Source organism: Zea mays, chromosome 3 (genome assembly GCF_902167145.1).
Source record: "Zea mays cultivar B73 chromosome 3, Zm-B73-REFERENCE-NAM-5.0, whole genome shotgun sequence".
NCBI classification, from domain to species: domain Eukaryota; kingdom Viridiplantae; phylum Streptophyta; class Magnoliopsida; order Poales; family Poaceae; genus Zea; species Zea mays.
The window spans coordinates 45,671,090-45,743,178 of record NC_050098.1 but is presented as its reverse complement, the minus strand read 5'-3'; the positions used below and the strand labels follow the sequence as shown (position 1 = coordinate 45,743,178).

At 43.8% G+C, this 72,089-nt stretch overlaps 1 protein-coding gene across 25 annotated transcripts; it reads left to right on the top strand.

Annotated features, from left to right (window-relative positions):
- The first annotated feature begins 45,648 nt into the window (after window positions 1–45,648).
- On the top strand, window positions 45,649–61,778 carry LOC100280343 (uncharacterized). 25 transcript variants are annotated; one of them, XM_035965828.1, is made up of 7 exons: window positions 45,710–45,960; window positions 46,102–46,184; window positions 46,771–46,819; window positions 49,443–50,029; window positions 53,560–53,735; window positions 56,845–56,874; window positions 60,844–61,778. In XM_035965828.1, exons 4-7 carry the CDS (start codon window positions 49,448–49,450, stop codon window positions 61,367–61,369), a joined length of 1,314 nt encoding a protein of 437 aa, XP_035821721.1. In that variant the 5' UTR covers window positions 45,710–45,960; window positions 46,102–46,184; window positions 46,771–46,819; window positions 49,443–49,447; the 3' UTR covers window positions 61,370–61,778. The 25 variants fall into 25 exon arrangements, with proteins under 25 accessions (XP_035821727.1, XP_035821724.1, XP_008672771.1 ...); XM_035965820.1 differs by having other exon boundaries at window positions 46,771–46,961; XM_035965827.1 differs by having other exon boundaries at window positions 46,768–46,819.
- Window positions 61,779–72,089: the final 10,311 nt, after the last annotated feature.

The following is a 72,089-nucleotide window of genomic DNA, read 5'->3' as shown; positions in this document are numbered from 1 at the left end:
AACAAGGCCTAAATTGTTTTGCAGGTTTATGCATCCAGGGGCTCAATTTGGATAATTGATAGCGGATGCACAAACCACATGACAGGGGAGAAAAGAATGTTCTCCTCCTACAAGAAAAACGATGATCCCCAAAGAGCTATCACATTCGGGGATGGAAATCAAGATTTGGTCAAAGGACTTGGTAAAATTGCTATATCACCTGACCATTCTATTTCCAATGTTTTTCTTGTAGATTCTTTAGATTACAATTTGCTTTCTGTTTCGCAATTATGTAAAATGGGCTACAACTGTCTTTTTATGGATTTAGGTGTTACTGTCTTTAGAAGAAGTGATGATTCAGTAGCATTTAAGGGAGTGTTAGAGGGTCAGTTATATTTAGTTGATTTTAATGAAAATACAGCTGAACTCAACACTTGTTTAATTGCTAAGACTAATATGGGTTGGCTCTGGCATCGCCGACTAGGCCATGTTGGAATGAAGAATCTTCACAAGCTTCTAAAGGGAGAACACATTTTGGGACTAACAAATGTTCATTTTGAGAAAGATAGGGTTTGTAGCGCATGTTAAGCAGGAAAGCAAGTTGGTGCCCATCATCCACACAAAAACATAATGACAACGGACAGGCCACTAGAGCTACTCCACATGGATCTATTCGGCCCGATTGCCTACATAAGCATCGGCGGGAGTAAGTACTATCTAGTAATTGAGAATGATTATTCTCGCTTCACTTGGGTATTCTTTTTATAGGAAAAATCTCAAACCCAAGAGACCTTAAAGGGATTCTTAAGACGGGCTCAAAACGAGTTCGGATTAAGGATCAAAAAGATAAGAAGCGACAATGGGACAGAGTTCAAGAACTCTCAAATCGAAGGCCTTCTTGAGGACGAGGGAATCAAGCATGAGTTCTCTTCTCCCTACACACCTCAACAAAATGGTGTAGTAGAGAGGAAGAATAGAACTCTATTGGACATGGCGAGGACCATGCTTGATGAGTACAAGACTCCAGACCGGTTTTGGGCTGAGGCAATTAACACCGCCTGCTACTCCATCAACCGGCTCTATCTTCATCGAATCCTCAAGAAGACATCTTATGAACTCCTCACCGATAAAAAGCCCAATGTTTCATATTTTAGAGTCTTTGGTAGCAAATGCTTTATTCTTATTAAAAAGGTAGAAAATCTAAATTTGCTCCTAAGGCTGTAGAAGGTTTTTTACTAGAATATGACTCAAACACAAGGGCATATAGAGTCTTTGAAAGTTGCCTAGACGGGGTGGATAGGCGGAATCTGAAATTTACAAACTTAAGCACACACTACAAGCCGTGGTTAGCGTTAGAATTAAATCCGAGTCCAGGAGAGAGGGGAAAACAAATCAACCAAGAAAATAAAGCGGATGACACGGTGATTTGTTTTACCGAGGTTCGGTTCTAAAGAAACTAGTCCCCGTTGAGGTGGTCACAAAGACCGGGTCTCTTTCAACCATTGTCCTCTCTCAAACGGTCACTTAGACCGAGTGAGCTTTCTCCTTAATCAATTGGGTCACTTAGACCCGCACAAGGACCACCACACACTTGGTGTCTCTTGCTTTGATTACAAGTGTCTTGAGATCAAGAAATAGGAAGAAGAAAGCCAACCAAGCAAACAAGAGAAATAAGAAAAACACAAATGATCCTCTCACAAGTCTAAATGCGCTAGACTTGAATTGTAGACTTTGAGCGGATCGATCACTTGAATAGTGTCTTTGGAGTGGTGTCTATTGCTCTTGTATTGAATGTGCAATCGTGAATGCTTGGATGGTTGGAGTAGAGGTGGTTGTGGGGTATTTATAGCCCACAACCACCAATTCAACCGTTGGGGCAGGCTGCTGTCGATGGGCGCACTGGACAGTCCAGTGCGCCACCGAACAGTGTCCGGTGCGCCAGCCACGTCACCCAACCGTTAGGGTTCTGACGGTTTCGATCGTTGGAGCTTTGTCTTCATGTGGCACCGGACAATCCTTTGCTGCACCGGACAGGTACTGTTCACTGTCCGGTGCGCCTTCTGGTGGTTGCTCTGACTCTGCGCGAACTGTCCGCGCACTGTAGCACTTTTGCAGGTGTCCGTTGCAGTCGAACGTTGCGCTGGAGTCGTTGCTCTGCTGGTGCACCGGACAGTCCGGTGGCACACCGGACAGTCCGGTGAATTATAGCGGAGCGGCTCTTCAGAAACCCAAAGGTGGCAAGTTTAGACTCGTATGGCCCTGGTGCACCGGACAGTCCGGTGCGCCAGGCCAGGGTTCTCTTCGGTTTCTTTTGCTCCTTTCTTTTGAACCCTAACTTGATCTTTTTATTGGTTTGTGTTGAACCTTTGGCACCTGTAGAATATATAATCTAGAGCAAACTAGTTAGCCCAATTATTTCTGTTGGGCATTCAACCACCAAAATTATTTATAGGAAAAGGATAAACCCTATTTCCCTTTCAATCTCCCCCTTTTTGGTGATTGATGCCAACACAAACCAAAGCAAATATATAAGTGCAGAATTGAACTAGTTTGCATAAGGTAAGTGCAAAGGTTGCTTGGAATTAAACAGATTTATAGTTCTACTAGATATGCATGGTTGGTTTCTTTTATTTAACATTTTTGGACCACATTTGCACCACTTGTTTTGATTTTGCAAATTCTTTTGGAAAATCTTTTCAAAGTATTTTTGCAAATAGTCAAAGGTATATGAATATGATTTCGAGAGGCATTTTCAAGATTTGAAATTTCTCCCCCTGTTTCAAATGCTTTTCCTTTGACTTAAACAAAACTCCCCCTGAATCAAATTCTCCTCTTAGCTTTCAAGAGGGCTTTACCAATTTGAACAAGATTTAGATATGAATTTGAAAAATTCTTGAAAGTGAACATACCAAAATATGTTAAGTGAAAATTTTGAAATTGGTGGTGGTGCGGTCCTTTTGCTTTGGGCTAATACTTTCTCCCCCTTTGGCATTAATCGTCAAAAACGGAGACCTTTGTGAGCCCTTTTTACTTTCTCCCCCATTGGTAAATAAAATATAAGTGAAAGATTATACCAATTGTGAGAGTGATGTGGAGTGATGGCGAAGAGTAAAAGATACCGATAGAGTGGAGTGGAAGCCTTGTCTTCGCCGAAGACTCCATTTTCCTTTCAATCTATGACTTAGTAGAAATGCACTAGAAAACACATTAGTCATAGCCTTGGTACATAATAATAAGGATTATGCATGTGTACCAAAATGAAAGAGATATGATCAAAGGTATATAAATGAGCTATGTGTGCAATGTTTCAATCAAAATTCCGAGAATCAAGTATATTTAGCTCATTCCTAAGTTTGCTAAAGGTTTTCTCATATAATGGTTTGGTAAAGATATCGGCTAATTGTTCTTTGGTGCTAACATAAGCTATCTCGATATCCCCCCTTTGTTGGTGATCCCTCAAAAAGTGATACCGAATATCTATGTGCTTAGTGCGTCTGTGTTCAACGGGATTATCCGCCATGCGGATTGCACTCTCATTGTCACATAGGAGAGGGACTTTGCTCAACTTGTAGCCATAGTCCCTGAGGGTTTGCCTCATCCAAAGTAATTGCACACAGCAATGGCCTGCGGCAATGTACTCGGCTTCTGCGGTAGAAAGAGCTACTGGATTTTGTTTCTTTGAAGCCCAAGACACCAGGGATCTTTCCAGAAACTGACAAGTTCCTGATGTGCTCTTCCTATCAATTTTACACCCTGCCCAATCAGCATATGAATAACCTATTAAATCAAAAGTGGATCCTTTGGGGTACCAAAGTCCAAACTTAGGAGTGTAAACTAAGTATCTCATGATGCTTTTTACGGCCCTAAGGTGAACTTCCTTAGGATCGGCTTGGAACCTTGCACACATGCATACAGAAAGCATAATATCTGGTCGGGATGCACATAAATAGAGTAAAGATCCTATCATCGGTCGGTATACCTTTTGATCTACGGATTTACCTCCCGTGTCGAGGTCGAGATGCCCATTGGTTCCCATGGGTGTCTTGATGGGCTTGGCATCCTTCATTCCAAACTTGTTGAGTATGTCTTGAATATACTTGGTTTGGCTGATGAAGGTGCCCTCTTGGAGTTGCTTGACTTGAAATCCTAGGAAATACTTCAACTCCCCCATCATAGACATCTCGAATTTTTGAATCATGATCCTACTAAACTCTTCACAAGTAGATTTGTTAGTAGACCCAAATATGATATCATCAACATAAATTTGGCATACAAATAAATCTTTTGCAATAGTTTTAGTAAAGAGTGTAGGATCGGCTTTACCGACTTTGAAACCATTAGTGATAAGGAAATCTCTTAGGCATTCATACCATGCTCTTGGGGCTTGCTTGAGCCCATAAAGCGCCTTTGAGAGTTTGTAAACATGGTTAGGGTACTCACTATCTTCAAAGCCAGGAGGTTGCTCAACATAGACATCTTCTTTGATAGGTCCATTGAGGAAGGCACTCTTCACGTCCATTTGATAGAGCTTAAAGCTATGGTAAGTAGCATAGGCAAGTAATATACGAACTGACTCAAGCCTAGCTACGGGTGCATAGGTTTCACCGAAATCCAAACCTTCGACTTGTGAGTAACCCTTGGCCACAAGTCGGACTTTGTTCCTTGTCACCACACCATGCTCATCTTGCTTGTTGCGGAATACCCACTTGGTTCCTACAACATTTTTGTTAGGACGTGGAACTAAATGCCATACCTCATTCCTCGTGAAGTTGTTGAGTTCCTCTTGCATTGCCAACACCCAATCCGAGTCTCTTAGTGCATCCTCCACCCTGTATGGCTCAATAGAGGACACAAAAGAGTAATGTTCACAAAAATGAGCAACACGAGATCTAGTGGTTACCCCCTTATGAATGTCACCGAGGATGGAGTTGATGGGGTGATCTCGTTGTATTGCTTGGTGGACTCTTGGGTGTGGCGATCTTTGACCCTGTATCTCTTGCTCATCTTCCTTGTCTTGATTAGCTTCATCTCCCCCTTGATCATTGTCCTCCTCTTGAGGTGGCTCATCTTCTTGATCTTCATCTTCATTGTTTTGAGCTTGATCCTCATCTTGAGTTGGAGAGGATGCTTGATTGGAAGATGATGGTTGATCTTGTGCATGAGTGGGCTCTTCGGATTTCTTAGGACACACATCCCCAATGGACATGTTCATTAGCGCGACGCACGGAGCCTCTTCATCATCTAGCTCATCAAGCTCAACTTGCAGTGATTCAATTGGGCTCTCCCTCCTTGGCCACTGCCGTTCCAGTGACTTCGGAATGTTTGTCCTAAGGCCTCCTCATCTGGAGGTAGGAAAAGTAGGTTTACAACACCTGTTGCTTTTGCCTTCTAGCGAGTGTGAGTTCCCCCTAGGTAGGGCGGGTAGTGCCCCAAATGCCTCTAGAAAGATCCGAAGTAATTCGAGCTGAGCCATTAGTCTCATCAAACACAATGTCACAAGAAAACTCAACTAATCCAGTGGATTTGTTGAAGACTCTATATGCCCTTGTGTTTGAGTCATAACCAAGTAAAAAGCCTTCTACAGCCTTAGGAGCAAATTTAGATTTTCTACCTCTTTTGACAAGAATAAAACATTTGCTACCAAAGACTCTAAAATATAAAACACTGGGCTTTTTACCGGTGAGGAGTTCATATGATGTCTTCTTGAGGATTCGGTGAAGATAGAGCCGGTTGATGGAGTAACAGGCGGTGTTAATCGCCTCAGCCCAAAACCGGTCCAGAGTCTTGTACTCATCAAGCATGGTCCTCGCCATGTCTAATAGAGTTCTATTCTTCCTCTCCACTACACCATTTTGTTGAGGTGTGTAGGGAGAAGAGAACTCATGCTTGATGCCCTCTTCCTCAAGAAAGCCTTCTATTTGTAAGTTCTTGAACTCCGTCTCGTTATCGCTTCTTATTTTCTTGATCCTTAATCCGAACTCATTTTGAGCTCGTCTCAAGAATCTCTTTAAGGTCTCTTGGGTTTGTGATTTTTCCTGCAAAAAGAATACCCAAGTGAAGTGAGAATAATCATCCATAATTACTAGACAGTACTTACTTCTGTCGATGCTTATATAAGCTATCGGGCCGAATAGATCCATGTGGAGTAACCCAGAGGCATGTCCGTTGTCATGATGTTCTTGTGTGGATGATGGGTACCAACTTGCTTTCCTGCTTGACATGCGCTACAAACCCTGTCTTTCTCAAAATGAACATTTGTTAGTCCCAAAATGTGTTCTCCCTTTAGAAGCTTGTGAAGATTCTATATCCCAACATGGGCTAGTCGGCGATGCCAGAGCCAACCCATATTAGTCTTAGCAATTAAGCAAATATCGAGTTCAGCTCTATTAAAATCAACTAAGTATAGCTGACCCATTTTGCATAATTGAGATACAGAAAGCAAATTGTAATCTAAAGAATCTACAAGAAAAACATTGGAAATAGAATGGTCAGGAGATATAGCAATTTTACCAAGTCCTTTGACCAAACCTTGATTTACATCCCCGAATGTGATAGCTCTTTGGGGATCTCCGTTTCTCTCCTAGGAGGAGAACATCCTTTTCTCCCCTGTCATGTGGTTTGTGCATCCGCTATCAATTATCCAACTTGAGCCCACAGATGCATAAACCTGCAAAACAATTTAGGCCTTGTTCTTAGGTACCCAAACGATCTTGGGTCCTTTCACATTAGAAACAAGCACCTTGGGTACCCAAACAGAAGTCTTGGAGCCCTTGTGTTTGCCCCCAACATATTTGGCAACTACTTTGCCTGATTTGTTAGTAAGCACATAAGAAGCATCAAAAGTCTTAAATGAAACATTAGGTTCATTTGATGCAATAGGAGTTTTCTTTTTAGGCAATTTAACATGGGTTGATTGCTTAGAGCTTGATGCCTCATTCTTATACATAAAAGCATGATGGGAAACAGAATGAGACTTCCTAGCATGAATTCTCCTAATCTTGTGCTCAGGATAATTGACGGGATATAAAATGTAACCCTCATTATCCTGAACCATGGGAGCTTTGCCCTTAACAAAGTTAGACAATTTTTAGGGGCATTAAGCTTGACATTGCTTCCTTGTTGGAAACCAATGCCATCCTTAATGCCAGGACGTCTCCCACTATAGAGCATGCTTCTAGCAAATTTAAATTTTTCATTTTCTATCTCATGCTCATTAATTTTTGCAGTTAATTGTGATATATGATCATTTTGTTGTTTAATTAAAGGAAGGTGATCATGAATAGCATCAATATTAACATCTCTACATCTAGTACAAATAGTAACATGATCAACACTAGATGTAGAGTGTTTGCAAGCATTTAATTCATCAATCTTAGAATATAAAATAGCATTCTCATTTCTAAGATTGGAAATAGAAACATTGCAAACATTCAAATCTTTAGCCTTAGAAATTAACTTATCATTCTCACTTTTAAGGCTAGAAATTGATTCACTTAATTTATCAATCTTAGCAATTAAACTAGTATTTTTATCTCTAAGACTGACAATTTAATCATCACAAACATTTAATTTTTCAACCTTAGCAATTAAACTAACATTCTCTGTTCTAAGGTTGGAAATAGTGTCATGGCAAATGCTAAGCTCCTGTCACACCCGGGTTTCGGGGCACCAAGACCCGGGCGCGAACATAATCACCAGGTGTGCTGGGACCAAGTCTCACACATATGATGAATCATGGCACAGGATCGAATGTCACATCTTTACTATATAACAGGAGTTCTATACAAAATAAATAATTACATTATAAGGAGACAACGGTCCAGCAACCCAAAGTTGACTGGGAGACGACGGCCTAGACCTCTCATGAACACGTCACAGCATCCTCCATGCGCCTCATCCTGCGGTACCTGTTCTTGACCTGTGGGGGGGTGTGAGACAGCAAGGGTGAGCTCACATACGTTCATAGCTCAACAAGTTGTGGGGAATAATGTGCATGAACTCGCCAAAGGTGGGAGCTCATGTGAAGTGTAAGGCTTACCAAAGAGGATGGTTAGAGCTGAGCATTGCTTTTAAAGTTGGTCAAAATTTTATTAGCAGTTACTAAGTATAAGTAAATACCAAACCCAATTAAGTAGTAGAACAAAAGTAACAACCTCACCTGCGATGCAATGCATATGACAAATTGAATTTAGTTCCATAAATTAATCATGTGAGGGTCCGAGCTGCTCATGACCGTGAGCACGGCTAGTATATCAGTTTTACACTCTGCAGAGGTTGCGCATCTTTACCCACAAGTCATGTTACCCATCTGCCAAGGGATCGCGACTTCCCATACACCTCTACCGAGGAGGCGAGGCAGGGTAACACTACGAGGCCTTTACAAAGTTCCACTAGCTTCAGAAAACCCGCTACAGTTTATAGGAAGCTCCAATGCAGGAATCCCTTGCAGGACCGCCATCGCAGCAAAATCCTCCCGAGGGCCTCCCTACACTGACCACTCCCCTACTGCCCTTGCCCCTTTCGGGTAAGGTAGTCCTCCACTAGCTTTCCTAATTAATCAGCCAAGGGCGTCCCATTAAACCCTTGTGGTAGCACTGTTTTCCCGGGTGGTCGCTCCATGTTCCAATTAACATAATGATCTTATCATGAACGATAAATAACAACGGATAACAAAAGTATAATCATGAGTAATGTATCTTCATACCCAAAACCACATAAAGCACTAGCAAGTACTACCCAAAAAGTTCAGTGGTAAACAAGGTATAAAGATAGACAAACTAGGGTAACCTATTGGGTCCCATCAAAATTAACCTATGCAGATCATTATGATTAATTAGAACATGAGTGGGTAAAAGAAGTGATCAAGGGCACAACTTGCCTGGGACTTGAGATTCCAGGTACCAACTTGCTCTTCAGATGACACGTGTCCTCACTGCTAAACGTAGTAATATAAACAAACAGTGTATAGGCAAAGTTAACATTACACCAAACATATATGCAAAACACATATTAATAATCTACATATTGAAATAAGATCATAGGAACAGGAATCATTAATTTTGGAGTTATAGATTTTAGGTTATGAATTTCTGAAGTTATCAAGTACTTGGAATAGCATAACTCATGTGAATAATTTTAGTTCAAGTTTCATGACTAAACAAATTTACTAAGTGATAAACAATATTATTACAAAATTATAGAGACTGAAATGGGTCGATTTGGACTAAGTATGCATTTTCTATACATTAAACAAGTTCTGGCATTTATTTTTACACTAAAAATCAATTTCTAAATGATTTTATAGGTTTTTCTTTCCTGCCTGGGCTGCGCGCACTATTTACAGAGAACACAGGGGTCTCAGCGCAATAAATCCCTAGACTCAGGCTAACCCCGCAGAGGACGGCGGGTTATTTTCCATAAAACGCAGGGGCTCTTTTGTAAAACGTACGAGGCCGAAAGGTTACAGTTAACTCTCATCCACTCGATCTGCTATGGACGGCCCAGATTAGATTGGATCTCATCTGAACCGGTATCTAACCTCCACCATCCGATCTAAAAACTACGGCGCCAGGCGCACCACTCCAACTTCTAATCTGGAGCACCCGGACACGATCCAACGGTCGAAAACGAATCGGTCAGCCACTTCTAATCACGCCCGCACAGTTCAAGATCGATGGCCAGTGTGCATCTTCCCCACCAGAGCACACACACGGCGGCGCGCCCAGCCCACGGCGGATCCCCATCTGCGCACGGCCATCTACCGGACCACCCGAGCTCCAAAACCAAATTGAATCGCTGCAACGCGAACCTAGGCGCATGACGAAACAGAGAACTGAGCATTACCGAGGGTTGGGTGGCGGAGCGACGCTGTCCTCGACATCAGGCGGGTTCGCGGCGGCGTCAATCCGACGACGAGAAATTGCCGTACAGAACCAAACTCCCGATCTCCTTGCTTTGCACGATCACTATCTACACCATCTGATGAACCTCCCTCAATCCCTCCTGGCCACCGAACTGCATCCCTATGCGAGATGACATTGGCGGACCAAATTCCCTCACTCGGCCATGGGGGTGCATGGCGATGGGGCTTACCAGAGCACAACTAGATGGGATGAATGAACGAGGAGATAGCGACGCCTGGTTTTAAACCCGCGAGGGCACCGCAACAGCCCGAGAAGGGGGGAACGAGGACCGGGTTTGGAGTTGTCCCGATGAGCTTCGCGTAGGATACGGTCGAATTGGTTGCGCGGCACGGACTTGGGATAGGGACGAGCCTGATGTGTGGGGTCCACAGGCAGCGAGTACGTGAGGGAGATGCGTAGCGCAAACAGGTCCGGGCCCACGAGTCGGCGCCGGTGGTTTTGCGTACGCATGGTAGAGTCTGACCAATGAGGTCCACGAATCAGCGCCTAGAGGGGAGCCGCGCGCGCACAGGAGAGTGGTCCGTGGGATGGGCCAAAATGTGATCGCGACGGCCCATCCGGATCCCTATTCCTTCTCTTTTATTTTATTTTCTATTTTCCATTTTCTATTTCAATCCCAAAATTCAAATGGGATTTTGGTTTTAAATTCCAACTTTAGGTAAGATGTGCATTCAAAAACCAAGAATGATGCAATATATATTTATAGTAAATTCCTTACTCATTTTCCTACACAAATGTTGTAATTACGCAAAACACACATGTTATTCGCTTAGGAAAAACATTATTTTGAATAAGTAGTTGTATTACAAGTATATTCAAAAGTTCATATCTCTTTGTTTTGATAGAAAATATTTTCCACTATCTAATCTTTATTACGATACGCTTTAACTAACATTTTTTTAGTATGGCCCCCTTTATACTAGAAAGGGTGAATTCCAAAGTTTAATTATTCTTAAGGGGCATCTTATTGAAATATATATTTTTTTATCCCAAAATCAGGATTAAACTTTTAGGGTGTTACAAATCCTACCCCCCTTAAAAATAATCTCGTCCTCGAGATTTATGAAGAAAAGAGATACAGTTGATTTGTAATTCAGCTTTTAGTTTATAATTGGTTCAAAAATCCAGAGTCTCATTTTTTTATAGTCAATAGTGGACGATTGGTAGAACATAGGTATCCAGGTACTTATTATGTTGGATAAAAGATCTCTTTGAAGCATATATATGTTTGGGTAAGAAGAGTAGGATAAGAAAAGACTCCATCCAAGATTGTGGCTCTTGATTCTTTTGAAGATCTGGCTTGAATCTTATCCTTCCTTAATTTGATGAGGTCGATCATCTTCGATCTTCGTTCTTGAAGTTGTTATCTGAATTAGGGACATGTAGTTAAGATAAAGTAGTAGGATAGATTTCATGAGGTAGGTTGGTCAGAATCCTTGTCGGTTAAAACAGAGTGGTTATGCAACTATCGAGGTGGTTACAGTAGTGGCATATGGCCAGGTTGGACTAAGACTCCAATTTAGATTAAAACATGTTTATCATAGTAGGATCCTATCTTATTTTACCAGTATTATCTAACATGTTTGTCCATTAAATTAGATCTGATCCGATTAGATCGGGTCAGAATTAAATTGGTGTAATCAGATTAGACTAGATAAGGTCTACTTAATTTATTTTGGAATAGATCTTATGTGTTACACTATTGTGAGATAAGCAAAGTGGTGGGGATAAGTATGCTTATTAGGACAAGATGAATCCATAAGGATAAGATAGAATCTTTTGAGATCAGTTAGATCTATTAGGATAAGGATAACATCTTTTCAAGGTAAGATGAATCTATTAAGGTAAGAGAGAGTCTTTTACGATAAGATGGATCTATTAAGCTTAATATATTTCAGTGGGGATAATCTAAGTTGATCTATTTTGTAAACATTTTCCCTTATGTCTAGGTGTATATGGAGTTGTGGACATTACTCCACAACCCATCACACTCAATCAAAGATCCAAATCAGACATTTATCACAAGAACAAACATTCAAGCATACAAATATTTACGAAAATAGTTTTGATTTTGTTCCTAAGAGTAGGTCTCCTATTCCTAAAGGTCACTTTAGGCACAGGATTTCAAAGTGTGAAATTCCACATTTGTCTTTAGAAAGAAAAGGTAAGAATAATCAGAGTAAAGCGGAAATAGATGAGAAAAGATTAAGATAAGTTTAGAAAAGAATCAGAGTAGCAAAGGTAAGTAGATAATGGTTGTCCAGTTCTATCTAGGTTTTGTCCTACAGTCAACATTCCTCTGATACCACTTCTGTCACACCCGGGTTTCGGGGCACCAAGACCCAGGCGCGAACATAATCACCAGGTGTGCTGGGACCAAGTCTCACACATATGATGAATCATGGCACAGGATCGAATGTCACATCTTTACTATATAACAGGAGTTCTATACAAAATAAATAATTACATTATAAGGAGACAACGGTCCAGCAACCCAAAGTTGACTGGGAGACGACGGCCTAGACCTCTCACGAACACGTCACAGCATCCTCCATGCGCCTCATCCTGCGGTACCTGTTCTTGACCTGTGGGGGGGTGTGAGACAGCAAGGGTGAGCTCACATACGTTCATAGTTCAACAAGTTGTGGGGAATAATGTGCATGAACTCGCCAAAGGTGGGAGCTCATGTGAAGTGTAAGGCTTACCAAAGAGGATGGTTAGAGCTGAGCATTGCTTTTAAAGTTGGTCAAAATTTTATTAGCAGTTACTAAGTATAAGTAAATACCAAACCCAATTAAGTAGTAGAACAAAAGTAACAACCTCACCTGCGATGCAATGCATATGACAAATTGAATTTAGTTCCATAAATTAATCATGTGAGGGTCCGAGCTGCTCATGACCGTGAGCACGGCTAGTATACCAGTTTTACACTCTGCAGAGGTTGCGCATCTTTACCCACAAGTCATGTTACCCATCTGCCAAGGGATCGCGACTTCCCATACACCTCTACCGAGGAGGCGAGGCAGGGTAACACTACGAGGCCTTTACAAAGTTCCACTAGCTTCAGAAAACCCGCTACAGTTTATAGGAAGCTCCAATGCAGGAATCCCTTGCAGGACCGCCATCGCAGCAAAATCCTCCCGAGGGCCTCCCTACACTGACCACTCCCCTACTGCCCTTGCCCCTTTCGGGTAAGGTAGTCCTCCACTAGCTTTCCTAATTAATCAGCCAAGGGCGTCCCATTAAACCCTTGTGGTAGCACTGTTTTCCCGGGTGGTCGCTCCATGTTCCAATTAACATAATGATCTTATCATGAACGATAAATAACAATGGATAACAAAAGTATAATCATGAGTAATGTATCTTCATACCCAAAACCACATAAAGCACTAGCAAGTACTACCCAAAAAGTTCAGTGGTAAACAAGGTATAAAGATAGACAAACTAGGGTAACCTATTGGGTCCCATCAAAATTAACCTATGCAGATCATTATGATTAATTAGAACATGAGTGGGTAAAAGAAGTGATCAAGGGCACAACTTGCCTGGGACTTGAGATTCCAGGTACCAACTTGCTCTTCAGATGACACGTGTCCTCACTGCTAAACGTAGTAATATAAACAAACAGTGTATAGGCAAAGTTAACATTACACCAAACATATATGCAAAACACATATTAATAATCTACATATTGCAATAAGATCATAGGAACAGGAATCATTAATTTTGGAGTTATAGATTTTAGGTTATGAATTTCTGAAGTTATCAAGTACTTGGAATAGCATAACTCATGTGAATAATTTTAGTTCAAGTTTCATGACTAAACAAATTGACTAAGTGATAAACAATATTATTACAAAATTATAGAGACTGAAATGGGTCGATTTGGACTAAGTATGCATTTTCTATACATTAAACAAGTTCTGGCATTTATTTTTACACTAAAAATCAATTTCTAAATGATTTTATAGGTTTTTCTTTCCTGCCTGGGCTGCGCGCACTATTTACAGAGAACACAGGGGTCTCAGCGCAATAAATCCCTAGACTCAGGCTAACCCCGCAGAGGACAGCGGGTTATTTTCCATAAAACGCAGGGGCTCTTTTGTAAAACGTACGAGGCCGAAAGGTTACAGTTAACTCTCATCCACTCGATCTGCTACGGACGGCCCAGATTAGATTGGATCTCATCTGAACCGGTATCTAACCTCCACCATCCGATCTAAATTCTACGGCGCCAGGCGCACCACTCCAACTTCTAATCTGGAGCACCCGGACACGATCCAACGGTCGAAAACGAATCGGTCAGCCACTTCTAATCACGCCCGCACAGTTCAAGATCGATGGCCAGCGCGCATCTTCCCCACCAGAGCACACACACGGCGGCGCGCCCAGCCCACTGCGGATCCCCATCTGCGCACGGCCATCTACCGGACCACCCGAGCTCCAAAACCAAATTGAATCGCTGCAACGCGAACCTAGGCGCATGACGAAACAGAGAACTGAGCATTACCGAGGGTTGGGTGGCGGAGCGACGCTGTCCTCGACATCAGGCGGGTTCGCGGCGGCGTCAATCCGACGATGAGAAATTGCCGTACAGAACCAAACTCCCGATCTCCTTGCTTTGCATGATCACTATCTACACCATCTGATGAACCTCCCTCAATCCCTCCTGGCCACCGAACTGCATCCCTATGCGAGATGACATTGGCGGACCAAATTCCCTCACCCGGCCATGGGGGTGCATGGCGATGGGGCTTACCAGAGCACAGCTAGATGGGATGAATGAACGAGGAGATAGCGACGCCTGGTTTTAAACCTGCGAGGGCACCGCAACGGCCCGAGAAGGGGGGAACAAGGACCGGGTTCGGAGTTGTCCCGATGAGCTTCGCGTAGGATACGGTCGAATTGGTTGCGCGGCACGGACTTGGCATAGGGACGAGCCTGATGTGTGGGGTCCACAGGCAGCGAGTACGTGAGGGAGATGCGTAGCGCAAACAGGTCCGGGCCCACGAGTCGGCGCCGGTGGTTTTGCGTACGCATGGTAGAGTCTGACCAATGAGGTCCACGAATCAGCGCCTAGAGGGGAGCCGCGCGCGCACAGGAGAGTGGTCCGTGGGATGGGCCAAAATGTGATCGCGACGGCCCATCCGGATCCCTATTCCTTCTCTTTTATTTTATTTTCTATTTTCCATTTTCTATTTCAATCCCAAAATTCAAATGGGATTTTGGTTTTAAATTCCAACTTTAGGTAAGATGTGCATTCAAAAACCAAGAATGATGCAATATATATTTATAGTAAATTCCTTACTCATTTTCCTACACAAATGTTGTAATTACGCAAAACACACATGTTATTCGCTTAGGAAAAACATTATTTTGAATAAGTAGTTGTATTACAAGTATATTCAAAAGTTCATATCTCTTTGTTTTGATAGAAAATATTTTCCACTATCTAATCTTTATTACGATACGCTTTAACTAACATTTTTTTAGTATGGCCCCCTTTATACTAGAAAGGGTGAATTCCAAAGTTTAATTATTCTTAAGGGGCATCTTATTGAAATATATATTTTTTTTATCCCAAAATCAGGATTAAACTTTTAGGGTGTTACAGCTCCTTAGTCAAATTTTCATTTTTCTCTATTTCCTGAGCATAAGCATTCTTCACCTTAACATGCTTTTTATTTTCCTTAATAAGGAATTCCTCTTGGCTATCCAAGAGTTCATCCTTCTCATGAATAGCAGCTAACAATTCATTCAATTTTTCTTTCTGTTGCATGTTAAGGTTGGCAAAAAGGGTAAGCAAATTATCCTCATCTTCACTAGAGCTATCCTCATCACTAGATGTTGTATATTTAGTGGAGGCTCTAGATTTTACCTTCTTCCTTTTGCCGTCCTTTGCCATGAGGCACTTGTGGCTGACGTTGGGGAAGAGGAGTCCCTTGTTGATGGCGATGTTGGCGGCATCCTCGTCGGAGGAGGAGTCAGTGGAGCTCTCGTCGGAGTCCCATTCCCGACACACATGGGCATCACCGCCCTTCTTCTTGTAATACTTCTTCTTTTCCTTCCTCTTTCCCTTCTTGCGTCGCCCCTGTCACTATCACTTGACATAGGACATTTAGCTATAAAGTGACCGGGCTTACCATGCTTGTAGCACACTTTCTTGGAGCGGGGTTTGTAATCCTTCCCCCTCCTTTGTTTGAGGATTTGGCAGAAGCTCTTGATGATGAGTGTCATTTCCTCATTGTCAAGCTTGGAGGCGTCGATTGGAATCCTACTTAGTGTAGATTCCTTCTTTTCTTCCTCTGTCGCCTTAAATGCGATGGGTTGCACTTCGGGTGTGGAGGTGGCGCCTTGCTCCAAGTTGATAATTGTTTGGAGCCTTTGATCATAAGTTCAAAGCTCACAAACTTTCCTATAACTTCCTCGGGAGACATTAGCTTGTATCTAGGATCACCACGTATTAATTGAACTTGAGTAGGATTACGAAAAACGAGTGATCTAAGAATAACCTTGACCATTTCATGGTCATCCCATTTTGTGCTCCTGAGGTTGAGCACTTGATTCACCAAGGTCTTGAGCCGGTTGTACATGGCTTGTGGCTCCTCCCCTTGGCTGAGGATGAATCGACCGAGCTCCCCCTCGATCGTCTCCCGTTTGGTGATCTTGGTCACCCCGTCCCCTTCGTGCGCCGTCTTGAGGACGTCCCAAATTTCTTTGGCCGTCTTTAACCCTTGCACTTTATTATACTCCTCTCGACATAGAGAGGCGAGGAGTATAGTAGTGGCTTGGTAGTTGAAGTGCCAGATTTGGGCGACCTCGTCCGAGTCGTAGCCCTCGTCCCCTACGGATGGTACCTACGCTCCAAACTCAACAATGTCCCATATGCTAGTGTGGAGTGAGGTTAGGTGATGCCTCATTTTATCACTCCACATACAATAATCTTCACCATCAAAAACCAGTGGTTTGCCTAATGGGACGGGAAGTAAAGAAGTGTGTTTAGAAATGCGGGGATAGCATAAGGGGATCTTACTAAACTTCTTGCGCTCATGGCGCTTAGAAGTGACGGACGGTGCGTCGGAGCCGGAGGTGGATGGCGACGAAGAATCGGTCTCGTAGTAGACCACTTTCTTCATCTTCTTTTTCTTGTCGCCACTCCGATGCGACTTGACTCGTGGAGGTGATTCCTCCCTTCCTTTGGTGTCGGACTCCTTTGATGGAGCCTTCCCATGGCTTGTGCCCGTTTCCATCTCCCTCTTGGCGGATCCTTCCGACATCACTTCGAGTGGTTAGACTCTAATGAAGTATCGGGCTCTGATACCAATTGAAAGTTGCCTAGAGGGGGTGGATAGGCGGAATCTAAAATTTACAAACTTAAGCACACACTACAAGCCGGGGTTAGTGTTAGAATTAAATCTGAGTCTGGGAGAGAGGGGAAAACAAATCAACCAAGAAAATAAAGCGGATGACACGGTGATTTGTTTTACCGAGGTTCGGTTCTAAAGAACCTAGTCCCCATTGAGGTGGTCACAAAGACCAGGTCTCTTTCAACCCTTTCCCTCTCTCAAACGGTCACTTAGACCGAGTGAGCTTTCTCCTTAATCAATTGGGTCACTTAGACCCGCACAAGGACCACCACACACTTGGTGTCTCTTGCTTTGATTACAAGTGTCTTGAGATCAAGAATGAGGAAGAAGAAAGCCAACCAAGCAAACAAGAGCAACAAGGAAAACACAAATGATCCTCTCACAAGTCTAAATGTGCTAGAGTTGAATTTTAGACTTTGAGCGAATCGATCACTTGAATAGTGTCTTTGGAGTGGTATCTATTGCTCTTGTATTGAATGTGCAGTAGTGAATGCTTGGATGGTTGGAGTGGAGGTGGTTGTGGGGTATTTATAGCCCTCAACCATCAATTCAACCGTTGGGGCATGCTGTTGTCAATGGGCGCACCGGACAGTTCGGTGCGCCATCGGACAGTGTCCGGTGCATCAGCCACGTCACCCAACCGTGAGGGTTCTGACGGTTTCGACCGTTGGAGTTTTTTCTTCATGTGGCACCGGACAGTCTGGTGCCGCACCGGATAGGTAATGTTCACTGTCCGGTGCGCCTTCTGGCGGCTGCTCTGACTCTGCGCGAACTGTCCGCGCACTCTAGCACTTTTGCAGGTGCCGTTGCAGTCGACCATCGCGCTGGAGCCATTGCTCTGCTGATGCACCGAACAGTCCGGTGGCACACCGGACATTCCGATGAATTATAGCGGAGCGGCTCTTCTGAAACCCGAAGGTGGCAAGTTCAGACTCGTACGGCCCTGGTGCACCGGACAGTGTCCGGTGGCACACCGGACAGTCCGGTGCACCAGACCAGGGTTCTCTTTGGTTTCTTTTGCTCCTTTCTTTTGAACCCTAACTTGATCTTTTTATTGGTTTGTGTTAAACCTTTGGCACCTGTAGAATATATAATCTAGAGCAAACTAGTTAGCCCAATTATTTGTGTTGGGCATTCAACCACCAAAATTATTTATAGGAAAAGGTTAAACCCTATTTCCCTTTTAGTCTTCAACAAATCCACTGGATTAGTTGAGGTTTCTTGTGACATTGTGTTTGATGAGACTAATGGCTCCCAAGTGGAGCAAGTTGATCTTGATGAACTAGATGATGAAGAGGCTACGTGCATCACGCTGAGGAACATGTCCATTGGGGATGTGTGTCCTAAGGAATCCAAAGAGCCCACACAAGCACGAGATCAACCGTCATCTTCCAACCAAGCATCTCCACCAACCCAAGATGAGGATCAAGCTCAAGACAATGAAGATAAAGATCAAGAAGATGATCCACCTCAAGAGGAGGACAATGATCAAGGGGGAGACAAGGAAGATGAGCAAGAAATACAGGGTCAAAGACCGCCACACCCAAGAGTCCACCAAGCAATTCAACGAGATCACCCTATGAACTCCATTCTTTATGACATTCATAAGGGGGTAACCACTAGATCTTGAGTTGCTCATTTTTGTGCACATTACTCTTTTGTGTCCTCTATAGAGCCATAAAGGGTGGAGGATGCACTAAGAGATTCGGATTGATTGTTGGCTATGCAAGAGGAGCTCAACAACTTCACGAGGAATGAGGCATGGCATTTAGTTCCACGTCCTAACCAAAATGTTGTAGGTACCAAGTGGGTATTCCGCAATAAGCAAGATGAGCATGGTGTGGTGACAAGAAACAAAGCCTGACTTGTAGCCAAGGGTTATTCACAAGTCGAAGGTTTGGACTTTAGTGAAACTTATGCACCCGTAGCTAGGCTTGAGTCAATTCGTATATTACTTGCCTATGCTACTTACCATGGCTTTAAGCTTTATCAAATGGACGTGAAAAGTGTCTTCCTCAATGGACCAATCAAGGAAAAGGTCTATGTTGAGCAACCTCTCGGCTTTGAAGATAGTGAGTACCGTAACCATGTGTATAAACTCTCAAAGGTGCTTTATGGGCTCAAGCAAGACCCAAGAGCATGGTATGAATGCCTACGATATTTCCTTATCACTAATGGCTTCAAAGTCGGCAAAGCTGATCCTACACTCTTTACTAAAACTATTGCAAAAGATTTGTTTGTATGCCAAATTTATGTTGACGATATCATATTTGGGTCTACTAACAAATCTACTTGTGAAGAGTTTAGTAGGATCATAATACAAAAATTCGAGATGTCTATGATGGGGGAGTTGAAGTATTTTCTAGGATTTCAAGTCAAGCAACTCCAAGATGGCACCTTCATCAGCCAAACAAAGTACATTCACGACATACTTAACAAGCTTGGAATGAAGGATGTCAAGCCCATCAAGACACCCATGGGAACAAATGGGCATCTCGACCTCGACACGGGAGGTAAGTCCGTAGATCAAAAGGTATACCGGTCGATGATAGGATCTTTACTCTATTTATGTGCATCTCGACCGGATATTATGCTTTCCGTATGCATGTGTGCAAGGTTCCAAGACGATCGTAAGCAAGTTCACCTTAGGGCCTTGAAAAGAATCATGAGATATTTAGTTTACACTCCTAAGTTTGGAGTTTGGTACCCCAAGGGATCCACTTTTGATTTAATAGGATATTTAGATGCTGATTGGGCAGGGTGTAAAATTGATAGGAAGAGCACATCAGGGACTTGTCAGTTTCTGGGGAGATCCCTGGTGTCTTGGGCTTCAAAAAAACAAAACTCAGTAGCTCTTTCTACCGCCGAAGACGAGTATATTGCCGCAGGACATTGCTGTGCGCAATTACTTTGGATGTGGCAAACTCTCAGGGACTATGGCTACAAATTGAGCAAAGTCCCTCTCCTATGTGACAATGAGAGTGCTATCCGCATGGCGGATAATCCCGTTGAACACAGCCGCACTAAGCACATAGACATTCGGTATCACTTTTTGAGGGATCACCAACAAAGGGGGGATATCGAGATAGCTTATGTTATCACCAAAAAACAATTAGTCGATATCTTTACCAAGCCATTAGATAATAAAACCTTTAGCAAACTTAGGAATGAGCTAAATATACTTGATTCTCGGAATTTTGATTGAAACATTGCACACATAGCTCATTTATATACCTTTGATCATATCTCTTTCATGACTACGACTAATGTGTTTTCAAGTGTATTTCTATGCTAAGTCGTAGATTGAAAGGGAAATGGAGTCTTCGGCGAAGACAAGGCTTCCACTCCAATCTAACAGTATCACTTACCCTTCGCCGTCACTCCACATCACTCTCAAATTGGTATAATATTTCACTCATATTTACTTATACCAATAGGGAGAAAATAAAAAGGGCTATCAAAAGTCTCCGTTTTTGGCGATTAATGCCAAAAGGGGAGAAAGTATTTAGTCCAAAGCAAAAGGACCGCACCACCAACTTCAAAAATTTTCGAAATGATGATTTATGTTTGTTTTTCCAATTGGTATCTTATGATAGAAATTTCTTCAATTGGTGTGATATTTTCAATTGGTATATTTAAAGATAGATTTTCAATACTAGCATCTAAATATACTTCCAATTGGTATCTATTAAAACCCTCTTGAAAGCTAAGAGGAGAATTTTATTCAGGGGGAGTTTTGTTTAGTCAAAGGAAAAGCATTTGAAACAGGGGGAGAAATTTCAAATCTTGAAAATGCTTCTCGAAATCTTATTCATATACCTTCGACTATTTGCAAAAAGATTTTGAAAAGACTTTCCAAAAGAATTTGCAAAAACAAAACAAGTGGTCCAAAATGTTAAATAAAAGAAAGCAATCCATGCATATCTAGTGAAATTATTAAATTGGTTCAATTCTAAGCAACCTATGCACTCACCTTATGCAAACTAGTTCAATTATGCACTTATATATTTGCTTTGGTTTGTGTTGGCATCAATCACCAAAAAGGGGGAGATTGAAAGGGAAATAGGGTTTAACCTTTTCCTATAAATAATTTTGGTGGTTGAATGCCCAACACAAATATTGGACTAACTATTTTGCTCTAGAATACATGTTCTATAGGTGCATAAAGGTTCAACACAAACTAATAAAATATTGAAGAAAGGGTTCAAAAACAAAGGAGCAAAGAAACCAAGAGTGCCCTGGTCTGGCGCACCGGACTGTCCGGTGCACCAGGACCATACATCGCCCAACTCCCCACTCTCGTGTTTCTCAGGGCGCGCTCCGCTATAATTCATCGGACTGTCCAGTGCACCAGCGGAGCAACGCTACTTCGCACAACGGTCGCCTGCAAAAGCTGAAGATTCAGATGAACAGTGCGCGGCAAAGCAGAGCCGCCCGTCAGAGGCGCACCGAACACTGAACAGTGCCTGTCCGGTGCGGCACTGGACTGTCCGGTGCGGCACCGGACTGTCCGGTGCCACTAAAGGACAAAGCCTCCAATGGTCAGAAGCTCCCGAACCCTAATGGTTGGGTGACGTGGCTGGCGCACCGGACAGGGTCCGGTGGCACACCAGACTGTCCGGTGCGCCCATCGATAGCAGCCATTCCCAACGGCTATGTGGTGGTTGAGGGCTATAAATACCCCCAACCACCACCACTCCAAGAATCTAAGTTTCCAGCACTTCACATTCAATACAAGAGCTAGTGCATTCACTCCTAGACACAATTCAAAAGAATCAAAGCCTCTCCAAGTCTCAAATTCACTCCAAACACCTAGTGACTAGAGAGTGTTTTGTTCGTGTTCTTTGAGCTCTTGTTTCTTGGATTACTTTCTTCTTCCTCATTCTTGTTCTCTGAGTGACTTGTAATCAAAGCAAGAGACACCAAGTGTGTGGTGGTCCTTGCAGGGTCTAAGTGACCCGTTTGATTAAGGAGAAAGCTCACTCGGTCTAGGTGACTGTTTGAGAGAGGGAAAGGGTTGAAAGAGACTCGGTCTTTGTGACCACCTCAACGGGGACTAGGTTCTTTAGAACCGAACCTCAGTAAAACAAATCACCGTGTTCATCTACTTTATTTCTTGGTTGATTTGTTTTTTCCCTCTCTCCCGAACTTGATATTTGTTCTAACGCTAACCCCGGCTTGTAGTGTGTGCTTAAGTTTATAATTTTCAGATTCCGCCTATCCACCCCCGCCTCTAAGCGACTTTCACTCGCCTCCCTCTCGCCTAGCTGAGCTCCGATCCGTGCATGTTTTGCGACGTCTGCTATGTTGGATGGTGTGTCCGGCTTGTCGCCATGGTCCTTGGAGATGTGCTCCTGGAGACCGATCATCGTGGAGGCGAGTTCACAGTTTGCTCGGTCGCAAGTGTACGCCGTCTTGATGGACGCAGAAGTGGTGATGATCCCACGTGGTCCAGGCATCTTCAGCTTTAGGTACGTGTAGTTTGGCACAACCATGAACTTGGCATAGCACGACCTTTCGAGTATGGCATTGTAGGATCCTGGAAAATACACCACCTCGAATTGTAGTCATTCGGTGCGAAAATTGGTGTGGTCGTCAAACGTGACGGGCAGAGTGATCTGCCCTAGTGGGTAGGCCTGGTGGTCGGGTATGATGCCATGGAATGGCGCTGTGCTAGGTCGCACCGTGGAGCTTGCGATCCCTAGTCTATCGAAGGTCTCAATATACATGATGTTGAGGCCACTTCCCATGTCCATGAGCACCTTAGTGAGGCGCTTAGAGCCTACAACTGGCTCGATGACGAGGGGGTAGGCCTCGGGATGCGGGATGCTATAGTGGTGGTCGTGGCTGATGAAGATGATCGAAAACTCAAACCACCAAAGATTACATGGGATGGTCGGCTCCACTACGTGGACTTCCCTGTGTTCGGCCTTGATACGACGCTTGTCGTCGTAGGCCTCGGCCCCGCTAAATATCATGGGGTACCCTTTTGGCTTGAGGAAATCTTCTATGGGGACCTCCTGCTCTGCCAACTTTGCAGGCTCCTCTAGCCTTACCTTCTTGGCGGGCAGCTTAGAGATAAAGTGATTCATCAGCTCACATTCCTGGAGCTTATGTCGAACGGGGAAGTCGTGTTTTTGACATGACGAGTCCATTAGCTTCTGGAAATGGTCACCACTGTTCTTGGTCAGTGGCCTAGGTGGTCGGTCTACGATGGCGACTTCTTCGTTGCGCCGGGGACGGTGGTTCCTTCGGTGCTTGTCGAGGTGTTCCCGACATTCCCACCTTTCTCCGCTAGGCTCGCCAACGTCCTGTTGGCCCTTTCCCTTGTGGAAAATGGCTCCCACTATGCCCTCTCCATCAACAAACATGGTCGCTATGTCAAGTAGGTCTGCCATTGTTCTTGGTCATTCCTGACCAAGCTTGTGGACGGGCGCTTCATTAGTGGTGTTGTAGGTGAAGGCACTCACTATGACCACATCAGTGGCATTGAGGAGTTCGTTCCTCTTTTGTGAGAACCTTCGGATGTAGTCCTGTAGGCTCTCCCCACTACTCTGAGTGCACCTCTTCAGGTCCTAGAAGCTTCCTGGTCACTTGTAGGTGCCCTGAAAATTTCTGGCGAAAGCCTTTCGCAGGTCAGCCCAGTCGCGGATGGTTCTGGTCGGCAAGTGCTCGAGCCAGGCTCTCGCTCGCTCCACGAGGTGTATGGAGAGGAACTGGATGATGAGGCAGTCATCCTTGATCCCTGACATGAGGTATGTGAGGTGATAGTCTTCCAACCATACGCGAGGGTTAGTGGACCCATCATACTAAGATATGTTTGCTAGTGCGCCTACCTTTGGGGGAATTGTGCCTTTCGGATTTCCCGCCTGAAAGCACATGGTCCCATCCCTAGTGGTCTGGGCTGGGACTGCGCTCACGCTTCCTATCGCTCGGCTGCTCAACTTCCTCCTGCTCCTGACGCCTATTGTCGAGGTGCGTCGGGCATCGCACATGTCCCCGGGGTGATCCTTCATGGGGACGTGCATCCTTGTGGATCGAGTGAGTTGTGCCCCTACTCCAAGACAAGGTCGTTTGCAAGCCATAGCTCTCGGTGTTGAGGGTGAACTGTCGATCGATCTTGGCTTGTTGCATCGTGGCCCTTTCCACAAAGTTGTGGAGGTTCGGGTACATCATCTTTGCTTCTGGTCCGCTCGGCTCTGGGATGGATCGAAGCATCATGGTCATTGCGGACATGTTCTGTGTGGGGTTGAGGAAATATTGTGCGTCGTCGCTCCTTTCAGTGAGCTAGTCACACACCTTTCTTGGGGCCTTTCAGCCTCAAGGAGCCTCCGCTCAACATCATCGTAGACACGGTTGAGCTTTTGCATGAGGGCATCGAGCTCCTCCTGCTGCTGATGGTGGGAGACCTCACGCTCTAGGATGCGCGCTTGGTGCTAGCATTGGTACTCTTCTTCTTGATTGGGGGTCTCCTTGTCCCCTACGCTGTTGTCGTCTGGTGGGGGCGCTGCTAGGAAGCAGGCCCTTCCTGGTGCCTCCTCGATGTTGAGTTGGCCCCGGTCAAATCGTGGCTCGAGTCATCCTCGAGCAGGTCGAGGATGGATGCCGGCTAGCGATCGATGACTGCCACTAGGGTCGAGCACGAGGCTTCAACCACCTTTGTCCCAGTGTGCCTATTGAGGCGCCACCTTAGGGCGGTGACACGCCTTTTTAGGCATCGCTTCTCTGCCTTGGTCCTAGTGGAGTGTCTAGGTTGTGTGCCCATGATGTCGGGCATGTCGGGGACGACGAGGCTGAGCTCGCCGACAGCGATGACGAAGAAGTCGAGGGTGCCAAAGGTGATGTGGCTCCCTGGAGCGAAGGTCTCACCTCCGACGAATGCTCATGACTAGGCCATCGGAGTGGAAGGTGTCGCTTAGTACACTAGTGCTCCCCTACCTGGCGCGCCAACTGTCATGGTTTCGAAAACCACAGGACAATAAGATTTGTGTTCGGTGGGGATGCTAGCGTAGACTCACTCTCAATGGCGAATCGCTAGGACTCGAACGATAAACTTGGGACATGGGGTTTATACTGGTTCGGGTTCTCACCCTACTCTAGTGTAGTGTTGATCGTAGTATTGCTTCGAGCGTGTTACAACAAGTGTGTCTACAGAATAAAGAGGACCTGCCCTTTTATAGTTCAAGGGTAGGACATTACAGGGGAGACTTGCTTTCTCCTTGGTATGAGGTCGATCCATTGCCTTGGCTTGACGTTGTGCCCTCAATGTCGTGCTATCCGTAGGGTCGTGCATAGCCGTACCCCTAGTATGGCGCATTGTCTCTCTCATTCTTCATATGGGTCCCTATAGTGAGTCCACTGCTGATATCTTCGTAGTAGTGGCGGTGGGTCCCGTGGGTCAGCCCCACGGCACGGTAACACGTAGCGTAGCTTCGCCTGTCATCATGGGCATATGTCACTTGTCGATGTGTGTAGGCATACACCCGGTATGGTGTATCCATTACATCCTTTTAGATATTCTGGTCACTGTAGAGACTCTGATGCTGAGATCCCTTCCATTGGGATTGACTAGTCCTATTCGCTAGCGGTGGTTCGCTTGAGACAGTACGTGGCGAGGTGTCGTCTAACATCTGTTAGAGACCTTCCAACGCTGTACCCGAGGCTCGGAACTAGTTTGGTGATGACCCGTCTTGTCCCACCAACATGGGCTCGTATCGTTGGTCCATCCTTGTCTTACGCTAGTCCCTGGTAAGGTTGCTCGGCAGGGACTTGGTCATCCGTTCTGCCTTGCAAGGTTGCTCGGCATGGATTTGGTCGCCCGCCCCTCCTAGCAAGGTTGCTCGGTAGGGACTTGGTCATCCGCTCCGCCTCACAAGGTTGCTCGGCAGGGACATGGTCGTCTGCTCCGCTTCATAAGGTTGATTGGTAGGGACTTGGTCGCGTGCCCCGCCTCACAAGGTTGCTTGGCATTGACTTGGTCGTCCGCTCCGCCTCACAAGGTTGCTCGGCAAGGACTTCGCTACTTTCGAAGAGTATTCTTAGGCTTTGGTTGGGCACCCCAATCCTGGGTGCCCAACACAAACTGTCTACAAATTTGAGGTGATCCTGCCTCGGTTTTCGTGCCTGGCAATGCCGCCCCTGTGCTCGACACTACCGTGCCCGATTCCTTGCAATTTTGACTCTAAGATTTTATAGGAAGTTGGGTTGGTTCTTATGTAGCAGATTGGTGTATTCAGTCAACACTAGACTAAATAGTATTGTGCTACGCAATTCCGTTCGTCTCTTAGGGTTCGTGTGAGATTTAGGAATCAATTCACGATGTTGTTCTCACATGAGAATTTTAGAGGCTCCCATTCACCCCCGTTTGGTCGCCTCACCGGTCCTTCATTGTCCTCTTTATGTAGACCTAGTTTGCATGTAGCACCTAGAGTACCCATACCTAGGGGCTTCGATAGTTGCCCCTAGGCCTATCACAGGCGTAGAGACTACGAGTAGGGTCAAGTACCACAAATGACTACTCCACGGAAGACAAATCATTGGGAGTAGAATCGACACACTTCTCGATCTATCAGGGGTCTGCAATGGTGCACGCCCTCTGATTTGGTGGGGCTTTGTGCGCTGCCTTGGGTCACGCGTGACAGTCTTGGGCACATGCAGTGCCCTTGGGCCCTACACGATGTCATGGGGCCTTCATGGTGTCCTTGGGGCTCGCAAGGTGAGTGTAGTATAAATGTGACATTAGGGCAACCACGCAGGAGTATCAAGCACTTGAGCACTTGCACTCTCTACGCACTCGAGCCCTTAGCCTTCCAAAAACTCTTCATCTTCCTCGGAGCACCCTGCTCCCTTTTTTGAACATCTTCCCTAGCGACAACGATGAAGCCACCAACGAAGAAGCTTGTGCTCCCATGGTCAAGGGTGACCAACAAGACCACTCTAGGGATGTACCGGACACTACTTAGGTGGACGGGCCTAGAGGAGCACGACAAGGTGTCGTCGGCATCCTAGCCGATGTAGACAATGACCGAGGCACAAAAGAGTAGATGCTGGTGAGACTAGGGTTCCCAGTCTCGCTCTTCCTTGTGATGTTGCTAGAGGTGTATGGCATCCATCTAAGACGCCTATCCCCAACTCCATCATGTTGTTGTATACCTTCATGCACTTCTGCCAGGTGTTTGTCGGGTTGCACACAAGTCTGAAACTGGTACATCAGTCCTAGGGATGAAAGTAGGTATCCAAATTATTAGGACAAATTTAATATTTTAAAATAGATATGTATGAATTTTGATGCTATTCTTTCTTATGTTATCAAACACATTATTACAAATAAGAATAAGTTTTTGCATAAATTGTTTTATACATTATTTGCTCCCTACAACCAAAAAGGTGAAAAAATATATTTGTATCCAAATTGTATCTGAATTCTAGATCTATCATTTAAGAAGATATATAATACATTTAAGGTTTACATTTTATGAGTCATTACAAGCTTAATGCTAAAAATAAGAATATATATTTGCATAGCAGATTCTATATCCTACTTATTCACAATCAAAGAAAAAAGACCAAAAAATTGGTATTCGAATAAGTATATGTTTCATCCCTAGCTAGTTCTTCGTCCTTCGATGAACTGTAGGGGAGTCATTTATGGTGGCTGCTACTTTCACGGGCACATCAGCGACCCCTACAGGTACATCACGGTGGATCCATTAGGGCGCTATGAGAACTAGAAGCACTCCTAGTTCTACATCCAGATAGACGTCCATAAGTGGTTCACCCTTGCCATTGACTCGTCGGTTCCCAACTTTGAGACCTAGAAGGTGTTGCTGGAGCTAGACCTGGTGTTCGCCCCGTTAGTGACGAGGATCAGGGAGCTGGTGGCTAGCGAGGTGATGATGATAATGATGGTGCTTGACGACTTCCTCAATAGGCGACTACTCCCACTCCACCAACACATCCACATCACTTGGATGTACACCAGTGTCAATGCCTTAATGTGGAGCATGAGAGGGGACGACAACGAGCTAACTTCATTGTATTTATCGGACCTGCCATGGGCGACCACCAGTGTTAGGGACCCAATGAGGACCCACCTCCTTGATGGTACAATGATGCCTACTCTATCGAAGAATTTGGTACACAAAGTTTGTTAGCTCTAAACAAAAATCCATCATGTATATGATATTTTTCCCAACCTTTTCCATCTTTACAATGATTGTATGGTTCTGAAAATTCAGGATCATCATTATACATTTCTTTCAAATTTTCAAGACCCAAAACTTTTACCTCTAGTTGATTCAACAACACATTCCTTCGAGACAAGGCATCAGCGACCACATTGTCCTTACCTTTCTTATATTTCACAATGTATGGAAATGTTTCGATAAACTCAACCCATTTGGCATGGTGATGGTTCAGTTTGGCTTGCCCTTTCAAATACTTCAAAGCTTCATGATCGGAATGAATAACAAACTCTTTTGGCCATAAGTAGTGTTGCCATGTTTCAAGCGCTCGGACCAAAGCATACAATTCTTTGTCATACACAGAATAATTTAATTGAGCACCTCCCAATTTTTCACTAAAATATGCTATAGGTTTTCCTTGTTGCATTAAAACTCCTCCTATCCCAATCCCACTAGCATCACATTCTACTTCAAAAGTTTTAGTGAAATCAGGAAGAATAAATACAGGTGCTTCAGTCAAACGTTTCTTCAATTCTTGAAAAGCATCTTCTTGTGAGTTTCCCCATTTAAATTCAACACCTTTCTTTGTCAATTCATTTAAAGGGGAAGGGATGGTACTGAAATCTCACACAAATCTTCTATAAAAACCAGCAAGACCATGAAAACTTCTTACTTGACTTACATTCGTTGGAGCTGGCCAATCCTTGATGGCTTTCACCTTGGATTCATCCACCTCTATTCCTTTTGCTGAAACAACAAAGCCAAGAAACACAACATGGTCTGTGCAAAAACTGCACTTCTCAAGATTAGCAAATAATTTCTCCTTTCTAAGCTCATCTAAAACTTGTCGAATGTGTTTCACATGTTCATCAAAAGACTTGCTATAAATTAGAATATCATCGAAGTAGACAACAATAAATTTTCCAATGAAAGTTCTTAAGACATGGTTCATTAATCTCATAAAAGTACTAGGAGCATTAATCAACCCAAAGGGCATCACTAACCATTCATACAACCCAAATTTTGTTTTAAATGCAGTCTTCCATTCATCTCCGGTTTTCATTATTATTTGATGGTATCCACTTCTCAAATCAATTTTAGTAAAAATTGTGGAACCACTTAATTCATCAAGCATATCATCTAGCCGTGGAATAGGATGGCGATAGCGAACGGTAATATTATTTATAGCTCTACAATCAACACACATCCTCCAAGATCCATCTTTCTTAGGTACTAAAATCACAGGAACAACACAAGGGCTTAAGCTTTCACGAACAAAACCTTTATTAAGAAGTTCTTGCACTTGCCTTTGTATTTCCTTAATTTCTTCAGGATTGGTTCGATATGGTGGACGGTTAGGAAGTGTAGCCCCTAGAATAAGATCGATTTGATGCTCAATCCCTCGAATTGGAGGTAGTCCAGCCGGTGTTCCTTGTGGAAACACGTCTTCAAAGTCCTGCAAAAGATCAGCCACAACACTAGGAAGAGATGTTATGTCGTTAGGAGAAATCAAAACATCTTTGTTCACAAGTACAAAGAGTACTTGATATGGGTTGTTCCTCACTTCTCTCAGCTCAGATTTTGTGGCTAGCATAACTAGATGTTCTCCCTCTTCCTTCCTTTTATCTCTTGAACTTGGCTTGTAGCACTCGCTCACCGAATTGTGGATGGCACTCAATTTCTTTTGCTCTTCTCCTCCTCTACTTGCTGCACTAATTTCAGTTTTCTTTTGTAAATGTTCAGCCATGATTTATTGAGGGGTCATAGGCTTGAGTACAAATTTTCTCCCTTTCAGATCTAGCGTGTATTGATTTGTTCTTCCACAATGCTGAGAATATCGGTCATATTGCCAAGGTCTTCCTAGCAGCATGTGACACACAGACATGGGTGCAACATCGCACTCCACTGTGTCAACATACTCTCCAATCTTGAACGGAACTTTCACCTTATAACCAATCTTGATATCTCCCGATTCATTCAACCATTGGACATTATATGGATGAGGGTGTCGCTGCAACTTCAAACCAAGCTTTTCAACCATCTCACGACTTGCAAGATTATGGCAGCTCCCTCCATCAATGATCACCTTTACTACTTTGTCTTGCACTTTTGCTCGCGTTTGAAAAAGATTATGTCGCTATCCAATTTCAGCTTCTTTCATTTGAACACTCAAGATTTGTGTAACCACAAGAGTAGTACCATGCTCAAATTCACATCTCGTATGTTCTTCAGATTTATCAATGTCATCTTCATTTCCTGCTTCAGCTTCCTCTTCACTAGCTGATGTATATTCTCCATCATCAGTCACAAGGATCACACGATTATTTGGACACTCCTTTATGACATGACCACGACCTCCACACTTGAAGCACTGAATACCACTACTCTTGGCTTTTGAACCCACTGATGTTGAAGTGGATGTTGCTGGTTTATAACTCGTGTTTGGAGCAGCACCATTCTTTCCACTAGAATTGCCTTGAATATTGGATCGCAAGCCTCCAGTTGAACCTTTTGTCGCTGAGGATGCAGCAGTAAACCTTGAGATCGATTTGCTTCCTCCAGTCATGGTTCGTGCACCATATGATAAGGGCTTGCTGCTCTTAGCATCTTGTTGCAGCTGGCGTTCAGCTTTGGTGGCTTGATGTACCAAATCAATAAGACTTTGGTACGGCTGAAACTCAACAATACGTTGAATGTTGCAGTGTAACCCAGCCATGAAACGTGCAATGGTTTGCTCTTCGTCTTCATACACATTGGCTCTAATCATGGCCTTCTCCATCTTCTTATAATACTCCTCAACAGAGAAACTTCCTTGCCTCAAATTCTGCAATTTATCAAAAAGATCACAGCGATAATGCTTCGGCACAAAACGAATTCTCATTTCTCGCTTCATCTCTTGCCAAGTAATAATAGGGTCCTCTCCATCTTCTTCACGATCACGAAGAAGTTGCTCCCACCAAATCAGGGCATATCCTTCAAACTCAAGAGATGTCATTGCAAGTTTCTTCTCCTCTGAATAATTATGTAGGCGGAAGATTTTCTCCACCTTCAATTCCCATGTGAAATAATCTTCAGGATCAGATCTACCATCAAACTTTGGCATGGTAAACTTAAGTTTCCCAAATCTCTCTTCTTGGTTGACGCCTCTATGATGACGACGACCATAGCGACGTTGGGACTGATCATCATCATTCCCAAATTCAGATTCCTCATTGTCATCATTTCTTCAATTTCGGCCTCTTCCTCTACCACGTACAGCACCTTGATTTCTCCTCCCATGTTCACTTGTCCTTCTAGAATAATTTCCTTCACCTTCTTCCCCATCTTCATCATGGTTTCTTACATCGTCAGGGAGTCGACGACAACCTCTGATTTCAGCCATAAGTGTCTGAAGATCTTGTGTCAACAGATCTTGCTTGGCTTCTATGCTTTGTTTGAGCTCATTGAATTGTATCATGGTGACACATTCTTCAATCTCAATGTTGGGATCCATCTTCCTGCGAAATTAATGGCGACAAGGCAACAAATATAGGTGGAATATGAAGCTATATAGAATCTCACAACCTCACCACTCTTAACAACCAAAGCTCTTATGAGTTCCCTACGAGTTGCAAGAAATGTGTGGTGGTAACAAGAAAGTGGTGGTTAAGCGAATACAAGACCAGAGTACCGATTATGATGGCTTATATGTGGAGCTTGGTGGGGAATAATAACCAAGGGATGCAATCTGAATCCTAGTCGTTGTAAAGTTAAATAACCATCCAACTAGAAGTTCCCTGCTTAGTGCTGACCACAAGATACGAGTGATGTAAATAGATCAAACACACGCGCAAGAAATTTCAGATTTGATGCACACAAGGAGTATGATTGGAATGCAAGTGTTGCAATCAGATCCAACCAAAATTTTGCACCAAATGACAATAGCAAACTAGTTGAACAACTTGATAAAACTTTCAGCACTTGTGCACATAAACAAATTGATTGTTCTACTTTTCTTTCACAATCTTGTTCAACACTTTTTTGGCACTTTTTTATACTCTTTTTTTATAGAACTAAACACAGAGATCTGATATGATATTGCACACTTTATAATAATTAACAAAGAACTCAACCAGCAACTATAACTTAAATAGGATCAAAGTTAACGTGAAGGAAATGATGAGGGTTTTCAGATTTTTTTCTTTTTGTGGATATTTTTAGATATATATAAGAGGCTTAAAGGAAACACAAAGGATAGAGTGACCAGCAACTAAACAAAGACTCTAAGGACTGAAACTTAACAAAACTCACTAGAACAACAGATTGAAACAAAGGGCTATGGCAAAAATATTTTATGGCTTTTTGGCGGATAGGACGAACACAAAATATATGTAGCTAAGGGTAAAGAATCCTACTGTGGCAACTGAGGCTTTGATACCAGATGATGCGTCACGATGCCCGATCTTCATGACGTAGGATCAATCTTCAGATAACTAGCTTCAAAGAAGCCAAGATAACTTGCTGCAAGCAGCGATAACTAGTGCAACCTGACAAATAAACTCGAAGCCAACCACCGTCTTTAACCGGCAGCCTGAATCGAGGATTCGCCCAACCACACTCTCAAAGAACCAACCAACACAGCCTACAATCAATCGAGGAGACCTCGAAGGGAGTAGGAGCACCACTTGGGAGCGGATGAAGCCGCCGCTTCTGCAATCCCACGAAGGAATTCACAAGAGCAAAGGGGTAGAGATCACTCTCAATATTTGTTAGCACACAGCTGAACAGAGGGGTTCTGTTTTAGATTATCAAAAGTTGTCTTACATCATAGACATAGGGGGGTATTTATACTAGTAACAACCAGCTTTAGCGTGGTATAAACACGAAACAAAAGTATTTTCACGTGCTAATGTGAAGGAGCCTCTTCGGGAGATCTGCAGAGCTGAATTTCGTGGGGCTGTTTGACTTCTACGCAGTCTTCAGTAATTTGATAATAACTTCTCATAGGAATCTCCAAATGACGTGGGGCTAGATGCGTTGGAAAGCTAACTTGATAATCTTTCTCATCATGTATAGCATACTTAATGAAACTTCGTAGATTGATGCAGTTTAATACGAAAACTTGGTCATCAAACAGACTGTTGACCTTCTGACCATTCAGCACTAAAGTAGGTCGGCTGCCTTTCTGGTAGATTTGATTAAGTCGGCTTTAGAATCATTGGAAACAAGACTTCAAGAGCTTTCCAAAAAGTACTTATGGGCCTTCATAGCTTTTGGGAATCAAAAGATATGACTGTTTCTTCTGGACGGTTCTGTAGCGCTGGACTGACTCGGACATAGCTCTTCTTGCTGATTCACCTTTGATATGTTTTGTCCTTGCTCTTTGGTGAACCTAAGTAATATCAACATACACAACTTAGGTAGCATAAAATTCTCATTGGTGTTTAATTGAAATTCATGAAGTAGCGTGTGCACCTCTTACTGTAGCTTGTTAGCTCGGCTACGTGTAATTTTATTGAGGGGGAGTTTTGTTTAGTCAAAGGAAAAGCATTTGAAACAAGGGGAGAAAATTTCAAATCTTGAAAATGCTTCCCAAAATCTTATTCATATACCTTTGACTATTTGCAAAAGATTTTGAAAAAGAATTTCCAAAACATTGCAAAACAAAACAAGTGGTGCAAGCTTGGTCCAAAATTTTAAACAAGAAGAAAGCCATTCATGCATATCTAGTAGAAATAATTATTGGTTTCATTCCAAGCAACCTTTGAACTTATATTATGCAAACTCGTTCAATTCTGCACTTTTATATTTGCTTTGGTTTTTGTTGGCATCAATCACCAAAAAGGGGGAGATTGAAAGGGAAATAGGCTTATACCTTTTCCTATATTAATTTTGGTGGTTGAATTGCCCAACACAAATTAATTGGACTAACTAGTTTGCTCTAGATTATGAGTTCTATAGGTGCCAAAGGTTCACAACAAACCAATACAAAGATAAAAGAAAGGGTTCAAAACACAGGAGCAAAAGACAACCCAAAGGCAGCCCTGGTCTGGCGCACCGGACAGTGTCCGGTGCACCAGGGAACCCAACTCCAAACTTGCCACCTTCGGGAATTTGGGAGGCCGCTCCGCTATAATTCACCGGACTGTTCGGTGTAGCACCGGACTGTCCGGTGCACCAAGCAGAGCAACGGCTCCAAACGCCAACGGTCGTCTACAACGGCTACAATGAATAGGAACAGTGCCGACTGCGTGCGCAGAGTTAGAGCAGGCGTCAGAAGGCGCACCAGACAGTGAATAGTGACTGTCCGGTGCACCACTAGACTGTCCGATGGCCCAGTTGTCAGAAGCTCCAACTGTCGGAACCCAACGGCTTGGTGACGTGGCTGGCGCACCGGACAGTGTCCGGTGGCGCACCGGACTGTCCGGTGCGCCATATGATAGAAGCCCTCACCAACGGCTCTTTTGGTGGTTGGGGCTATAAATACCACCCAACCACCACACTTCAAGGCATCCAAGTTTTCAGCCTTCAAACCTCATACAAGAGCTCTAGACTTCATTCAAAGACACAAACAAGAGATCAAATTCTCTCCCAAGTCCAAAGATCAAATCAAATAGTGACTAGTGAGAGAGACAATTGTGTTCATTTGAGTTCTTGCGCTTGGATTGCTTTTCTTCTTCCTTCTTTCTTGTTTCCAACTCAATTGTAATCAAGGCAAGAGACACTAATTGTGTGGTGGTCCTTGTGGGGACTTAGTGTCCCGATTGATTGAGAAGAGAAGCTCACTCGGTCTAGGTGACCGTTTGAGAGAGGGAAAGGGTTGAAAGAGACCCGGTCTTTGTGACCACCTCAACGGGGAGTAGGTTTGCAAGAACCGAACCTCGGTAAAACAAATCACCGTGTCATCCGCTCTTATTTGCTTGCGATTTGTTTTCACCCTCTCTTTCGGACTCGATTATATTTCTAACGCTAACCCCGAATTGTAGTTGTGCTTAAACTTTATAAATTTCAGATTTGCCTATTCACCCCCCTCTAGGCGACTTTCACTATCAGAATAGAGGGATTAGTTATTAAGGTCTGGTTGTGCATTATTAAAAGTAGATAAATAAAAAACGTCAACGAACAAGCAACAAAAAAAGATCAGATAAAATGTATAGGAGCTGCCAAAAAGGGTCAGTGTTGTACGCACCCTGAAATGGGAGGTGTTGTGCAAACGAATTGCCTTTTTCTCTCATCCATAGACACAACTGTGCAGCGTCCCGGCCCACCCAATAATCCACCCATGGCCATGGCGCGCTGGTGATAAAGGTTCACTATCAGCAGTTTGCTGTTAGTGAACCTCATCTTCAAATTCCAAAAATATTGTAATTCTAATGAGAAATTTAAGTTAATGAATGAGGATTGGCTCATTATAGAACCATGTAGTTAGGAGTACAATAACAATTCTGGTTCCAAATTAACTACTTGAAACATTCAGTTACTGTGGACATCAATAAGCTATACAAGAATAAATGCTAACCTAGAAGGTCAAATAAAATACACATTTTTACGGTTTACTACATTATTATCCAGGTGCATCAGAGGTATTGGCTCTCATGGAGTTCTCAAGAATACTACATGGATATCACAACTGCACTCCACCAATAATATAATTAACGAGTTTGCATTGGCACTATTTGTCAAGATAGATATCTTCGAAAATCCATATATTCAGAGACCGCAACATCCACTGTATCCCAAGCATATGCACATATTAATATTATCAATAATAACTGTAATTTTAGAATGTATGAGGTGAATGCAGGGGGCTTGCAACTTAACAACAACAGATATTACAATCTGGAATGCATGCATGGTGGACACTCAGATATATATGCCGCTTAATTGGCCAGTCAGCAGAACAAAGATGAGGGCAGCGTGAGAGCGACCTCCCAAAGCAAGAAATCATTACCTAAGTAATATCTGGAGGAGAGCTCATTATGAAAGCCTATAGCACTTTTAATCTTTTAGAATCCGACAGGAGGTACTTCATCTGATTATGTGACATCCATTGCAGCGTGACATCTCCAAGAAGTTGCATTGATCTCCGAGTTTCACAGGAACTGATTATATGAAGTACTTCATCTGCCCTGAAAAGACATAGAATCTATCATTCATTGGCTGAATTAAAAACAGATAAAAAAGCTAGAGATAAAAAAGCTAGAGGAAGAACAAATCAAAAGACAAGTACGATATTTGATCAGGCACCTTCGGGTGCAAAGGCCACCAAAGCTATTCCTCTCCTGGGTGATCATAGCAACGATTCGATCCCACAGTTGTGATTGAGGACCAGACGAAATAGCGGATGCCATGTCTGCTCTCCAAAAGGTCGCAGGTGAACGACACGATACTCTTGGGGTTTCCTCGGACAACGTCTGGAGCAAGATTTCTTCGTTACCAGGAAAAAACAAGTTGGGGGAGGTAGAGTGGAGGGTCATCTTACTCCACAAAGGCCGCGACGGAGGTGGAGGCAAGCAGACAAATGACACGACGTTGAACATACATGATGATCTCCACCGTGCGCTCGAACTCATCGGCGTCGGTCGCGCCCCAGCAGCACGCTCGCACCGACACGGACAAACACCATCGCTCGTTCTCTGACTCCGACCACCACAACTCGAGGGCGCGGGGAGGGGCCATCTCACCTGCACCAGCCGCGGGCTCGCCATCTTCTCTTACCAGCATAAGATTCCCCCTCCCCGTTTCACACACAATGGTTCACCTGCAATAACGGGACATGAAGTCCTTCGTGAATCGCCTGTTGTTGGGGGCCTTCGGCTTCCGAAGGTCCTCAAAAACATGATTTAACAGTGTTTCTAGAGTATAATGTGTGAACAGGTATCTTCGGACTCGTATCAGAGAGGGAGAAGCTCAAAAGATACGAAGGTTGACACAGCGCCGAAGCTGTGAAGCAGGAAAGCTTCGGCATGTTCGCAGAAAAGGGAACCGACTTGAAGATGAAAAGGCCATTTAGACCTCGATAGATTACTATAGAATTACCACCAAATGTAAAGGGCATGTATGTAATTTTGTATGGGTTGTACCCCGTGCCTATAAATAGGTGAACAGTACCCCCGTACTGTTCACGCTGATTTGGTGTTCACTTTTGCGTCACGCTTGTACTTTCATTTCCTTCAAATTGGAGGTACATCTGTAACTCAATGTTATTTTTATTTATATATAATAATGATATATGATGATCTACGTAATTCTTTATGTTTCTTGTAATTCATTCTTCGTCAATATGTAATGCATTTATAAAGGTTCGCCCTTTGTGACCTTCGTCCGAAAATCATTATATCCCAAGGGAAATAATGCTTCGTAGGACGAAGGACTTAACCGATTAACATTTTCTATGTTGCCTTGTTCTTGAAGCATTTGAGAACAAGTCCCCAACATTGGCGCCCACCTCCGGTGAACTCACTTCCACTCTTTGGAGTTCTTTATCTTCGGCGATCATAAACCTTCGTTATGGCGCCGAAGAAAGCTTCAGCACCTGGGACTGCAGCTCTACAACCGCTGGACCACAATCAGGAGACAGTCTCTCTTCGGGAGGCCCGAAGCCAGAAAAGGAAGGCTGTTAGCCCGTCACCACCAGAGGACGAGTTAGATCAAGAAATCAGAGATATGGAGATGCTTCATCAACAAGTGCAGAGGAAGAAAGAAAAGATGGCCAGGCTAGCTGAACTACAGAGGCAGATAGACGAAGCCTCTGAAGAAGTTCGTCACCTTGCTCAGGATGAGCAACACCGAAGGCCTCAGCACCAAGACCTTCATCAGGAGGGTTTTCCCAACGGAGATGACTGGTACGACAATTTCCATCATGGGAATTTTGTTTTTGACGATGCTTCTCCTCTGTCCGCTGAGCTGCAGGCTACACCTTGGCCTCCGTCATACAAGCCTCCTCAGCTTCCCGTATTCGATGGCCACTCAGACCCGAAGCAGTTTTTGATGAGCTACGAGGCAACAGTATCTTCCTATGGTGGCAATGCTGCGGTCATGGCCAAATCTTTTGTTATGGCTGTCAGAAGTGTTGCTCAAACCTGGTATTCCTCCGTTCGACCAGGAACGATCATTTCATGGCAGAAGCTGAAGGACCTCTTGTTAACTAGCTTCCAAGGGTTTCAGACGAAGCCGGTTACTGCTCAGGCTCTGTTCCAGTGCACCCAGGATCACGAAGAATACCTTCAGGCGTATGTTCGAAGGTTCTTGCGTTTGAGAGCACAGGCACCAACGGTGCCCAATGAAATTGTCATTGAGGCCATGATCAAGGGGCTTCGGCCAGGACCGTCAGCTCAGTACTTCGCCAGGAAGCCCCCTCAAACTTTGGAGAAGCTTCTTCAGAAGATGGATGAGTACATTCGGGCCGATAACGATTTTCGCCAAAGAAGGGAGGAGGCCTTCAGGTTTTTTGAAATGACCAGGGGCTTCGGTGGGAGGTTTTACCCGAGGCATGTTAGATCAATTCATAACTCTACACAAAGTGATGATAAGGGGAGCCAACAGCAAAGGCCACAATATTCCTCACAGGCTTCGGGGCAACAGCAAGCTCCCTTCCGACCACCAGCTCCAAGAGGCAGAGGTGCTAGGGGCTTCGGAGGAAGATTTGGCGATCAACAGAGAAGAATCTTTTGCTTATTCTATGGTGAGAACAAGGGCCATACTACCAGGATGTGTCATGTTACCATCCAGAAGCAAAAGGAAATAGCCGAAGCCGCAGCACAACAAGCTCAGCCGAAGCAGGTCATGCATACAGCTTCGTATCACTCGCCCTACATCCCAGAGTATGTAGGCAACCACCCTGCAGTTTCTGTTGCTTCGGCGAGTCAATCTCAAGCTTCTTGGCAACAACCTCCGCCTCCACCTCCGTTACAGCAAGGACAGCAGCCAGAAGGGAGCCAGTATGCTCCACACCAAAGGGACTTCCGAGAGCAGTCCGAAGCTCGTACAGTCAACAGCACCGTGCCAGAGTCAAAGCACATCTATTGACAAATATCCTACCCTAATAGCAATCTTTTCTATCCAGTTTTGTTTTCTGTAATAAAGGATATTGCTTAGGTTTCATATAAATACTTTCGTTGATTCCCACAAGGAAAATATATTTTTCTCAGGCTTAAATTGTTAAAGTTTAAAGACTTGTGATAATCAAGAGGACCTTCGGACTACCGAAAATTATTCGAAACAGCAAAAAGTCGTTCTAAGGAACGCAGAGTAAGTTGCCGAAGTCACAAAAAAGTCGTTCCAAAGGGAACGCAGTGTAAGTTTTTTGCTCCAAAGTCGTTCCTAAGGGAATGCAGAGCTTACAGCGAAAAGTCAACGCTGATTCCGCCAAAAAGTAAAGGCGAAGAAGCTCCAAAGACATTCCTAAGGGAATGCAGAGCTTACAGCGAAAAGTCAACGCCGATTCCGCTGAAGTAAAAGGCGAAGAAGCTCCAAAGACGTTCCTAAGGGAATGCAGAGCTTACAGCGAAAAGTCAACGCTGATTCCGCTGAAGTAAAAGGCGAAGAAGCTCCTAAGGGAGGCTTATAATGAAAAATTTTGTATGTTTTGTCACAGGAACGCGTGTATCTTCGGAATAAACAACATTTTACTCAGCATAACATCATCGCATCATTTCGCATAACATAAGCATCATACATCATATTGCATAAAGCACAAGAAGGGGATGTGACATCGATCTTCGGAAGAATGTTTTGAAAAGGGCAAACCATGCTAAGTAGCTTCACATTGTCAAGAAGCCTGGATATTATTCATCAGAACACTGGATATTGTTGTGACAAACAAAAATCCTTCTTCACGAAGCATGAAAAGAAGGGAAGGTGTTTTTTTCGTCAAAGACTCAAAAAGCGGTACATGTAAAGTTTCATGCATCGTAAAGAATTAAGCAATAAAAAGGGTATATTACATTCAAGATTACAAAATGTTACAATTCAGAAGTTTACTTTACAATAGTGTTCAATTTTCTTTTAGAACAACTTCTGCAGCCTCATTCAGGAGTCGATTGACGACTTCGTCCATGATTGCTTCGGCCATCTTTTTAATTTCATCGTCTCCTTTCGGCTGAGGGCCTGGAGACGCTTCAGCAGGATCTGAAGGACAGGACACGGCTATGCTGCTATTACAAACGGAAAACGAAGCTTAAAACCAAAAATTACAACACAATACAAACTATTAGTTAATACCTAATTGACCTTCGGGCTCTGTGCTCTTTTCAGCAGCCTTAGCCACTTCTCTAGCATCGTGAATGCCCTTTTCACTTCTTTGAATAATTTCTCCTGCCATTTCTCGGCCACCATTATCCCAGATATCAGTAAAAAACTTTCCACCAATTATGCTTGCTTCGGCCGAAGGGTCTTTTGCGTCTTCAAAGGACAATGCAGTTTCGGATTCTGCTAAGATTTTTATGTGTTCACAGCCCTTCTTCTCTAGAATGGTGGCAATTCCTCTGGCCCCAGAGAAAGCACATATATCCCCACGGCTATTTAAAATTTCTTCGAAGGCTTCAGCTTCGTGGTCGATCCATTCAATAGGACCTTCGGGATTGCCTCTTATAAAGTTTTCTTCACTAGAAAAGGCGCCGACCCTGGCGAAGCTAGCTTTCAACTTCTTAACACATTCTATAGATTTGTTATAGCACCTCTTCTTGGATGAACGAAGCTCTTCAACAGTTGCTTCCAAGTGATCCGCCCATTGGTCGCTGAGCTCTCGCCTTGTTTCTTCAAGTATACGTTCTTCCCTGGCTCTGGCCAGTTGTTTCCGAAGATCTTCTATTTCGTGTTTCTGAGCTTCAGCCTGACTCTTGAACGCAGCTTCGTCTTCCTTTATTTTATTTACCAATGAGTGTAATATTTTATCTTTTTCGAGGCCTTCGTTCCTCAGTTCAATTACTTCGGAACGAAGGTTGCTCAGGGCTATAGTACACCCTTCGTCTTCAGCATCTTTTTGTGCCCTGAGGGCATTACTAAGGATCAGGCCCTGCAAAGAAAAGTATGTGTGTTTCAATAAAACAAGTAAAAGGTTTTTTTTGGTATCAACAAAGAATACAAGGATCCCATTTGTCGCACCTTTAAGCTATTGTAGGCCAGGCTGTCGGCCAAATCGTTCTTCGACAGCACCGAGAGCCCGTCTTCTAAGGTTGGGAATCCGAAGCTCTTGCTCATCTCCCGGCAAACAGAAATTTCCTTGTTGTCAGGGAGACAATACAAAAAGTCTTCTTCTCCACTACCATTGAATATTAACGCCCCCTTTGGATACTTCAGCTTTTGGGCGTAATGCTGGGCCTCTTGCTCCTCTTTTTCTGAAAGTTTTTTCCCCGAAGCATGACGAACAATATAATCACGAACTCTGATGGATGCTTCGGGGGCAATGACTCCGATCTCTTCAACAAAAGTTGGCTTTGTTATTTTTTCCTCAGTTTCCAAGGATTCTATCTTCGCGGGCTCTGAGGACCCAGCTTCGGCTTCAGTCCCTTGCACTGGAGTTTTGTTATCAGAAATTTCAGTTGTCGTTTCAGGAATGGCAGCAGCCTTCTTCGGAGGTGTGCTTGAAGTTTTAATTGTTTCTAGTACATCTAGCACATTGGCCATTCTTCTTCTTTTTGGAGTCACTGCTGGCACTTTTTGATTTTTTATCGTCTCAACATTTGCTGCAGGACTCACAATTTCTGGTACTTTTTCTTCAGTTGGTTTTTTCACTTCTCCAATTTTTTCTGTGGATGGCGCTTCGGCCATTTCTTTTGTTTCTGGCAGCGAAACCTTCGGTTCTTCTAGTTCTATCTTTTTCGCCGTTTCGGTCATCCCTGCAGCTGCAGGTGGCGTGACTGGTCTGGTTGGCTTTTTAGCCTCGGTAGCCGAAGAAGATTTTTCGGTAAACTCCGGCACCGAAGCTGGTTCGATATAGCGTGGCCGGTGAGTGAGGACTTTTATTTTCTTTCTTTCAGGCTCTGGCTCGCTAGGAGCAGTTGCAGCTTCTTCTTTTGCAGAGGTTGTGTTCTTTCTTTTCTGCCTTCGGACGGGGTAGCAATAGTCAGGGTAAACAAACCCAATTGCATCAAATACCCGATTCAGCCTTTTCTTTTTTTGGCCTCCGAAGGCTGCTGACATCGCAGTATCTTCGGCCTTTGAATAAGCACCAAGCAATTCGTCACTTAAATTTTCAATACTCTTTAGCCAGTCATCATCTGGCTCAGTAAATTTATCTCCAAACTTGAAGGTGTACTTCAGTCTCACAAGCCCACCTTCGTCGGCCTCTTTTATGGTTTCTTGAGGCATTTCCCATTTCTCCGCAAGAGGCCAAACCCGGAAGGCAATATGCTCTTGTACTAAATCTCTTGTTCCAATAAAAGAGCAGATGACGCCGAAGGCCCTCTGGCATTCTTCGGCAGCTTCATTCATTTCCACCTTCGGCCTCCGGAGGCCGAAGCTTTGCCAAATAGGACGCATAATTATACCTTTGATATCTTCTCGTGCTGATAGATCATTCTTCACATAAAACCATTCTGTCATCCAATCCCCGGGCCATCTCTTCCGAAAGGTTGGTACGGGACAGCTTGCCCCGGACCGAGAGACGAAACTGTAGCAGCCAAAGTTATTATGGTACTGTTCTTTGCCCCAAGGCTTTGTTTCATATAATAATTCGTGTATATTACAGAAGCTTCTTGCATCAGGCTTCAGCTTGGCTTCTCGCGGCCCACACGAAGATATTTAGCCTTATAATTGCCTCGGGAGTAAGTTGATGAAGATAGACTTCGAAGATTTTCAACACCTCCACGACGAAGCTACTCAAGGGAAATCGTAGCCCAGCTTTCAAAAAGCTTCGGTATACTACGACTTCATTTTCTTCAGGGTGTGGACAAGTCTTCTCTCCTTCATCGGCCCTCACAATGGACAAATCCCGGAAATACCTTCCTCTCATGTTGACAAGATGATTCTCTTTGATAGTTGATTTACCATAAACTGAATGGCTTGGTCGCCAGGGACGATCTTCGGAGTCTTCGCTACCGCTGTCCACATCATAACTGTCACTGTCACCAGTATCCTCAGACAAGCCTTCCAGAATTTCCTTGGTAATTTTTTCCGTGTTTGTCTTCGACATCGCTATAAGAAACCCCAAGTTTTTCTCCTCATCAAGAGACAGCTTCGTCTCAGTAACAGCTTTCTTGTCTCCAGACATCTTCGGAAATACTAAAAAACTGTTTTCAAAGCCGAAGCTTTAAAACTAAAGACTCAGGGAATCTTAGCGCGCAAAAGCTAAAAATCGAGCGAGCGAGAGCAAGTGACAAGAGAGCGTACCAAATGAGCTCGCGGTATGCTCTTATTTATACGCTCGGTGCGGTAAAAATGGAAAGACCCCGCCTGTCAGTGAATGTTGCTATTCTAGCAAAGGGAAGGTGTTTTTTCGGACCTTCGGCTTAAAGCCTTCGTCCATGTCGCAATCTAAATTTATTATTTTAACAAATTAATATTGCGAGGGGCTACTGTTGGGGGCCTTCGGCTTCCGAAGGTCCTCAAAAACATGATTTAACAGTGTTTCTAGAGTATAATGTGTGAACAGGTATCTTCGGACTCGTATCAGAGAGGGAGAAGCTCAAAAGATACGAAGGTTGACACAGCGCCGAAGCTGTGAAGCAGGAAAGCTTCAGCATGTTCGCAGAAAAGGGAACCGACTTGAAGATGAAAAGGCCATTTAGACCTCGATAGATTACTATAGAATTACCACCAAATGTAAAGGGCATGTACGTAATTTTGTATGGGTTGTACCCCGTGCCTATAAATAGGTGAACAGTACCCCCGTACTGTTCACGCTGATTTGGTGTTCACTTTTGCGTCACGCTTGTACTTTCATTTCCTTCAAATTGGAGGTACATCTGTAACTCAATGTTATTTTTATTTATATATAATAATGATATATGATGATCTACGTAATTCTTTATGTTTCTTGTAATTCATTCTTCGTCAATATGTAATGCATTTATAAAGGTTCGCCCTTTGTGACCTTCGTCCGAAAATCATTATATCCCAAGGGAAATAATGCTTCGTAGGACGAAGGACTTAACCGATTAACATTTTCTATGTTGCCTTGTTCTTGAAGCATTTGAGAACAAGTCCCCAACACCTGTGGTCCAAACCGCCACGTCACCCCCCATCGTCGGCAGCACCAGAGTAGAGGTAGCAGCATCAACGCCCATTGTGGCTGACACACTCCGCCTGGTGCCTGCATCCTCACCTCTTAGCGAGGCTGTTGGAGACATCAAGGCCGCCACCATGGCACATGTAGAAGGAGACCGGACGAGGTGCCCGTCAATGGACCCCTCAACGCCGTCGGGGCTATGATGTGAGTATGCGACCCGAGTCGCAGCGGGTCGTCCTTGCACGATAAGGGCCACCGCTTCTTGTCCGAGAAGAACTACGGTGGGGAAGACCACAGGGAGGAGTAGGGCTCGGATGTAGGGAGGGGAATGCAGCCTGGTGCTAGGGTTAGGGCTTACCTGGTCGATTTTGGAGCGAGAGGAGCCCAACGCCATTACGGAAATGCAACCAAGATGGGGACGGGGGTGGGGGCAGACGAGACCGGATCCACCTTCGCTTCCTACAACAGCAATGGTGGTGAGGTGGTGGCCATCGCTGAAGAGGAGTATGAGGAGGAAGGCGAGCGGGAGCGTGAAGACGATGTTGGTCCCCGCCCCGCCGTCGTGGCCGTCGATCTCTCACCCTGCCATCGCTCCCTGCTCCCTGATGCCTCCCTCACTCTCCTCATGGCTACGTAGCAGGCGTGTGCGATGGGTGGGCGCCGGGGGTGGGGATTGCATCGCGGGGCAGGTGCAGGGCGGCATTCGAGGGGACGGGCGTGTGGGCATGGCGCGGGGCAGGCGGGGGGCACGGATGTGGTCTACGTTATTGGCTTAATAGATAATAGAGATTTAGCGAGTATTTTAGGGAATTACTGGAGTTGCTCTAATCTATCTAGATTATATAATCTAACTTATTTTAAACTATATGTTAGTTCAAAATAAGTTAGATTATTATAATCCCAAAGAAACGTTTCCTTAGTGGAGAGAGAAATAGTGAGGGACATATTTGTCTTTGGATGTCTAGAAGTTGAAAAAAGTTTAATTGGGTCAGTTTCGTAGATTATAGAATTTAGGGTGGTCTAGATTGTAAAAGCTGGACAAAGTCTATGGTTGTTTGGGAAACCTCAAATAAAAAAGATAACGCAGAGGCCCGTTGGTCGCCGTCTCTATTAAACACCGGTTCCTCTCTCCGCGCCACCGCCGGTAACCGCCACCAGAAGTAAGAGAAACCACGCGTGTCAGCCAGCCATTGGATCACCACCATTCGCGCTGTTCGGCGTGCGCACCCGATCCCGTCTCCGTGCGGCTTTGTGAGTAGAGAAGGGAAGGGGAAGCAGGAGCAGGAGGGGTTCGTCATCGCGTGGTGGCCGCGCCGCTCTGTTCCTCCGTCCCCTCCTCCTTCCGGCTCTCGCTGTCACATGTACGTCCGCCGACCGCCCGGCCCTATCTCACGCTCGATCTCCTGCCGCCGAACCCCTCTACTGCTCGATCTGTGCTGATCTGTTGCTTTTGTCATGCTCCCTTTTGTTGGGTTTTTCTTTTTTCTTCCCCCGGAGATCAGGTCGTGTGGTGTGGGGGCGCTCTGATCCGGATGGTGCAGCGCCGCGGGATCGCCCACGGCCATGATTGATCGCGAACGAGCAGGTCAGACATCTCCTAGATCTTGCTCTATAACGCCATTTTCAGTGTCGAAGGTCGCGTCTTGCGAGTGCTAGTGGCGAAAGGATGCGATTTTTCGTGGGTTTTCAGCGGAATTCTCTATTTCTCTGTGTGGAACTCCGGTTTTTGCAGTCTCACTGAGTGTCTCGATATCTTAGTTGCAGTAACTGCGTGAAATGCTATACCGGAGATGCCATTGTGCACGGAGGTGGTTTATTTTGAGGAAGAGTTGGGACACAGTTTGGTGAATTTTGTTGTGTGCTGGTCTGAGAGCTAGTGCTGCTGGGATTGGTAATGGTAACTGATGGTAGTATAATATGTGATGGAATTCACTGAATGTAGTGCTTGTATTTTTAGTGCAAGTTTATTAGGGATAATTTTACGTTGCTTCTCACTGCGGGTTGGGATATGTTGTGCCAGGAAAAGATGTCCCTCATTTGGTTTATTCTAGTATGTTTTTGTTGTTTGTCTAGAAGCAAATTTGTTCATATACTATGCTTAATTATAGATTTCAAGCAACAACAGTCATTTGATTTGATGTCAACATTGAAGTTTTTTGCAATTCCAGCAGATTACCCTGGTCCATCAGCATTTCATTCAGGACCATAGTGATGGTTCAGGTTTGTTACATACCAGAGATCAACGGCCACATCTGACACCCCTACCATAAACACCCATCGGAGTTTCAAAGTTTGGAAACAAAAGGAACATAACACATGTCACACAGGACACCACGTCCAAGGCTATGCAAAGTAAATCATGGTAGGAAAATCAAATATCATCCATGCTCAGATTGGTTCCTCATAATTGATCATGCACCATCCACAGCTTTGAACTGCTGTAGGTGGCGAGTGGAGCACAGTTACTCCTAAGACTTGAGCAAAGAGAAGATGAATCACTACAACTTCTGCATACCACACCATCTGCCATCCTGAAAACACAGAATCTCTGAGCTTCCAAAGGCCCCACATCGCTGCGGAGATAAACGCTAACACACCCATGCCTCTTCTCACAGATCCAACATTTTGCATCTGATTTAAAGTCACATACCTTGTGTTTAAACACTTCAGCTAGCTCCATCCACATTTTAGAGGCTACTAAGGACATCCAGTGCTCCTAAATGAGTGGAATCTGGGGAAGGAACAACCAAGGCAAGCCAACCCTGCATTTTTGCACAGAGGTTGCGTCGAACCCACTTTGGCTCAGTGGAAAGGATTCTCACCACTGTGTTAGGCTTGTCCTTTTAGAGGCTACTAAGCTTCCATAAAACAGTGCTAAACATCACAACAAATAAATAAGAACACATTGAATTGAAGAAATCAGTGAAGCACAGTAGCAGCAAGCCAGCAAGACATTTTTTTTGGAGAAAAGTATTTTCAGATAACCATCAGTACAAATTGACTATAATCTACTGATGTTGGCAACATTGAAGTTAGTTTATACTGATGGTTATTTGAAAATACTGTTCTTTAAACAATTTTTTGTCTTGCTGCTACAATGCTATCACTGATTTCTTCAGTGTCGTTATTTATTTGTTGTGATGTTTAACACTAGTAGTGTAGCTTCTGCATCATATTAAAAGAAGCTTGCACTGAAACCTGACCCGAGGATGATTTCTCATGCAAATAAGTGTGTTTGAGTTTCTGTATGCAGCAAAATCTTTGTATTTATTTGGGGGGAATGTGTTTTTTAATATATGCTACAGAAAGTTTGGCGCCATGCTTTAATTTCAGAATTATGTAGTAACTTAACTGGGTTTGGATGAATGTTTGAATTGGTTGTTTCAAATCATTTTGCTTGACCCTGTATGCCTTTGAACAAGCATTAACAACATGAAGACCCCTTTGCTAACTGGTATGCAACTAGTTTTTAATGCGTTAATTTTATTTGATTCTTGCAGTTTGTGAAATGGGCATGCACTGACACAAATTGATATGAACTGTAGCTTCTTATAATATTTTTCTTTGATAGAGAAATTGGTTGCATAATGTCATATAGTGGGGATGCGGGTGGTCATTTCACAATGTTGTTTTTCCTTGATCTAATGTTCTCTTGGTTAGGGTGCATGGTGGGTTGTGAACAAACATAATGAAACGGTGGGAGTAGTCAGCAGTTTGTCAGCATTAGCAACTACATGTAGCCCCTTTCAAAATGCATTGCTCATTGCTTTGCGGTCCAGATTTCCCCTGCTTCTATCTCTTGTCATGTTTCCTACAAAAGGATCAGCAGCAGTTCTATTTCAATAAGTTTCTATCCCAAATGTTATAGGTGGGAAACACAACATATCTATGCTACTCCTTCCAAAATACTTTGATAATCCCATGATGATCCAAATGATCCTTTTTATTTGAGCGCTTAGCAATTGACCTGTGCTTCTAAACTTAACCTGATGTTTGTATGGGGGTGTTTGGTTCCATGGGACTAAACTTCAGTCCCTCCCTTTTTGTCTATTTTAGTCTCTAAATTACTAAATATGGGGACTAAAAGGGAATAAATCAGATTTCTTCCCCTCTCTTTAGTCCTATTTTTGGTAATTTAGAGACTAAAAAAGAGAGACTAAAGTTTAGTCTCATGGAACCAAACATGCCCTAACATTGAACGGAAACTTTTGGATGCCTCCAGAAAAATTGTAAAGATCTGGATCAAAGATTCACGAATTCACCTATTTTGCTGACAAAGTTGATGCTTTAGCTAACATACTAGAGTTCAAATACTTGAAACATCATCTAGGATCAGCATAACACATCAATTACATTTTGTGACAGAAGCTGCAACTAGATATTAACCACCCAACTTTGTGTTGATCAGTCATTGTTACGATTGACTTTGATTTTATGACTCTCCCAAGCACATATGGCTGACACACCAAAAGGAAAGTTCCATTCTCGCTCATCCCATAAAGTCTACCAACATTAAAAGGAGGGCCCTAAAAATTCGATTCCTTTGCATCGGTGCCTATTCTAGCATTTGGCGCTCTTGTAGCACATAATTCAAACTTTGCTTTTGAAGTATAGTAGAGATGGAACCATCTCTATTTTGCACCTCTCTTGTGACACTGTTGGAGCTGTCCTAGCATTGCCTTTCTATTCTTGCTGTTATTTTTTATTTTGTTGAATCTTAAAATATCTTGTCGCAGCCTTAATTAGATGCATATTAAATGTTCTGACTGCATGTATGGTTTTATTTCAGAATCTTAATTGCACTGTTTATAATTTTCTTATGTGTGTAGTTTATTTGATGCAGAGGAAATGCAAGTTAATAATGAGGCACCACTAGGGTGCCTCAAGCCAAATATTTCTCAGTATAACTCTCCAGAGCAGATAGGTGGTGTTGAAGGGTTTCCTGAGAATAATGAAAAAAGGAATGATATTGTTGCTGCGGAAAAAATCTGGGAGGCGACTCCAAACCAAGGCCTTAGCAGGCCCATCTACCGACAAGAATTTTATGCCTGGCCATATATTTATTCAGATTATCAAATCGTGCGTCAGCCACTACCTTATGGTTTTGACAACCAATTTTATCAGATAAATAGGGACCACGGTTTCCCTATTGAGAACAGGGTTCAATATCTTCCATTCAAGATGCTCCCTCAAGGTCACCCCCATGATGCACAGCTTCAGGAATTTCAGTATTTTGTGGTTATTGACTTTGAAGCAACCTGTGACAAGGTGAACAATCCATTTCCACAAGAAATCATCGAGTTTCCATCTGTCTTGGTTAACAGTGCAACTGGAAAACTCGAAGAATGCTTCCAAACATATGTTCGGCCGACGTATCATCAATTTTTGACTGATTTTTGCAAGGAGCTTACTGGCATACAACAGATTCAGGTTAGTGCATAATCTGAATAATCATGAGGTCATAGTACTGAATAAGTGTCATCATGATAGCTTAGGCTAATAGAATTTTGTGTGTTGACTGACTAGTCATATACTCAAGTGTATATAAAGCAAGGAACCAATTATTTTCAATGCAATGTCAACTATACAAGTTATATAAACACACAAATAGCTTACTTTGAATTTCAAGCTACCTTTGGAAATGCTGATCTAATGTCTGTTATAACCAGATTAAATAAGCTAACATTTTTTGTTCACCCTTTAGATGCTGACGAACATAAAGACCTGTTTATGAATTATGACCCATAGTTTGTACGTGTGGTGTGTGGCAATGGGTGGGACCAGGAATTTGAGATAATAGGGGCTAATAAATTGACAAAGAAACAATGTTAGATGCATGGGCACAATGGCACATATGGTGCATATACCAACAAAATTTCTTGATACCAACAAGACATCTTTTAACCATAGTTTTCAAGTCACCTGGTCTCCATTTGGTGATTTGGTCTCCAGTCTGCAATTCTGCATGATGTAGGGTCCAGTCCTTCTCTTGTATAAATGCACCTATGTCAGGCCTCGTTCATTTGCGCTCAACAAGTTCTACTGAGTAAGAAGAGTAGAGTCTAATCCTTGATGGATTCTTGTAATAGAGGCTTGGGCCGTATATTTTGTTATCCCATTAGTAGTCAGTATAAAAGTGTAAGAAGAGGCTGTATGAGAACTCAGGAAGGAAAATAACAGACTTACCGTCCTCTTCCCCAAATTTCTGTTCGCTCTGCTCCTTCTTAATATTCCTTCTTCCTCATCTACTGCTGCTTCCCAAACCGACGTGGTGAGTCCTGCACGCTGTGGCCTGCTGACATCACAAGTGGTAACAGATTCAGGCTCCTCTTCGTTCTGGCGGAGTTCCTAGAGCGTTGGTCATGCGGTGTTCTACTTCTCGGCGACACAGCTCGTCTGCTACAACGGCGCCGAGTCGTCCTTCCGTGCAGACGCAGCACATGATGGCGGCCATGGAAGATGTCGAGAAGAGGTTGGTGACCAAGTTTCAGCAGGTGTTGGACACCTCTGCGGGCTCTCCAGGAACTGTCCAAGAAGATCGATGGACTCGGTTCATTGCACAACAAATTGGCTGAAATTGAGAAGAGACAGATGGGTCACGAGAAGGAAGTGCAATTTCTACAGGCCAAGATCGATCTCTCCATGAAATCATTGGCGCAGGTAGCCTAGGATCAGACGCGCCTCTCCAACACGGTGTCAGCTGCAACCTAATTCCAGCTTTAGCTGCGCGCACGTCGATGCCGAGTTACAGTGCTGGGTTGATGGATGCACACCCTTTTCCTCCGCCGCCGATATCTCAGGTATCGCATCCTGAACCGACGCAACCGGTGGTGCATGAGTTTGGGGGTAACAACGAGCATGAATCCTCGAGTTCTGATGGTGCCAATCGAAGACAATGATTGCCTAAGAAGGAATTTCCACAGTTTGAAGGCACATATGCTAGAATTTTGGTTGCATAATTGTGCTGCATATTTTACCTTGTATCAAATTCCTGAGGAATTTAAGATCAGTGCAGCATCCATGCATTTGAAGGGGAGGGCTGCTCACTGGTTTCAGGCTTGCAGAGAGTCAATACTATTTGTGGATTGGAACCATTTTAGTCAGGCGGTGCTGGGAGAATTTGATTTATACACCCACTCTGATAAAATGCTAGAGTTACTGACATTGAAACAAACTGGTTCAGCTGCAGAGTTTTCAACTCAGTTTACAACTCTGGTATATCACATTAAACAAGTCCGGGGTGGAGTCCGGAGAGAGGTGGTGGTGTAGGGTGGTGGTGGAAGGGCGGGGGAGAGGGGACGGGGTTGGGAGGTGGAGAGGCCATACCTAATGGAGCCCTGTGGCCTGCGGACATCACATCCTAGACTATAGTGTGTGGTTTTGTGTAGAGTTGTACGAGGTTTTTTAACACCTCACCCCTTTTCCTTCTTAATATAATGATACACAGCTCTCCTGCGTATTTGAGGAAAAAAAGTCGCCTGGTCGCTAGGTCGTTGATGGTGACCAATTATAGGCAATTAATCACTATTAGGACGTTGACCAGGCCAATTAATCGGTGACAGGTCGTCCACCTAGTCATCCTAAACGTCCTGTACTAACAAGGACATATATAATTATATATAGTTATATACACTAAAGTGTATAGTTATATACTATATAATATACTTCAAACAGCAGTAGGTAATCAAAACTACAGCTGAAACCAAACTGAATGCTAAAACTGAACAAGGAGAAAAGGTGGATCATATTTGTGTAGTACTGAAACCAAACTGAATGCTAAACTGAACAAGGAGAAAAGGTGGATCTAATAATTCTAAACTGAAACCAAACTGTGATGGTGTACTATAGATGAGGTATTACATGCTTGATCAGGGACAGGGATCATGTTACCTTCAGATGAGGTACTCATCTTCTTGAGTTCTTGCCTTCTTGATCACAGAGGAGTCGCCCGCCAGAGTTGGTCAGGGAGTGAAGTAGTCGCCGGAGTTGGTCAAGGACTGGAGGAGCAGGTGGTTCTTGTCTTCTTGATCAGGGATTAGCCATCAGAGTTGGTCAAGGATCAGCAGACATATGTTTTTTCAGGGAGGAGGAATGAGGAGTCGCCTGGAGCCTAGGAATGATGGATTAGCAGCCGGCTGGCTAGGAAGGAGAAGAGACAGAGAGGGAACACAGATTTGGAAAGCCAGCCAATCAGCTAAATGGTTCCTTTATTAGTCCCAATAAATAAGGCATCCGAGGCACAAATTTGGACCCAGCGCTGGCTTTCCATGCTCACAACTTCTAATCGCAGCAAATACCTAATCGGCCGATTAGTCGCGATTAGGCGATGATTACTCGTCCAACCTAATTGGGTCGGAGCCCCTAATCGACTTCATGTGACCGACCAAGACAATTAATCGTGATTAATCGGACGATTTGAAAACCATGCTTTTAACTAGAAATTGGTCCATTTTGGTGACTGTTGGTCTAATTTGGACCCCTTTTCTTAATATAATGATGTGCAGCTCTCCTGCGCGCGTTCGAGAAAAAAAACTAGAAATTGGTCTGTAAACTAAAAACTGTAAGGAAGTCTTTCTTTCCTCTTCTGAAAGAAAATGCTGCTATTTTGATGACGATGTAGCTTTGCTCCTTAGCTTTCAAGGCTAGCAGATAACAAGCTCTTACTAACTGTTCAATTTAATCCTTCTATTATTTAATTGAAATATTACCACTGTAGTATTAGTTATTATACATTTTGGTTATTTCTAGTTGGAATGTTGGTGCTGGAGTTTTGCAGTTCAATATTTGTTTAGTAAATACATTCAGCAAATAAAGGGATCACCTTTGTTTTGTGTACCTTCGTTTTTGTTTCACACTTTGAACACAATCCATGTGTGAAACCACTGGTTCCGTGGCATTATCGTTGTGTGCCAGTTTTGAATATTATTGTTGTCATATGAACAAGATCCATGCATGTGTAGGTGGACAGAGGTGTGCCTCTAGGTGAAGCCTTACTCATGCACGATAAATGGCTAGAGGACAAGGGCATCAAGAACACAAACTTTGCTATTGTGACCTGGTCTAACTGGGACTGCCGTATAATGCTGGAGTCGGAATGCAGATTTAAGAGAATCAGGAAGCCCCCTTATTTTAACAGGTAACATATCTTGCATATACATGGCTAATAGCTTAGTTGAATTCTCAATTTGTTGATCATTATTGAGGAAAATCATGCCTTTCCAGTGATCGATTATGTGCACTGCCTGATGCAATGTGTATATATCATAGATTTAGGGCTATGGGTCATGTAGGATATGCTAATGACTACTATCCTGCTTCCAAATGTGCTCTATGAAAATTGCAGATTTGGTGTAAATTGGCATCCTGAACTTGAATTTTGGTGGGTTGCCACTCCTAATTTCAATTAGTGCCTTAGGAACGGTTACTTTTGAAAGCATTTCATATGTAGTTTTTTTATTCAAAAAAGTTAGCTGCCACACAGTGCATGTTATCAATAAATGCATATGTTGATTTTCTACCAACGGAACTGTACTGATGACAGATGGCGGAAACTAGAAAACAAAAAAGAGTTTTTCCAAATTGATGTCATTGATATTAATTTCTCTAGTCTCATTTCAGACACCACGACTTCCCGTAGGTTGTGATTGGATTTTGTATGCTAGAGCTGTGGCATCCCTATTAGCAAATTCAGCATGTTGCATTGTTTCAAAGATTAATCTACAGACAACATCTGTAGTGCATAAGAAGCTAAATAAACCTGCAAAAACCATTTTCAGATTCATCCTTGATGCTCAGAAACAAAATGGACAAGTGGTCAATCCAGCTTTTTTAGTCATGTAGTAACAAATCCTTGATGCTCAGAAACAAAATGGACAAGCCGTCAATCCAACTTTATTAGTCATGTAGTAACAATATCCCTTGTGGTGTTTGATGAATCGTAATAGAAGATGAACTTGAATTTATGTAGGTTTTACCTATCTTTATGTTTACTACATCCACGAGTTTGGCAGATTTTATTGAACGTTGCAACATGTTGGATTGATCATGTTTGTTAAAAGGTGATCGTGATGCCTTGATCACATACCTCTAATTCTACTAGAATATCTTAATGGACTGTGTGAATTAGGGTCCTTGATAGTAAAACTCGGCCGGGGAGGGAAAGACCGCTCTCCCGGTATTCCATATAAGAAGAGACCGAAACAATGGTCCCGGCCAAGAAAATCCTCGAACCCTGGCCCCCCATCACTAACGGGCCGGCGTCAACTGTCCACTCTGCAACGGCCCAACCGGAGGGTGGCGCACAGGACATCGCAACCCGAGAGCGGATGGGGCACAACGAGGGGATTTTTTTTAACCAAGCCTGAAAATTCGCTCCCGATAGGAATCGAACCCAGGACTTGGAGGTGCTACTCAGAAGTCCTTAACCGCTAGGCTAGAGGCCCTTTCGCAGGGTCCTTGATAGTAATAGTGTGCAAATTTAATTTGTATCATTTAGCTTTTCATGCTGTGTAACATAAAAGTGAAGATACACAACTGCTTACTTTCCTCTTCGACAAGCTTGAATAGATAAGAGCCAGATCGTTAGATGGTCTGCATCGATTTTCAAAGAAGTGGGTGAGTGGTTCATGATTGTGGTTGCTCCTTACCTTCTGGAACATATATTTTTTCAATGGGATTTTATCTATATAATTCAAATGCTTCAATTTTCAATAAGATAACACTTATCAGCACCTACGAAAGGGCCTCTAGCTGAGTTTGTTAGGTGGTCTGAGTAGCACTCCTTAGGTCCTGAGTTCGATTCCCCGTGGGAGCGAATTTCAGGCTGTGGTTAAAAAATCCCCTCGACTATCCCACGCCAAAGCACATATCTAAGGCTCGGTCGCAGTCAGTTCTCACATGGGTTGTAGAGCCGCTGTGTATGAGTGGGGCATGAGTTCGGGGGTTTTCTCGACCTGCGAGAGAAGGTCTTCTTAATATAATGCCCGGGGGCTGTCTTACCCCCTGCAGGTCGAGTTTTTTTTAACACTTCCCAGTGTTAGTGATATGTGTCCATATTAGCGATATATGTCCATATGTTAGAGATATATATCCATATTTGTATTTCCCCTTCTATATTTGTAATCTCATGTACTTCTATATATTTGGGCGTAGAGCCCTCATAATATACATGTCACATCCTATCATGGTACCGGAGCCAAGTTTTAGGGTTACTCTTTATGCTGTCGCCGACCTGCTTGTCTGCCAGGAACGCCTGGCGATTCTGTCGCCTCTGTCTCCGTGCGCGCCGCTTTATCTCCGTGGGCACCAGATGCCGCATCGCCTCCACGGGCGCTGCCTTGTCTTCGGCAGCGCGCGATCGGGCGCGTCGTCACCGTGAGCGCCGGTTCCAGGACCTCGCTCCGGTCAGGGCTGCCTCGTCTTCGTGGGAGTCGTCTTCGTGAGTGCTGGTTCTCCATCTTCGTGTGAGCCTTGAGCGCTGGTTCTCCGTCTTCATGGGAGCACTGGTTCTCCGTCTCCGTGGGAGCCGTGAGCGCTGGGAGACGTCTCCGTGAGCGACTTCCGTCTCCTGGGAGTCATCCTTGGGGGCTGGTTCTAGGGACCGCTAATCAGGAGACCACGATTGTGGTCTATGCTCACGTGAGGTAGGGCCTCCTCTTTTTTTTGCTATCAAGTAATTAGATAGCAGATTCTTTTTCAAAAGAAAAAAGAAAGAAAAAAGCTGCCTGTGTCACTTTTCTTCTGCGCTCTAGCCGTCAATTGTCAGAATGCCGCCTTCCTGGACATCTTCGTCTGGTGGCCTTCCTGGACTTCTTCGTCTGGTGGTGTTCTCGTCTTGTGATGTCCAGTGCTCTTCAATGGCACCAACTATCGAGACTTGGTTCCCCGCATGCGTCTACGCATGCGTGGTCTGCGTCTTTAGGAGTTTCTCACGGGTGATCTGAAGTGTCCTTCCTGTCTTGCCGCACCACTTCCACCTAAGATTCCTAAGAAGGCTTCTGATGATCAGAAGCAGGAGTTGATTGCTGAGTATGATGGTCTTCTATCGTCTTATGAGTCTGTGTTTAAGTGTCTACCGGACGTGGCTAGATGAGGATGCTCGTGCTGGTGCTATTCTTGCTGCTAGTATGGATGATCATCTTGTTGCTGATATTGTTGATTTTGAGTTTGCACATCAGATGTGGGCTTTTCTTCGTGATTGTTATGTGCCTACTGGCTAATCTACCTATCTTGCTGCTATTCGTCAGGAGCAGCTTTTGTGCCAGGGAGATGCTACAGTTGAGTTCTTTGCCTAGATGTCTGCTATTTGGCGTCAGCTCGACGCTCTTGGTCCTCAGTTATCACTAGATACGTGCCAGTCTTGCCAGAGTCAGAAGGCTGCACTTGAGCTTCGACGCACCTACGACTTCTTGACTCGGCTTCGTGATGAGTTTGAGCCTCTTTGTGCCCAGTTGCTTGCTCATCACCCTTGTCTCTCTTATGGATGCTTTTGCTAGTGTTCGTAATGAGGAGACTTGTCTTCGTACAGCTGGCTTACTACAGTCCTCTTCAGTTTTGACTTCTCGTTCTTTGGCATCTCGACAGACTGTTGCTCCAACGATGATGCCTTCTTTAGTTCCACCTTCCTCACAAGGACCATGTGGTGGTCTTAACTGTGATTATTGTAATAGGTTACACATGTAGAGGCATTTTGTTTCAAGAAGGCTCAGGCTCGCATCACAGGCTGCTACTACAGAGGATTAGCCGCTCATGCTTCTTTGTCGCCTTGCGGCCTCTACACCAATAGGAGTTGCTGGTTCTGTGACTCTGTCTTCTTCCTCGACAGTTTCTGCTGCTGCTTCTCAGTCTTCCACTGAGGGACCACCTTCTACTCCTACTCCAGGTACTTGTCCTTGGATTCTAGACTCTGGTGCTTCATTTCATATGACTCCTTATCACACCTATTTTTCATCTATGAGTCCCTTGTCTCGTTCTCTCACGGTTCGTACTGCCGATGGATCACTTCTTTCTATTGTTGGGCGTGGCACTCTTTCATCTCACTCTTTCCATGTCCCCGATGTTTCTTTTGTGTCTGATCTAACCATGCAACTCATGTCTGTTGTCCAGCTTACTGATCATGATTGTTGTGTTATTCGTGATCCTGATTTTGTTATGTTCAGGACTGATGCACGGGTCACCTGGTTGGTACTGGCCCTCGCCGTCATGATTCTCAACATCTTTGGGAGCTTGACTGGCTTAATCTTCCTTCCGCCGCGTCTGTCGGTCTTGCTGGATCCGCTTCTGCTGCTTCTACCTCGTCGTTTGCTCAGCGACATCATCGTCTAGGTCATCCTTGTGGCACCCGTCTATCTACGTTAATTTGTCGAGGTCTTTTAGGTTCAGTTTTAGGTCATGAGTCCTTACATCAGTGTCAGGGTTGTCGTCTAGGCAAGCAGGTTCAACTTCCTTACCATTCTAGTAAGTCAGTGTCCCATTGTCCTTTTGATCTTGTTCTTTTGATCTTGTTCATTCAGATGTATGGGGGTTCTGCCCCTTTTGTTTCCAAAGGAGGTCATAGATACTTAATCATTTTTATAGATGATTTTACTCGCCACACATGGATATATTTTATGAAACACCATAGTGAGGTTTTAGCTATCTATCAGACGTTCTCTGCTATGGTTCACACTAAGTTTGACACTTCTATTCGTGTTTTTCATGCTAATTCCGCAGGAGAGTACCTTTTTGATGCTCTTCGCCAGTTTCTTTCTATGCAAGGTACTCTTGCTCAGTTTTCTTGTCTTGACGCTCATGCTTAGAATGGTGTTGCTAAGCGCAAGCATCGCCATCTTATTGAGACTGCTCGTGCTCTTATGCTCGCTTCCTCGGACCCCCCTCATTTTTGGGCTAAGGCTGTTTCTACAACGAATTATTTGATTAACATTCAGCCTACTTCTGCTCTTTAGGGTGGGATTCCTTTTGAGCGTCTTTGTGGTAAGACATCTGACTATTCTAGTCTTCGTCTTTTTGGTTGTGTGCTACGTGTTGCTTTCACCACGTGAGCGAACCAAACTGACGGCTCAGTCTGCTGAATGTGTTTTCCTTGTGTACATTGCTGAACATAAGGGGTATTGTTGTTGGAATCTGGTCGCTCGTTGGATGAGGACTTCTCGGGATGTGGTTTTTGATGAGGCTCGTCTTTTCTATCCTTGTCCCTCGTCTGATGCTTCTTCTGTGTCTTTAGTTGACCCTATCTCCTTTCTGTTCTTTCCCAATACCCCTACTTCTACTATACCGGCTTCACACCCGTTACAATCTGGTTCTGTGTCTTCTTCTTTGCTTCACACCCGTTACAATCTACTATACCTGCTCAGTCTGCTGGTGAAGTAGAAGCAATAGCAACTGAACCTCTAGGTGCAGAACCAGTATCACGACCATGAGCTGCACACCATGCACGAAAATCAGCCAACTTCTCTGGGAATTTAGCAAGACAATGTCCAGTCCGATGAGTATTCTTCTTGCAATGCTCACAAGGAACCAAAAAGGAACTCCTAAGTGCATATGACTTCTGTGCAGCAGCCAATACACTGTGAGAGCCAGAACCAGTAGCAGAAGACATTGACTTGAGACGAGTCTCTTTAGCAAGAAGGCTAGACAAAGCCTTTGCTATAGTATGAGAATCAGAGGTGTGGAGCAGACGAGCTCGAAGAGCGTCATATTCATTCCGAACTCCCATGATAAATCTGTATGTGAAGAACTTTTCAATAAATTGATGAGCCGGGCATGAATTAGTTGCACAAGCTGGCACCATAGATAGCATCCCATCAAACGATCAAAAGCAGAGTAGTACTCATCAATAGTCATATCATTCTGCTCAATAACATGTGTTTGCTGCATAAGGGTGTGTAAGAGAGCACCATTGTCTTTTGAACAAAGCATCCCTTCAAATGATCCTCAGTTAAGTGAAAAAGCAATCCATGACCACGCAGTGCAGTCTGAACACAAAAGGCGCACTCTGGATAGTTCTAACCATCAAGAACGATGTTAACCACAATAGCATTGACATACATGATGTTCAATTGATGAGATCACGCGGTAGTGATAGCAACAAATGAACAACCAGTAAGAACTAAAGAGATGACTTGATCCGCTGCAAGAACTGAAGAGAAGATATATTCCGCTGCCCCAAACCTGATGCGCTGTCCCAAGAGATGAAGGGGACGAAGGCGGATCTGGGCGCAGCGGGACGACAACGACCTGGGCGCTAGACAGCAGCACAGTAGCGAGAGTGGCCAGATGCGGACGTTGATGGCGAGGGAGCAGCCTGGGCGTTGGACAACACAACAGCAGGAATGACAGGATGCAGACGTCACCCCAGGTGACGTGGATGGACCTCCTTGATAGAGAGGCCTGGTGGCGGACAGAGCCCGAGGAAAGCCCGGAGTGGGGCGGCCTGGAAACCTTGATAGGGAGGCCTGGCGGCAGGGGAGCCACGGCGGCCATGTGAAGATGAACGACGACCTTGGGGCGGCGACTGTGGCCAGACGACCCACGGCCAGGCGACAGAGACGGGCACGAATCTGACGACGAGCCGCGGCGGATCCGGTTGGATAGGGGACGGCGGACGAGATTCAGACAGGGGCGAGGTCGGTGGATGAGCGCGGAACAGGGGAGGCGGCCGGAAGGGGAAACGTACCGTGGACGACGACGACGGACAGAAACGCCGGCGGCTGAAAATTTTTTGGATTTAGGTCCTAACCTGCTTTGGTATCAATGTTACTAACCTTGGATTAGTGAAAAACAATTAGTCCTCAGGACTTGGTAGAATATATAGGCACAGCTAATATGGGCCACATGAGCCTTAACAATTACTAACCCAAAGAAATAAATTGCACTACTCCATTAATGTTAAATGTATATAGAGATATTTAATAATTTGCAAGGGGTTTCATTTAATCCCCAGAAAGGTAGCTTTGTTAGAATATACGCTGCTAAGATCGAATAAATGTATTTAGCACCTTATATCTCTACTACCATATTGTTTGGTTCACGAAATGTAAAGTAAATAACAATGTTAATGATTCACACTCGAGTACCAGCCGTAACAAGTGATTTTATGTCTATTTGTCGCATAGAATAAAAATATCAGTAAGAGCTAAACAATCCGTAGCTTTTCATGCTGAAGGTGATGATTGTTATTAACTTGTTTACCGCCGTTACTCCGTCTCATGCTAATGGAACTTTTGACTGCAAAAATTCCGAACCAGGTGGATCAACTTGAGGGTACCGTTCCAGGAAGTGTACGGGGACGTCCGCTGCAACCTGAAGGAGGCAGTCCAGCTGGCCGGGCTCACATGGGAGGGGCGCGCTCACTGCGGGCTCGACGACGCCCGCAACACCGCTCGCCTCCTGGCACTTCTGATGCACCGGGGCTTCAAGTTCTCCATCACCAACTCACTGGTGTGGCAACCTGCCGCCGCTCCGCAGTCAACCGCCGCCACCTGCCACTTCTCCCCGGACCGCTCTCCGGACCCAGTCGTCGTCCAGCTCCAGCACCAGCAGCAGCAGCACAAGCCGAAGGAGGCGCTGGGGTCTCCCGCGTCGCTGGTGAACCCATCGTACGCCACCCCCGCGGGAGGGAAGGACAGAGCCATGTACTGCTACTGCGGGGTGCTGAGCCGGTGGAGCGTCGTGCGCAAGCCGGGACCCATGCAGGGGCGCTACTTCTTCGGGTGCGGGAACTGGACCGCCACCCGGCGCGCCATCTGCCCGTACTTCGCATGGGCCTCGTGAATAGCAAAGCAAGCAGAGATCTGGGCTGGTGCTTTAACCGAGGGAGGCGCGCCATGTTGCTGCGGCTGGCTGCTGCGCCTCCCAGTTCCGTATATATTATTATTGTTATTATTATGGTATAATAACTTTGCTCGCGAGACAATGGAGGTTATCTAGGTAGTGTCTCTAACCTGTCGTACTGACTTCTGTCGATAGAAGAGAATGGGGCCAGATGCTGCTTAGGTGTGATCTATCCTATCCATCCATGGATAATAAAGAAGTTTGTGGATTGCTGTTTTATTAACTTGATGGAACTCCTCCGTAGGTGTGGTTTGTGCAACTTGGATTTTGAAGGCTTGTGCGTCTGTGAGTGTTTGATCAAATCGAAGGTGGTGTTTGTTTGCTGAATGAAATGGTTATGGAAGGTGCCTATTATTCCTGACAAGCTCTGTTCAGTGAGAGGTTCAAGTTTGTGTCGAAAGAAGACGCATTTTGCATATTTTATCAACGACACAACTGTGAAATCATCAGTTCTTGAAAACAAGATAAACTCCATGTTTTAATATTAATAAAAAAAGTGCATGAGCCTATCAATAACACTGCGGAGATCAGTATCACTTGCATGTTCAATTTAGTCAATAGGACAGTAAAATGTGACATGCGGTAGGAGTAAACTGCTGACTCGCTCTTTGCAACTCTTGCTCTAGTTGGGTAAGTTTAATTTAGCGTGCTATTCTCCAACTGTTGAACATATGCCTATAGGAATAGCAAAATTACCAATGGATACCGCAGCAATGTCCATTAGCAATCTACATCAGAAATTGCACAGGGGTCCTTGCCACTTGCATGTGCAATCCTCATAGAGAAACCTTGAAACGAAAGTAGTCAATAATGGCAAGGGTAGGTCAGCACTCATTTGTATTACTTAAGCCCTATTTGTTTCAGCTTTTTTTAACATCTGACCACCAGAAGTTGCCGCAGACTGCTAAGCATCCAGCTTTTCAGCTTATATGAGAATCACTTTAGTCAAAACCAACGTGAACACAAAATCGTCTGGATCTGTTTGGTTCATCTTATTTATGAGAAGCTCATCTGAGAATCTGGTTGTGGGGATAATCTGACTGCGGAGAGAATCTGAATGTCGTAGAGATTACATGCGAAAAAAGATAAAAGTGTCCATAGGGTCATCACTCACTTTAGTCTATGATTCACTCATTTTTGTCTTGACAGGAGCCTTATCATTCGAGTTTGAATTAACAAGCATGTTGAGCATATGAACCTGATCTAACGATGCCACAGAACTTGTAGTGAGTTCACACTATTGGTTCAAGACCACGTTGACGTGGCGCATGACAAGGAAAGCAAACAATGTTCATCACAAACATTCCTGACCTAAGTTTAGTGTATGCCACATAAGATGTTTAATGTCAATTACGAGTATTAAGTATATATAGTCTAATTATAAAAGTAATTATACCGAGGACTAAACTATGAGACGAATTTATTAAAATTAATTAATTCATAACTAGCAAATGTTTACTGTAGCATGTCCATCACATGGATAAATCATAGACTAATTAGGCTTTAATAGCTTCGTCTTGCCATTTAGTTCTCATCTGTGTGATAAGTTTTATAATTAGACTATATTTAATATTTCTAATTAGTATCGAACATTCGCCGTGACAAGGACTAAAGTTTAGTCCATGTATCAAACATCTACTGCTTTAGACCACTAGAAGGAGAAACATGTGCCGGTACCACTAGTTTTACTGCGAAAATATTCATAACTATTTAAATGGTACTTATTTTGTATCATACATATTAGTACTTTTAATATAACTTTGTTCAACTTCAAATAGTTAGGCTTGTCGAATTGCATCCTTCTGTGGACAGAGGAAGTACTAGGAAGTTGTACTACAACGGTGAAAACAATCTTTGAAATGAAAACTTGAAGCGACGGCTGAAACGACGAATCAAAAGATGAAGGTCTTCGTATTCCGAGTGTCAAAGGAGTTGCTGACACTCAGCATAGTATTAGGTCTTCTATTTTATTTTAGTCGTACTATAAAGAGGGGTTGTGGATGAGTAGTTTGACCAAGAGAATTCTAGTGTAGTGTTGGTGCATATTCACACTCACATATAGTGCTAGGTATCACTCTATAACACACTCACGAGTTAGAACGAAAACAGTTTCGAAAAACGGAATGAAAAAGAAGTTAGGGCTTCTGTCTTAGGGGCACCAGACTGTCCAGTGCGTCCCCTGACAGTGGGCAGTCAGGCCCGGGGGCAGAGCCTCGCCCCCGAGAAAAACCCGAGAGCAACGAGTTGTGAAGTTGAATTTTAGACGCCACACCGGACTGTCCGGTGTGCACCGGACAGTGTTCACTGTACGGTGTGCCATCAGCCCAACGACTAGCTGTTAGAACTAGTCGTTGGAGTCGACCGCTGTCGCACCGTTGGCGCACCAGACTGTCCGGTGCGCCCATACGCAGGAAACCCTGGTAACGGCTAGTTTGGTGGGTGGGGCTATTTATACCCCCTCCACCTACCATATTGAGTGTCTTGCTGCCCACATTGATGACCATACATTGCTAGAGCATTGCAAGCACCACAAAGCATAGTGAGGTGATTAGAAAAATCTTAATCCCACATTAGGACCTCATTAGTGCAAGTGAGAGCCACCTAGAGCACACACCGCATGCATTAGGCTTCTCTTGGTCAAGTAAAAGTCTATGAATTATTACTCTTGGTGATCGACATCACCTAGATGGCTTGGTGGCGTTGGGAGCACGGTGATCACCTTGGAGGATTTGTTGGTGACCCGACTCGAGATTGTAAGCGGTCGTGAGGGATCCACAGCACCGGAGTGGCAAAGGATCATCTCATAGTGAGCACTTGGTTCTTGCGAGGACCAAGGGGAGCGATACCCTTGCGCGTGTGCTCCAACGAGTACTAGGGAAGAGTGCCGACTCTTCGATACCTCGGAAAAAATTAGAGGAGTCTTCTAAACCTTGCTTTACATTCCACATTTAATTCAAGCATTTTACCTTGTTTAATTGTTTAGCAAGTAGTTGAATGTCTTAGTATTGTTGTCTTTCTAGTAGTATTCTCTTATTGCTAGTAGTTGGGTGAAGTTGTGCTCTTGCTTAGGGTTTAATTGTTGTTGATTTTTAGAAAAGCCCAATTCAGCCCCCCTCTTAGGCATCGTGATCCTTTCAATTGGATCAGAGCCTTGTTGCTCTTAGATTAGCTTAACTGCTAGAGTAGCGATGTCCAGCGGGGATGGACCTCCTCCCGTTTTTTATGGTGACGATTTTCCATATTGGAAAATTCGTATGGAAGCTTCCTTAGAGGCTATAGACATTGGTGTATACAAAGCCGCCGCTCAAGGGTTCCCCGAACCAAGAGATCCCACAAATCTTGTAGGAGAAGAGTATAATTATGAAAAGTAGAATGCTAAGGCCAAAAACACTCTCTTTAGAGGTCTTTGCAAAGACGTCTTTAATAGAGTAAGAAATCATAGAAATGCTCATGATTTGTGGATGGATATTTGTGCTCTACATGAAGGGACTAAAAGTGAGCATGAAGAGAGATATCGCATTGCAATGAAAAAAATAAATTATTTTGAGATGCTTACAAATGAAAATACCAATGATATGTACTCACGTCTTAACATTCTTGTAGAGGAAGTCAATGGCTTAGGGCTCACCCAAATTTCACAACCGGATGCTGTGAGGAAGATTCTCAGTGTCCTCCCAATTGACAAATATGGACACATTGTCACAGTGCTACATCAGATGGATCTTTCAGTTGCTACTCGAACACAAATATTGGGAAAGATTAATGCTCATGAAATGTACATGCACATAAATGACAAGGATGTGTCACCTTCCAAGAGAAAAGACTTGGCTCTCAAAGCCAATCAAGAAAAGAAAGGGAAAGCTAAAGTGCAAATTGAGGAGGAATCCTCAAGTGATGGTGATCTTGATGCTAACATTGCTTTGATGGTGAGAAAGACCACCAAAATGTTGAAGAAACTCAATAGAGAAGGCATCAAGTTTGACTCAAGAAAGAAGAAGTTCTTCTCCAGTAAAAGAAAGCCCATCTCTGAAATGGACTGCTATAATTGTGGAGAACTCAGTCATCTTGCTCATCAATACAACAAGCCCAAGAAGAACAAGTTCAAGGTCAAGAAAGATGATGACAGTGATGATGAGAAAAAGGAAAAGAAATTCTTCAAGAGAAAGGATGGGAAACACAAAAGATTCCATAAGAAGAAAAATGGAAAGGCATACATTGTTGGTGACTGGCTCACTGACATTGAGTCCTCAAGCGGGTCTTCTTCAAGTGAAGCAGAAAATGATGAAAAAGTTGCCGCTATCGCTGGGGACTTCTCTTCACCACCACCATCACCCTCATCTACTTCTCACCTATGCCTCATGGTTAAAGGTGAACGGAAGGTACAAATTGAGAATGATATTATTGATGATAGTGATAGTGATAGTGATGATGAGTTTGCTTCTCCTTCCTATGATGAATTAGCTGACTTACTTAAAGAATACACTCAAATCATTAGGAAGTCAAAGGCTAAATGTGATAAGTTAAAGGATGAAAATGAATTTTTAACTGCCAAGTATGACATAGTTGTAAAAGCTAGTGATGAAATGAAAGAAGAAAATAAAACTATGTCATCCACTACAAATGAGCTCAAATCCTCCCTAAAATATGCTAAGGATAAGTATGAAAAATTAAGTGAAGCAAATAGGGAATTGAAAGATAGACTTGTCAAAGTTAAGGAAGATTATACAAAAATTAAAATTGACTATGATAATCTTCTTGTTGCAAATGAGCTTTTATCTTGCAATACACATGAGGCTTTAACCCTGCTGTTAAGATTGATGTAGCAACCTCATGTGATGATTTGAGCCAAGATGATCAATCTAGTCTTCATGATGAATTGAATGAAAAAGTTGAAGTTTTGACACTATACAACCAAAAATTGAAGAGATACTTGACAAATGCAACCACTAGAGAAAAGGTTGCCATAAAGAGCAATGACATTAACAATGAGCTGGTAGTGGACAATGAAAGGATTAGAAATGAGGTCAAGAAACTTAAGAATGAAAATGAACATTTTGACACAAGTGTGCAAAAGTTCAACAAAGGCCAATACCTTCAAAATGAGTTGCTCATGAATACTGTCATGAAAAATAACAAGAGTGATATTGAATATAATTCTTTTGTGCAAACAAAAGCAACAAGTCAATACAAGGCAAAACAGACTCCTACGCCTATCAAATGCTTTGAGTGTGGAAAAGAAGGACACTTTGCCCACAACTGCAAAGCCAAACAACCAACTCCCTGGCCAAAGCACTCAAGACTATTTGCTTTCAATGCTCATTATGTTCTAAGAAAAGTAGCAAATGGAAAAGTCAAAGTTACATTCCTAGGTCCACTAAGCAAGAGTAGACCTAGACAAATTTGGGTTGCAAAGTCCTTGATTGAGAAAGTCACTGGTCCTATGCAAAATAGGGCCCTCAAAATTGAAGCTTGATTTATTTGTTCTTGTAGGTGAACTACAAGACCGGTGGGAGCCATTGGGTTATTGACAATGGATGCACTCAACATATGACTGGCAACCCACGGATGTTCACCTTACTTGATGAAAATGTTGATGAACAAGACAAAATCACTTTTGGGGATAATTCAAAGGGAAAAGTTCAAGGGCTTGGCAAGGTGGCTATCTCAAATGATTTTTCAATTTTAAATGAGGTTGCACCATTAAGCTTCAACTTGCTATCAGTGGGTCAACTTTGTGATCTTGGCCTTCAATGCCTATTCACTCCTACAGAGGTTGTTGTATAAAAAATGGATGATGAGTCAATGATGTTCAAAGGATTTAGATACAACAATCTCTACTTAGTGGATTTCACCTCTGAAGATGCAAATTTAAGGACTTGCCTCTTTACCAAAGCATCACTTGGATGGCTATGGCATAGAAGGCTTGCACATGTTGGAATGAGCACACTCAAGAAAGTACTTGTTGGGGGTATGCTTCGTAGCCGAAGATCCTAAAGAAGGAGAACACCTTCGGCAGACCTTCTCAGGAGCAAGCGCCGAAGCTATTATTTAGAGAGCTTTGGCACAATGATAGATCTTAAGACGAAGGGCCGAACCGACTTAAAGATGGATTGACTTAAAGACCCATAATGTTTGTGTCATTATTGTAGTCAACTGTAAAGGACTTAAATGTAATTTTACGTAGGTTGCACCCTGTGCCTATAAATAGGTGAACAGTACCCCTGGCACTGTTCACGCGATCCTGTAACCACTGGCACATTACGCTTGAATTATTGTTTTTCGCCAAGGCGAAGGTATAAAATGTGCCCAAATATTATGTTTTAATACTTATATATTCCTATAATAAAATATGTGAATACATTTTATACTTTATATTTCATTTCTCATTGTTTGTTGTCTTACAAGTATGATCACGAAGGTGAAATCTCCGTGATATTTTACTCATGACCTTCGTCCGAAGCTCATTAAATCCTTGGGGAGATAATGCTTCAGCAGACGAAGGGCATTTATACTTAACATTTTTTGTGTTGCCTTGTTCTTAATTCATAGCATTTGAGAACAAGTCCCCAACATTGGCGCCCACCTCCGATGAACTCACTTCCACTTTCTGAGCTGATGGCTTCGTCTAAAGCTGGAGTTGCTTCGGCTTCGAAGCTCGTACTCCCGATAACAGGCGGTTCAAGCTCAGAGCCAGCCAACAAGAAGCAGAAGAAGGAGGCACAGAGAAGGGTACAACATGTCGGGGTGCAAGGACCCTTCATCATGTCAAGATGGTCCCACATCCCGATTACCTTCTCCCAAGATGATCTTCAGCTCAAGGATTACCCTCACAATGACGCTATGGTTATTTCTTGTGTTATCAAAGGATTTCTGGTTCACAATGTCCTGGTTGACACAGGAAGTGCAGCAGATATTATATTTGCTAAGGCCTTCAGACAGATGCAAGAGCTCGAAGATAAAATCCATGACGCCACACATCCTCTTTGTGGCTTCGGAGGAAGGCAGATTGCAGCACTTGGCAAGATCACGATGCCAGTAACCTTCGGTTTTATCAACAATACAAGGAGTGAACAAGTTGTGTTTGGTATTGTTGACATGGAGTACCCTTACAATGCAATCATTGGTCGTGGTACTCTCAATGCCTTTGAAGCAATTCTTCATCCAGCATATCTTTGCATGAAGATACCTTTGGATCAAGGGCCTATTGCTATTCATGGAAGTCAGGAAGCTGCCAGAAAGGCCGAAGGAAACTGGACAGATTCAAAAGCAATCCATAACATAGATGGAGTCGAAGCTTGTGAGCAATACAAGTACAGAAGGGAGAAAGTTGTCTCAGCTGATCAGCCGAAGCTCATGCTCTTATGTGATGATATAGCAGAGCAGAAGGTGCTATTGGGATCTCAATTGTCTGAGGAGCAGGAGAAAACCCTGATAAGGTTTCTGTTTAACAACAAAGATGTCTTTGCATGGTCAGCTAATGATCTCTGTGGTGTCAACAGGGATGTTATTGAACACTCGCCCAATGTTGATCCATCCTTCAGACCGAGAAAGCAGAGGCTTTGGAAGATGTCTGATGACAAGGCCGAAGGTGCTCGGAATGAAGTGAAAAGACTCCTCAGCGCTGGAGTCATCAGATAAGTAAAATACCCAGAATGGCTAGCTAACACTGTCATGGTGAAGAAAGCCAATGGTAAATGGAGAATGTGCATTGATTTTACTGATCTCAACAAGGCTTGTCCGAAGGATGAATTTCCATTACCAAGGATAGATTCTCTGGTAGACGCAGCAGCTTCGTCAGAGCTCATGAGTTTACTAGATTGTTATTCAGGCTACCATCAAATCTGGATGAAGAAAGAAGACGAGCCAAAAACCAGTTTCATCACCCCCAGTGGTACATATTGTTACCTTCGAATGCCTGAGGGGCTCAAGAATGCTGGAGGAAGCTTCAGCAGAATGACAGCAAAGGTCCTTCATTCTCACATAGGCAGAAACGTGCTAACATATGTTGATGATATCATAGTAAAAAGCACAAAGCAAGAAAATCACATTGCTGATCTGCAGGAGACATTCGCTAATTTTAGGCAAGCTGGTCTGAAGCTGAATCCGGAAAAATGTGTCTTCGGGGTAAAGAAGGGGAAATTCCTTGGTTGTTTGGTTTCAACAAAAGGGATCGAAGCTAATCCAAATAAAATCGAAGCTATCCTTCGGATGGAGCCGCCAAGCACAAAGAAAGGGGCTCAACGGCTGACAGGAAGACTGACATCTTTGAATCGATTTATATCCAGATCGGCAGAGAGAAATTTACCATTCTTTGAAGTGCTGAAGTCAGCCGAAGTTTTTCAATGGAGATCAGCTCAGCAAAAAGCCTTTGAAGAACTGAAACAATATTTGATAGATTTAACAACTCTAACTCCACCAGCGCCAGGGGCTCCTCTGCTGCTGTATGTGGCAGCTTCGCACTCTGCAGTAAGTGCGGCACTTGTTCAGGAGAAGATGGAAGGGCAATTGAAAAAGCAGGCTCCAGTATACTTTGTTTCCGAAGTTCTCAGTTTATCAAAGAAAAACTATACAGAATTGGAGAAGGTGTTGTATGCTGTTTTAATGGCCTCCAGGAAGCTTCGACATTATTTTCAAGCATACCATATAATTGTTCCTTCATCACAGCCTTTGAAGGATATTATGAGAAACAGAGAAGCTACTGGAAGGATTGGAAAGTGGGCTGTGGAACTCAATGAGTTCTGCATTGATTATGTGCATAGATCTTCGATTCGGTCCTAGGCGCTAGCAGATTTCATCGCTGACTGGACGCCAGGGGCTCAGGAGGAAGAAGCAAGTAAAGATGCCGAAGCTTGGACAGTATTCTGCGATGGTTCCTGGGGAACCTTCGGGGCAGGTGCAGCTGCCGTTTTAATTGCACCTTCCAAAGTCAGAACATGCTACGCAGTGAAACTTGATTTTAGTTGTACAAATAATATTGCTGAATATGAAGCTTTGCTTTTGGGTCTTCGAAAGTTGAAGGCAATGGGGATAAGAAGGGCGGTTCTCAAAACTGATTCCCAAGTTATTTCTGGCCATGTTGACAAAAGTTGCAAAGCAAGAGATCCAAAGCTTGAGAAATATTTGGATACAGTTCGAAGACTTGAAGCTTCCTTCGAAGGGTTTTCTGTCAAGAATATTCCACGAGGAGAAAATGAACACGCTGATCTATTAGCCAAGTCAGCGGCACAGGGGCTGCCATTACCTTCGGAAGTATTCTTTGAAACAGTAAAAGCACCTTCGGTTGACCTTCTTGAAAGAGCAGTGCTCAATATATCTCCTGTTTATAGCGAAGATTGGAGAACTGAGATCATGTCTTTTCTTCAGGGCAATTTCCTTTCAGATGACGAAGCTTATCATAAGAGAATAGCGGCAAGAGCCCGTCCATATGTAATAATAGAAGGGGAGTTGTACAAGCATGGAGTCTGTTCTCCATTACTCAAATGTTTATCCAGAGCTGAAGGTATAGAGTTGATGAAAGAAATACATGCAGGCCTGTGTGGATCTCACATCAGATCTAGGCCTTTGCTAGGTAAAGTTTTTCGTCAAGGATTCTATTGGCCGAAGGCAGCTTCGGATGCAGCAGAATTAGTTCAAAAATGCGAAGGTTGTCAAAAGTGTGCAAGAGATCAAAAACAACCTTTGTCTCTAACTCAATTAATACAGCCCACTTGGCCATTGCAAAGATGGGGCCTTGATTTGCTAGGCCCACTTCCACCAGCACAAGGGAATTTAAGATATGTTGTAGTGGCAGTGGAATATTTTTCTAAATGGATTGAGGCGAAGCCTTTAGCCACAATAACTTCGGTCACTGTTCAAAAGTTTTTCTGGCAAAATATTGTGTGTCGCTTCGGAGTGCCGAAGGCCATTACTGTAGACAACGGAACACAGTTTGATGCCGAAGCTTTCAGAGAGTTTTGTGAACAAATTGGCACGAAGATCCATTTTGCATCAGTTCGGCATCCAGAGTCAAATGGACTTGTCGAAAGAGCTAATGGCATTATAATGACAGGAATAATGAAGTTAATCTTCAACCAGCCCAGGGGGAAGTGGCCGGATGAATTAATCAAAGTGGTGTGGAGCCACAACACAACAATATCAAGGTCAACAGGTTTTACACCATTCAAATTGCTATTTGGTGATGAAGCAATAACCCCAGAAGAAGCTAAAGCGGGATCAATAAGAACAGTGGCTTCGGCAGAGGACGAAGCTGATTATTCTGTGGCAAAAGATGCTATAGAAAGGATCAGGCTTCAGGCTGTGGAGAATATCAATAAATATCAAGCCGAAACAATAAAATGGCGTGACAGAAAGGTTCGGTTAAAAAAATTAAGCCAGGACACTTGGTACTTCGAAGAGTTGCCAACTCAGACACAGTAGGCAAGCTACAGTTGAAGTGGGAAGGGCCTTTCCTGGTAGTATCTTCATCAAGACCCGGTTCCTACAGGTTAAAGGATATGGACGACAACGACATTCCTAGATCTTGGAATGTGGATGAGCTTCGCGGTATTATGTGTAACCTGATGTAATCTTTTTTATTCTTTCCTATGGCACCCTTTTCCTTTCCAAAGGGGGAGAAAGGTTTTTAATGGGGCCATAGCATGTAATTTCTCTTTTTCTTATA

What these genes read in the sequence shown, in the direction of transcription:
- LOC100280343 (XM_035965820.1), top strand. Translation starts at nt 46,916, where the DNA reads ATGTCACACAGGACACCACGTCCAAGGCTATGCAAAGTAAATCATG. An exon ending in CTGGCATACAACAGATTCAG is followed by an intron (nt 50,030 to 53,559) that starts GTTAGTGCATAA and finishes ATGCATGTGTAG; the next exon opens with GTGGACAGAGGTGTGCCTCT. An exon ending in AAGCCCCCTTATTTTAACAG is followed by an intron (nt 53,736 to 56,844) that starts GTAACATATCTT and finishes GCTATTCGTCAG; the next exon opens with GAGCAGCTTTTGTGCCAGGG.